A 68,721-nucleotide genomic window follows, 5' to 3' on the forward strand; every position below is an offset into this window, starting at 1 on the left:
TAGGTTGCTGATTTAGTGCCCCCCCCCCCCCCCAAAAAAAAAAGGATTAGCAGTGTTCCTTGAAAGGTTTTGCCTTTTTTTCCTGCATTTATAAGTATTTGTGCTGTAGGCAGTGACAGGAGAGAGGCCTGCCCTCTAGGTTCCAAACTGGTTTGGAGCCAAATAAAAGCCATCTGCAGATTTATTTGGGAGCACTCTTCTAAGTATGCATGTGGCAGCCACTGATTGTGGTCTGTCCTGAGCTACTCACATTTGAGCTCTATCTTGTGTGAAACAAAGCAGGTTTCAAGAGGATTTAATTTACAGGACTGAGGTAGAATACGGGGTTTTTTTCCCTAGGTTTATGCCATTAACCTCTCACTGTTAACCACTTTCATTGATAATAAATTTGAGAAGCAGCTTATAGATTTCAGTAGAAGTTTAGCTCTCTACAAAATATTCAAAGCTATCACTGAGAAACATGTATGTTGTTGGCTGCTGTTTTTCTTAAGGGATCAAAGTTCTCTCCCTATAGCTTTGTAACTGAGGTCAATACAAAGAAAGTAGGATATAGCCTCTGTTATCTTCTAATGGTCCTCCCTAGCCTCAAATCTATTCTTTGTAAACCGTCCAGACTTACAGGGCTTTAAACAGAGGGCTGTGACTACAGAAGAAAAAGGTGTCCCTGTCTCAAAGGAAAAGCTGTGTTCCACAGGATGTCCAGGCTGGCCTGGGTGTAAGGTTGACCATCAGGATATTTTCATGTATTACTTTTATAAATATACTGATGAAGTTTACTTTCATTTGATGGTGTTAAAACTGCAGTACTTTGAAGCTGAAATGTTTCAAGAACATACATTTATTTCTGTGGTTTTACAGCCCTATGAACTGCAGTCAAGAAGGACAACAATGTAAAAAGCTTTATGTGGTTTTTTGATAGGAAAACAGCACTCTGATACATATCAATTAAATAGTAAAACTTCAGGGGTCTTCTTACTATAATGTGAACACAGGTGCCAACCGTTTTGTGGTTGGTTTGGGTTTATTTTATTCAAAATAGAACTCACTTCTACACAGTTCTCCTTGAAGAAATGGATTTTTTTTTTTTTCCCCTGAAATTAATTCACTTTTTTACTTATCAGATGAGCACTTGGAGCCGGGAGATGGGTGGTGCTATAGGACAGGGCTGCTTTGCCCCACTCCCTGGCCAAACACGACATCAGCACATGGAGCCATCAGCAGCTCCACAGTGTGGCTGGGCTTGGCCTGAGAACACTCATGAGAAGACACCAAGCTGAAGGGATGATACAAAACTGGGAGCAGCTGTTGACTCTCTCATTTGAAGGCAGAGGCCCTGCAGAGAGACCTCAGTAAATTAAAGGATTGGGCAATAACCAACCATATGAAATTCAATAAAAGTGAATGTGCTGGATTCTGTACCTGGGATGGAGCAACCCTGAATGTACAGACAGACTGGAGAATGAGATGCTGGAAAGCAGCACCATGGAAAGGGACCTGGGGGTCCTGGTGGATGGAAAGTGCCCTGAGCCAGCAGTGCCCTGGCAGTCAGGAGAGACAACCCTGTCCTGGGGGCATCAGGCACAGCATCACAGCCAGGCAGGGGAGGGGATTGTCCTGCTCTGCTCTGAGCTGGGGCAGCCTCAGCTCGAATATGGTGTATAGTTTTGGTCACAGCATAAGAACGATATAAAGCTATCAGAGTGTCCAAAGTAGGGTAATGAGACTGGAGAAAGCTTGAGGGGAAGCAGTATGAGGAGGGGCTGAGGTCACTTGGTCTGTTCAGCCTCGAGGAAGAGTGAGAGAGACCTCATCACAGTCTAGAACCTCCTCGTGAGGATGAGAGGAGGCAGACACCAATATTTTCTCTGTGGTGACCAGTGACAAGACCTGAGGGAATGGCCTGAAGTTGTCAGGGGAGGTTTAAGCTGGATATTAGGAACAGGTTCTTCACCCAGAGGGTGGTTGGGCCCCGGAACAGGCTCCTCAGGGCAGAGGTCACAGCACCAAGCATGGGGTTCAGAAAGCGTTTGGACAATGCTCTCAGGCACAGGGTGTGATTTGGGGATGGTGCTGTGCAGGGCCAGGAGTAGGACTTGATGCTCCTTGTGTGTCCTTTCCAACTCAGGACGCTTTGTGATTCTATAAAGAGCCGGGCCTGGACCACGCACACAGCCCCGGACGCTCGCTGCGGACGGCGGGCGCACAGGCCCGGCCGGGCCCGGCCAGCCCCGGGCTGGGTGGGGGCAGCCGTGGCACCGCCCCTCTGTCCCTCCCCGCCGTCCCGCCCGCCGCCTTCCGGGGCCGGCCGGGTCTCGCCTGCCGCGGCCGCGATGCTGCTGCCCCGGGCGGGTGGTGCCGCGGGCCGGGCCTCGCCGCCGCTGGCCGCCCTGTCCCAGGTGCTGCGGCTGGAGCGGAGCCGCCGCAGCGCCATCGTGTTCCCGCTGCAGAAGCTGGAGCGGTACCTGGCGCCCGGCACGGACACGGCGCGGTTCCGCCTCTTCCAGCCCGGGCTGGCCGCCCTGCAGCGCGCCGAGGCGCTCTTCAGGTCCGGCCGCGGGCACTCCATCGACTACGTGAGCTCCGCCGTGCGCATGGACCATGCTCCGCCGCCCGCCCTGCCCGAGGTCAGGCGAGAGCTGCCGCCGCGCCCCTCGGCCCGGACCGCGGCTGGGCTGAGCTGAGGGGTAAAGGGGTGGTGAGGGGTTGTACAGCTGTGTCGGAGCGCTGCGCCAAATGTGGAGCACTTACTGCTGCTTTTGAAAAAATCGTTTATTCGTTGTTTTTCCCCCGCTCTGGTACTCGGCAGCCTTGACGTGTCCGTGGCGCCGGACACCGCTGTCGCGGCCACTGGCAGCACGGGCTGGGAAATGACCAGCGAGATGTGGGCAGGTGTAGATGTGCCCTCTCTGTATCTCCCTCTGCAGGTGTGCTTCATCGGCCGAAGCAATGTGGGGAAATCCTCTTTAATCCGGGCCTTGTTTTCACTGGCTCCAGAAGTGGAAATTAGAGTGTCAAAAACTCCGGTGAGTGACGTTTTTAACATCCCTCCCTTTGGGTCTGTCTGTTAAACCACGACATGGTCCATAAGCTGGTACCAGTCCAGAGGGTAGGACTGAGAAGGGTGGGAGGGAACAAACTCTTAAATAGCCTGAAATGACAGAAAGTGCCAGCTCTGGTGGCCATCCTCATGGCCATCCTCGCTGGCCTTGCTCTAGCCCAGGAAGAGGCAGGAGCCCAGCTCTTCAGCCAGATGAAGGAGCTGCACAACCTGAGCAGCTGTGCTGTAAAGCCCTTTGAGAAGAACCAAGCTCAGAGACCCATTAATCTGTTTTTAGTCTGTTTTATGGATAGAGCCATATAAGATTGCTAGAGGGGTAGGAGACTGGGGGGTTCAAAGCATTTGGGGGAGGCAGGGGTCTGGCATAGGGGATGTTTTGCAGAGCATCTCCTAGTACACTGCTTAAAGGAGCCTTTTGAAAAACCACTGCTGTGCTTCATCTTGCCTAAATCCTCTCTTTAGGGCCACACGAAGAAGATGAATTTCTTCAAAGTAGGCAAGTACTTTACACTGGTGGACATGCCAGGATATGGCTATCGCGCCCCACAGGACTTTGTTGAGATGGTGGAGGCCTATCTGCAGGAACGGCACAAGTAAGGGACCTACCTGTACCTCACAGCACAGGCAAAGCCAGACAGACACCCCTATACAGTGTCATGTAACGAGGGGAGAAAATGCAGAGGGGTAGCTCCTTCCATCCATTAGTTCTGACATCATTTCCCTGGAAGCCTCTACAGTGTCACTCACTCATGCTCAGACAGATCAAAACAGCAGGAAAGATAGAGGTGCTGCTCCATGCTGCCCCTCAGTTTCCATGCACGGCTTTGCCTGGCTCTTCCTATCCCCAGATCCCATGTTAATTCTTTTTGCTTATGAATTTAGAAGTAGCACAGGAGGCATGAAATAATGTTGCTTGTATTTCTGGCAGCTTGAAGAGGACCTTCCTATTAGTAGATGGTGTAGTTGGACTCCAGAAAACAGATCACATTGCAGTGGAGATGCTGGAAGAGTTTGGGATTCCTTATGTGGTAGGTAATGTTTGATCCTTGGGTTGGTTATAAGGTACAGGTAATCTATAAAAGTGTGTACCCTTCACCTGAGGTTATGCAAGTTGACCTGCCTAAGCAGTAACCCCACATCCTTTATTGTTAATAAAACAGGTTTAAAAAGTGTTGAGGGAGACAAGTGGGATTTAAGAGGGTTTTTTGTGTGGCTTATTAAATAGATAATTTTTTTATTCAGTGCTCAGCTTGAAAAGGTGCACTCCTTATGCAGGCCAAAAAAGTGTGTTGGTGAACTGTGTTAGACCATTCTTCCTCCTAGATATGACCAGAACTTCCAGACTGCTTTGTAAGATGGTCTATGATTCTTACAGATGTTCCAGGTTAAAAGCAAAACAAGCTTACTTTCTTCTTTTAATCTTCTCTTTCTGGATCCGTGTAGATGGTGTTAACAAAAATTGACCGAGCTTCCAGGGGATTGTTGTTAAAGAAAGTACTGGAGATTCAGGAGTTTGTAAAAGAGAACACTCAGGGATGCTTTCCTCAGCTGTTCCTGGTCAGGTAAAGCTCTCCACTGCTGCTGTTTCCTTTCTGGTGATGACTTCAGTAGGGCAAGATACCTAACACAAGTCTGTCTGCTCTAGAGGCAGCATCTCTCTGTGTTCCAAGGATAGAGGGTGGGCTGCTGATGGGGAAATGTCCCTTTCTTCCTTCCCTCTTCTCTGCAAGTGAGTGAAGTTTGTTTCCCAAGGGTGCTTCCTCCTTTGGCCTTTCTTAAAGTGGGGCTGCAGTCCCTGTGCTGCATGGCAGCAGGCCTTGCCATTTTATTTGAGTTCTGGTAAGAGTAAGAGCTGTAACTGTTGGATTACACAGCCCAAGTGCAGGCTCTTCCCCAGATGTACTGTGGGACATGTAATAGAACACAGCCAGCGGCTGTTTGCCTTTATTACTCCAAGACACAGCAATATCTGGCACTGAACATCTGTGCCTCTGTTTCCACAGTTCTGTGGAGTTCTCGGGGGTTCACTTGCTCAGGTGTTTTGTAGCCCATGTTACTGGAAACCTGCCCACTGTAGAGGCCTGCTGAAAAGACCTGCTGATCTGCTTGGCTCATCAGGAACAAAAGGTACCAAAATCAGAGGTCTGGGGTTTTTGTTGTAAATAAACCAACTTACTATATGGTATTTTTGAATAAATTAGTATTTATAAAGCTAAATTTTTTCTTTATTAAGTTCATCAGTTCAGGAAGTTTGCAGCAGGAATTAATCCAGGTTATTATATAAAACTGTTTCATAAAACCTACGTGATTGTGCTAAGGAGATTGTGCTTCCCTTCTTCCACAGAGGAGGGAAGTTTTAATACAGTATTTCATCTCTCTACACTGAAATGTTGAAAAATCTCCTACTCCATGCCTAACCTCTGCTATATTTAGGATACTAGAGACAGTCTAGTAATATCATTAATAAAGAGGCATTTCATCTAGGAAAGAAAAACTACAGCCCTAACATTAAGCCAACTGTATTACCCAGTTGAACTGCATGATACTCAGAGGTTTACTTCTCTCAGCTGGGGTTAGGGTTAGGATAGCAGGGGCCAAAAACTACCTCCTGTGCAACCTACCTGCTCTAAGGCCATACAGAGTGGAAATAGCCAAAAGTGGAAAAGCTGTTGTCTGTGGTGTGTTTGACATCTTGTATTTTCTACTTTTGTAACTCTTCTGTGTCCTGTGTTCAGTAGGTGCAGCAGGGTAGCATGCCTTGCTTGCAGACACTGAGTTGTCCCTGTTCCACAGGGATGAAGGAAAGAACACATCTTTCATGGGATCTGCTTTTCCATGAGTGTTGGCTTGAAACAGAGTGGAATAAAAGACTGATGTCTAGAGGAGCCCTGTCCTGCACACTGTCAGGAGTCAGTGCTGCATCTACCTTCTGTTTTGAGATCCAGTATGAATTTCTGCAGCTCCACTTGGAGGAGCTGCCAGATCTGAGGCACACCACCCATGATCTGTATCGGCTCTACCGTGGCAGCCGAAGCACAACACTGATGTGTGCTGCACTCTTTAGGGGAACTGCGTGCCACAGCAGCTGTGTCTGTTTCAGAGCACCTGAAACTATCCAGTTACAAGGCAGAACTGGGCGAAAGGACAGGCCATCAATAGCAGTGCTCGTACAGGAAAACTTAGTCTGAAGCTATGAAGTGCCTGTGTCAAACCCTGGCACTCAGTCTTTGTCATGTCTTAACATGGCCAAATGTGGTTATGCAGTTGTCAAAGTTACTTGCATTAAGTGTTTAAACATCAAGAAAGGAAAGTTCTTTTCTAAACCACTCTGACAGTGCAAAAGGATTAGAAATATCACTTTCTTTACTATGCAATTTCTTGTAAGACACTAGTCATGAGACAAGATCTGTTTTCAGAATAAATGCAAGAAGAGGAGAACGTGACGAATGCAGTAAATGTGGCTCTCTAGCTTCTGTGTCTTAGTGATCAAACCTGTAATTCTGTTAATATTTTATCTCTAATCCCAAAATGCTGCAGGGCAAACCAGCCCAAGGGATGCATGATGCTAGAAATGCAGCAGTAGCTATACACATGGAACAATTGAAAGTGGACACTTCAGGAAGGGTCTTTTCGTAGTATCTTAAAACCAGGATCTTCCAAAAACATCAATCTTGTCATGGCTGTAATTTTCATGGCCTCAGCATTGACTGTAGAGCCTCTGAAAATAACCCTGAATATGTAAAAAAGTGCAGTTCTGGTTTTAGTCCCTCTTCAGAACAAAACCCCTTATATTACATTGCAACCCCTTACAGTGCTGAGAAGTCTTTTATTAACCACTTAAATACATTAAATATGTCCAGTTAATCCATTTGTGTAAACAAAATGGACGTGTGTGCATGGAATATTAGGTGCCATCTTCTCCAGAAGAATGAGCTTTACCTCTGGACACATCTTGGTTTTATTCAGAAGTGCTTCAAATACTGGAATAATTCCTGCATTTCGCTCTGCCATTTGCAGGAGAGAACACTACAGTTTGATTCTTGAGTGTGACAGTGCCCTTGTGACAAAACAGTAAATAAAATCAAGTCCTCTCCCTAAACAGTAAAACTTACACACAAGTGCCTTCCTGGGAATAGGCTTTGGGTAAGCAGGTGCCAGGTTCTTAAGGAATCGGCTGAGTTGCAGAGTGAGGAGCTGCACTTTCTCCGGCCAGGGACACAATCTCCCTTTCTTTCCCGCTCATTGATGAGTGGTGGGTGGGCCTGGCAGCATACTGATACAGCAGAACTCATTTCAGTTTTAAATGCAGTTTTAAATTCAAATGTCTTTAGTTGTTTGCAGTGCGTAAGCTTCACTTAAGGCTCCTGCCATTACCTGGTAAAGCTTCGCCTCTTCTATAGCTGTTATTTACAGAAATGATGTTGAGCATTAGCTTCCATGGAAAAGGATTTCACCTTACGCATCTTCCCTGGTCTTTCAGCAGTTCTTTCTCCATTTTCTTCCTCCACTCTGTCGTGAGTCTGGTCTGGTTTGTCGCCATAACCATGACACTACAAAGGCAGTGTTTTTGCAACAGTGTCCAAAATCTGAACATTGCAGTCTGGACAGGTGCGCTAGTAGATCAGTAAAAGCTGATTGAATAATTGAGCTCAGGGCACAGAAGCCAGTGGGGCATACTCCACTTGCATGGCAGTTACAAGTGGAACACAGCAAGGATCCAATCTGGAATGTGTCCAGTTTAACATCTCTGTGAGTAATCTGCAGGGCCGGAGTAAACGGTATGAAATACAACAGGACTGGAGCACCTCCCCTACAAAGAAAAGCTGAGAGAGCTGGGGCTGTCCAGAAGGCAGAAACCTCATAGCAACCTTCCATTATGTGAAGGGGGGCTAAAGAGAAGCCAGACAGGGCCTCAACAGGAACTGCAGTGATAGGACAAGGGAGAATGGGTACAAACTGAAAGAGGGGGCTTACCTTGGGCAACCTGGTCTACTAGGAGGTGTCCGTGTCCATGGCAGGTGGGGTTGGGATTAATGACCTTTAAGGGCCATTATTCCAACTCCTTTACATTCTTTGATTCTGCGGACCTGAGCAAGCGTGCCTTGCTGAAGGGAAGGAAAAGCCGCTGCCAACCGAACAAACCGCCTGTGCAAAGACACCCTCGCTGACCCCGTGTCTGACCCTCTCCTTCGAGCGCGGGGCTTGACTGACGCCTCCCGAGCTCACCTTCCCACCCGGCTGTCCCGATCTGGCAGTCCGACAATGAGTGTCATAGCCGGGTTCGGGCAGGGCCAGCAGCCCCCCGCCACAGCGGCACCGCGCTGCCCCCGCCCGGGCGGGCCCGGCGGCTCCGCCCGCCCGGCGTGGCTCGGCGGGGCCGCGGGGCGGGGCCGGGCCGCCGGAGCTGTTCCGGGGCGCCGGGCAGCCATGGCGGATGAGGAGGAGGACGTGCCGGTGAGTGGCGGAGGGGCTGCCCTGCCCGGGGAGCCACGGCCCGGCCGTGCCGGGGGGGCGGCGGGAAGGGCCCGGGGCCGGGCGGGCGCTGACCGCGGCCTCCCCTCCGCTGTGCCCGTGTAGTTCGAAGAGGACGCGGAGGACGCCGGCGGGGGCCTGGACGGCGGGCAGGGCAGGAGGAAGAGGCTGTTCTCCAAAGAGCGTAAGTCGGGCCGGGCCAGAGAGCCCTGCCCAGCGCGGCCGGGTCACTCGGCTGAAACCCCGAGCTGACAGCGGATGGGGTCCCAAAACTCACTTCTCCTTGGCAAAACAGCGGCTTTCATAATGTGCCTTGGCTGCAACTGCAGAAATCTGACCTCAAAAATACTGCTAGTGCATTCTCTGAACCTAGCTGTGCCCAAAGTCAGCTGCGCTGTCACTGTGCAGTGCTTTGCAGCCTAAACGAATATCCTGAGAGCCTGTCCTCAGACATGCTTTTCTGTATGTACAGTTCTGCTCCCTACAGGGCTTTTGTTGGCTTCTGTTTATTTCCTGTATGTTTCCTCAAGAATTGCCCTGCTTGGCAGACGAGAGTGCCGTCCTGGTGCAGGAATGTGCAGGCTGGTGAGCTCTAACTAGATGTGTGCAGCGCTGAATGGATGAAAGAAGCCTCACGCTGAGTGTTTCTTTGTGCAGTAAGGTGCATGATGTACGGATTCGGGGATGACCAGAACCCTTACACAGAATCAGTGGACATTCTTGAGGACCTGGTAATAGAGTTTATCACTGAAATGGTAAGTCGGTTCTAGATGGCATGGTCAAAACATTCCTCGCCAGAACTTTAGCTTTCTGAAGGTTAATACCTCTGACTCGTATACTGCATTATCCCAGGCCCCAAACTCATGGCATCAGTAGGAGAAATATAAACTTGGATTTTGTTTTTCCAAGATTAAATCAAAATTAATGCATATTGCTCCATGTGGACTTAGTCTTTAAGTAGCAGTGAGATTAGTATTGTAGGAGGGGAAATACCCACCGGACTTTGGGGTCCACTGCAGCATCACTGTATGTGCAGCTGACAGAAGGCTCAGATTTGAAAGTCTGTCAGCTTTTTGTGTTTGCCCAGTGTCTGTACATGGATGGGAACTTAGCTATGCCCTACAAAAGAAATGCATTCTTGGGCCTGAAGCCTTTTCTTTTCCAGAGCTGGATACTGTTTCTAAGTATCCAAACATTCCCCTTTCTTTCGAAATGTTGGTCTTTCCTCCTTATCAAAATGCCCTGCACTGTCCTTTGATACAGTTACCTCACATTGCTTCCAAGCTGTGCCTAATCTTCAGCCATTCTGCAGGCTGGGTATCCTGTGTGTAATTTGGCCTTAGTTTGATACTGTGATGTATCTATAGTGGTTGTGTTCAGGGTGCAGCTGAAGGCAGCTGGAGACAGCAGAGTAACTCCATGGTTCACTGGGAAGTTCTCTGTGACTAGGATGATGGTGCCCAGAACCTGCAATTTCTTGCTTTATTATTATAAAATGACAGGAAATAAAGCGGAATTGTGATCTTAAAAGAACACCATGGCAGAGGAATGCTGCTGACTCTTTTTTCCTCTCTAACAGACACACAAGGCCATGTCCATCGGGCGGCAGGGTCGGGTGCAGGTTGAGGACATTGTCTTTCTAATACGCAAGGACCCCCGGAAGTTTGCCAGAGTTAAAGACCTCCTAACTATGAATGAAGAACTGAAACGAGCCAGAAAGGCTTTTGATGAAGCAAACTATGGGTCTTGATTCTGCACACAAGCTGCACTGGGGCATGATTTGGGCACCTGCTGCCCAGTAAGGAAGGTCGTACACGTTGTTTGGAAGGGTTTTTCAGGATGGAGGTCACTGCTGGGATGTCTGCCCTCACTCCCAGCCTTTGCTGAGAAATATTCAAGCAGCTGAAAGGTTACCTGATTGTATACTTAGGTATTTTTATACCATTTGATGAAATGAAAAAAAGAGCTCTTAAAAATTCCTGCAGTGGCAGGAGTCTGTTTGAAGTAGGCCTGTGTTGAATCAGATGGCTCTAGGGCTAATGATTCATGAGTCTTTAAATTGTTTCAGTTGTCACTGGGTATTCTTCTGACAGGAAACCTTGAAAATGGATCTTGGTTATCTGTAGAAAGACCTTAAGCTCAAACTACTATCAAAGTTGTGCTCTTTGCTCTGTATATGCTTTTTGAATAAAACATAAGTTTGTGCCCACATTTTGTAACTGAATGTACATTGATCAGTTCATACAAGGTGGGTAATACAAGGTTACTGTTGCAGGCCACAGCAGTGCTTTTCCCTGCTTCTGGAACAACTCAGGGGAGGTAGGTTCAGTTAACTCCTCATTTCAGGACAGGCATTTACAAATGCTGAAACAGCAATGATACTGCACATCAAGGCTGTCCCCTCTACAAGCAGCACAGAAGGAAGGGTGTAAGGCTTGGAAAGGTGTTGGCTTTGGAAAATCTTTTGTCCAAAGCAGCAGTGGGTGATCAGCTGCAGCCTTCCTGCCATGGATGGGAACTATTTGCACTGTGGATTTTTAACAGCAGCATCTTAAGATGTGGTCGGGCAATAGCGAGGGGACACTGAGTAAGGGTAACAAAGTTACTGTTCCTGGACAAGGGTAGGTAAAAGGATGGAGACTATTCAGTTATTTAGAACACCCTTAAAAATATAAAAATCAGCCATTTGAAAAAAGCTGTTTTAGAAAAAGATAATAAAATGGTTGTTACTCTTTTAATAGAATTCAGGATGTGAGTTACTGAGATGCCATTAGGGTTCAGAGGGGTTTATTTAAACCAAAAAACTAGAATGACTTGACCCCTTTCCTCCTTCAAGTCCAGGGTCAGACACCTATTGTTGCAAAAATAGAATCAATATCTGTGTTCTCAGCAACTTCTTTCCACACAGGGCCAGGGCTTCCTTCCAGCAGGAGCCGCTTAGGGGTCCCTGTTGTGCTTAGTCTGACATGTCCTGTATCAATGCTGGAATGTTCTTCCTGACTCGGAGACCCTTCCTGGTAAGCTGGGAGGGTGAGTGACGAACTGTTCTCACAGACCCCAAAAGGCTCAGGAGGTTTTTGCCCACCAGTCTTTAGAGCTGTTTTCAAGAGTGCCGATGATCTGATCCTCCTTGGGCAGATCCAAGCCCTGAGGTGCTGCCTCGGCCGGCGCGTGTGGTGTGACCCGTACAGGAGGTATTTTCGGACAGATGTTTTGACACAGCGCAGCTTTTTCTTCAAGCTTAAGGGGAGCAAAGTGCACAAAACAGAACCTTATCAGCTACTAAAGTGTTACTTCATTTGGAGCTGGGAGAGATTTCGTTATTACCCATCTCTATCATTTTCCTTATCATACCAAGGAAACAGAACAGCACCTTGTACAATAGTAGCCAAGGCAGTCCGAATAAAGATGACCCATGCCTCATACGGTTGTTACCATAGAACATGCAGATGATTTAAGTTGCATTTTCATCCTCCCTCCTAAGTATTGTGCATTTGTTAGCCTTTTAAATCTTTTTTAAATCACAAGTGACTGAAGCTAAACAGAATGCCCATGGTCAGAGCACCCAGTAACCTCAACTAGTGATCCTGAGTTTCACAAGAATGGTTTAAACCACTGTGTTTCACTATACTATAGCAAAGTACATAATATTAAAATACAGTATTGGACTCAGAAAACGCACACCCATGCAAAGCTACCTGCATCCTTGAGCCTCCACATGGTGTAGCCGGTTGCTTTTCAACAACTTGTTACGCAGAAAATAAGCTTCTGATTTGAATTTGTTGTTTTTGCACCACAGAATAGCTTTTCTGAGTGCCTCTGACAGCTCCCCAAAGGATGCAGCTGTTTCGATCATCTCTACAAGAGATCCAGTGTGCTGTGATTTTGCTATCCGAGACAATAGTGGTGATGACTTTGCTTTAAAAGGTGTTGATGCAATGCTCAGACCCTGAAACAGTAACAGAAATAGTGTTTTAAAAAGATGATGCATCAGATCCTTTCTACTGGAAAGGAGAAGAACACAGGGGGTTTTGTGAGAACATTCCTTATTTTCTACAGCGAAAAGGAAAGAGCAGTTTTGTTTAGTGAAATACAAAAAGAAGAGGCAGATACATAGAATTTGTATTCCTGTCTACTACTGACTTCCTCTCTGGTCATTTCACTTGACAAACCAAGAAATGCCCAAATTCCTAAGCAGAAATAAGTAGTGATTCGTTTTCTGTGCAAAGCTTCCACACTAATCTGAGCTGTTAGACAAGCAAAAATAAGGCAGGGAAAGGGGGTATTTTCAATCAGGGGTATCATGTTTCAAGTGTTAAGAGTCTTTAAAATAAAAAACCCCCAACTATTGTGTAAAAAAAAACCAAACCACCAACCTAACATAAAACAATACCACACAAACCTCCTGTGTTGGATGTCTGGCTGGCCTAAGCAAGCTCTTCACATCAAACCCTGGATGCTTCCCTACAGAGAGAGAGGAGAGTTCCCATTACACCACCGAGACAGTTTTATGTCTTTGCAAAGAGATGCCGCAGCTCTCCGCAGGCTCACACCTGTACTCAACACTTCCAGGCAAACTCAAGGGGACTACACTCATGCATTGCAGCTGGCAAGGAATGAAGAGTATGCAGAGGTTTACAGATGGCTGCAAAGGAGAACTTAATGGGTAAAAGCTTCACACGAACACATGGATAGCTGCAGTCACTGACCACAGCCCTGACTGCAGAGGAAGATTGGGGCACAGTTCAGAACCAGCAAGGATACTTGTATCCTGTACCTACAGCCTTACCTACTCTTGTACCGACTGCAGACAGTGCCCATAGCTTCTTAGCTATGCAAAAGCAGGAAAGTACAAATAACTGTGTTCAGGACCTATATACTGCACCCATTACCTGCCTCTCCCCAGGCTGTAACCTGTTTAAACCACCCCCCCCAAAAAAATCATGGTACTTAATTATCCACAGCTTTACAAAGGCATGAACATGCAGCACTCTCTTCTTACAAGGACAGTGAGTTTGTACTAGAATCTCAGTGCAGGTAGCAGAAGTGCTTGGCGCTGTTGGACGGAAGTTGCAGTCAGTCTCTGAGATGTCAGAAACCATTACACTGGCACAAGGTTTTACCTCTCCTGGCTGTGGGCACCACAACCGTCTCTCCAATGTCCACGGCGCATGGGATGGAACGGGTTTTCATGGCACTTGTACGGGTCTCAGATTTTCTCTTTTTCCCAACCTTTGGCACTGCCTCTGGCATTGGTGGGAAGAGCTGCTTCATCCAGCCGGTAGATTTTTTTGTTGCAAGCATTTGAGCCTTTTGCTTCTTTGCCTCAGAAGGTATGTCAACTCCAAGGAAGTCTCTGATATCAGAAGGGAAGGTAAACCCCTTGATATAAGGGGTCTGTTGGGTCTCAGATACCAGATGGAGCGTTGTCGACAAGGCACTGTACAAGGATGTGAGGGTCTGCAATACACACCTGTACTGAATCCTAAAGACAGAGGACAAAAAGGAATGGAGTCTCCTCTAGCAAAACATGATGCTCACTGAACAACTACCTTCAGCTCAGCTGCCCTCTCCCTGTTTCCCCTCAGTACAAATATACCTTTTTACACTCCACCACCCTGCTTTCCTTAAGTGTGAGCTTTAAGGAACTTTTCCAGATCAGAATGCAAGAGTGACTTAGCTGGTAAATTCCTCATCAGGAGCCCCTCTGCTTCTGTGGAATTTTGTTGAGTGCCACACTTGGGACCCATCAGGTTCTTGGGTCACATCCAAGATGTGATGAGGTCTTCCCACAAAAGCACCCTGCACCAACTCAGGCCTGATGCCATATAATTGCCTGCTGTACGTTTCCTGGAATTACAAGATTCCTTGTGCCAAATAAAGTTGTTCTAACAATGTGGTTACTCTTTCAGCTATGGACAGCAGTTATTCTCCCAGACTGAGAGAGACCAGAACACCAATTTCCCTGGAAAACTCAGCAGTATAATATAACATGTTTATCCCAACCTTTCCATTTCAGCATGAGGCACTGTTTACTCCTTGCTGCACGGAGTACCAGGTGTTTGTGGCAGGCTGACACTAACACTGTGATTTCTTTAGAGCTACATACAGTTTGCTAAGATCCAAGAACAAAGCATTCCATAAGAGCATCTAAAAAGTCTCTCCTTGTACAACTCTGCAAGTGCTGGAATCAAGTCCAAAGGCATGGAGGGACCCTCCCTTCTCCAACTCCCAACTGAATAAAACTCCCTTAGCAGCAAGGCCTAATTACAAGCCCTTCTCCCTGACAGGCACATCAGACAGACAGACACAAACAAGACAGACTTTTGAACACACAAACCAGAGCCTGCTCAGGAGCCCCAAAGCCAGAGTATTCAGGAGTATGTATTCCTTCGAGCAGAGGTGTTTAACAGACAAGCTGAAGATTACAGCAGTTAAGGTTAAAAAAAATAAACAGCATGTAATGAGACTTGCTGAACACACCAACTAGAGGCAATTCACAAGGCAATATCCTGGAATAATCTGGGAGATGAGTATCCAAACTTTGGACTGCTCAAGGCCAGAACAGCTGCCAGCCAGACAGCCTGAGGTTCCTACACAACAACTTGAAAATAAGGAGTTTGGCTATCAAAGAAATTTCAAGTTGTACATATGAATCATACAGCTGAGTCCATCAGCAACACAGGACCTACACGAGACCTAGTTTTGGTCTCATGAGGTGCTACTGGTGAGCTCGGAGAATGTTTTTGTGATGAAAAAAGGATACAGAAAAGCTTTACAGCAGCAATCCAGCAGACGTAATATGAGCTTGCAGCCTCCCAGTACCTTCAAAGCCACTGTTTCCAGCATAGGCTGGGTGGGAACCAAGCACTCAGCATGGGCTTTGGATGCATTTTTCCTGTTGACGTTGGATGAAGAGTTGGTTATGATTGAGCATCCTCTTCCTTTAGCTCTGCAGATTAAGTTGATGGATAGTACAAGATATGGGATCACAACACTTACTTGGGAATCAGTTCTGACAGAGTTCGCAGGCAGCCCACCAGATTCATTTTCCACAGGCGCTTCAAACATTGCTCTACCTAGGAGAAAAGAAAACTCCTCTGACTTGTATTTTGAGAGACTGAGTGCCCTGGTCTAAGAACTGTCACTATATCAAATGACACCTTCTCCTTATCAGTTTAACAGCCCACACTGCAGGTTTGTGTGACGAGATGTTCAGGGACATTTCTGTATCTTCACTATGATAAAAAAACATCCCTTCATCACTCTTCGGTAAATATAGAATTAAGTGAAGGACTGGAGTAGGCCATGTTTAATTGGTGCTGCATGATTTCCCTGCTGTATACAAGGGCCTTTACTGCTGGACGTCAAGAAGGAAAACACATATATCAAGAAGGTGAGCACCATTCCTGCTCCTTTTCAAAACAGTTATTTGAAGATGCTGACAACCCCTTTCCGGGAAAACTGGCAAGGTGCTCACTTTTCATCTTAAAACAGAAAATAGCTATTAAGTCAGATATGATTATTATTCCTCCCCCCATGATTACAATTAGCTGAGAACGATGTCCCTGTATTATTCATGTATTCAGTGGTACCTAATTGTACCTTCTTTAGGTCTCAGCGTGCGTATCGGAGACAAGGGCAAATGGAAATTGCACTTGCTGCACAGGGTTTCTACCCACTGGGCTCAACCGTGAGAGAACAAAAATGCAGCTGCTCCAAACTTTTTTTGTGCACCATGCTCCGGGAGCCAAGTGCTACCCCAAAGGCTTTTCGGGGAGTGCTGACTGGGGCCGGGAGTACCCAGCTGCCGGGTCCCCGCCGCGCAGGTGGGGTTGGCGCTCACCTGCTGCAGGGCCAGGTATGGCCGGTGCCGGAGCAGCCTGCTGTGGTACGCGTAGAGCACGGTGCGCAGCACGCGTCCCTCGGCGGCCAGGCCCGGCCCCGACAGCCGCTTCCCGGCGATGACGCACCGCCGCCGCAGCACCGACAGACCCTTCACTGCGGGCGAGACCCGGGCACGGCCTCAGCACCGGCACCGCCTCGGCGTCCGCCGCCCCTCCGGCCGCTCCTCCTGCTCCCACCGACCGACCACCCACCGCAAACACCCGGGAGAGGCTTCGAACGCCCCCCGCCCCCCTCGGCACCGCGCCGGGACCTGCGGGGTGCTGGGCCGCCAGCGGCACCGTGGCGCTGTTGGCGGGCCAGGGCACGTCCAGCCGGTTCCAGGCCGCCTCCCGCCCGGCCCACGCCGCCCTGGGCGCCGCCATCTTCCCGCTGCGCACGGCGAGCCCCGGCGTGGGCGGCACCATCCGCGCGGGCCGGCGGGGAGAGGCGCGGGCCGGACCAAGTCACCCCGCGGGGGTGCGGCACGGTCCCAAATGCCGTAAGCGAGAAGGGAAATATCTAAAGTATGGCGTGTTGTTCACACTCTGTAAAGCTCGCAGTTCTCCACTGTGTGCCTCGGGAGCTGTGGCCGTTGGGAGCCAGCGCAGCAGCAGCTGAGCCGCTCCGTGCGGCGGGGCAGGGGTGTTCCTCCTGAGGGTGACCCCAGTCCCCAGCCCCGCAGCTGTGCCCTCCCATGTCACGCACGACCCTCAAAGTGCTGAAAAAGCTGTGCGATTGGCTTCGCACCACGAGAAATTCATATCCGGACTAGAGGATATAGTCTTAAGATGCACCAGGGAAGGTTCAGGTTGGACATTATGAGGAATTTCTTCACAGGAAGGATGCTCAGCCATTGGGATGGACTGCCCGTGGAGGTGATGGAGTCACTGTCTTCGCGGGTGTTTAAAGGAAAGAGCGGACGTGGCTCCCGGTGTCAGGGTGTAGCTGGCACTGGTGTTCGGTCACAGGCTGGACTCAATGATCTCAGAGGTCTTTTCCCACCCAGATGATGCTGTAATTCTGGGACATCGGCGGTCTGAGCGAGGAAGGGCATTGCTGCCCACGCCCCAGGTACCCGCCCTGCCATCCCGATCGCTCCATACTCGCAGCCCCTGCTGCTGGAATTTGCTATGGCAGGGGGCCACTGCAGCTGCCCCATGGAGTTGATCGCTGTAATTTATTAGTAGTGTCGGAATAGTTTCCTATAAAAGTGATTTTTTGATTCAAAATGTGGTGTTCTGAGTTCTCCTCCCTCAAGCACATTTCCTGCCTCTTTCCCTCCCTTCCTGAAGTTGAATGTACTCTTCCTACTTGCAAACATTGCTGCAATTAATGTCTTTGTTAGAAACAAAGGAGTTAAACGGAGCACAATTTTTGTACACTCTTACCTTCTCTTGATTCCATTTTGTTTTACGCTTACTACATTCTTTTAAGAAATTTTGTACAAATACAGATCAAGTCATATCCCTTTAAAAAAGACAGAGCAAAAATTGGCATTAATTGCACCTGTAGGGAAGAGAGTTGCACCTGTAGGGAAGAGAGATAAGAGCAAACCAAGAGTCAGAACTGATAAAAAGCTGCTGTGAGCACTTGCCCGGGCTGGAAAGGGGAGTTTTAAGCTCCCTAGGCTAAGAGTAGAGGTGAAAGGAAAAATGGAGCCTCCAGGGTGTGAGCAGAGGATCACAAAGGTCTCTCTAGCTGACCTTCTGAGGTGTTTTGAACATCCTATAAGTGAGGAGCAAGCCTGGGCTATCTGCTTTCAGTGTTGCAGAAAAATAGAGCAGTTGGCCCAGGGGCTGTGCCCAGCACCCCATTTTGTGTTCATAAAAGGTGCTGGGAGCATCTTTATCCATGCTGATGGTACTGCTTCCTTCAAGGTCTACCATAAGTCTGGTAAGAGCATAAGATGCCAAGGGTTGTTCCCATAACAGGCTGAAATGAGAACAAAATAGGGGAAACTTCTATTCCTCTGCTTTTTTTGTTTGTTTGTTTGTTTTGTTTTGTTTTTCTTTTCCCCTCTCTTTTCTGTGTATTTTGTCATGAAACTATTTTGCTGCCTCTACTTCATTTCAGAGGACTGTAGATGAGTGGTAATACAGAAGTATGGCCTACTAATTTCTCTAGCAGTGCTCTATAGAGTCATTTGGTTCTAGGGAATAGCTGTGATGAAAGCCTTCTACCACTTATGTTATTTGAAATAAATAGTCTGAGGCTTTGTTATATGTACTGCTCTGTTCATCTTCCAGTGTATGGTTCCTTTGTTATGGTAACTCTCACAGCAGATTTATGATTGGTACTTTCCCTTTTTTTTTTTTGGTCATTGTGTAGTCAGTAAGTGGTAATAACTCTGTATTTTGTAGGGCTGGGTCGGGCTGGAGCAGAGGTCAGTGCTAGGCTAACTCTTCAGGGGCTAGAGTGGGTGGTAAAGAATAAAGATGAAGATCTTGTGCCTCCCCTGAAGGCTGGATATCAATTAGCAAACAACAAAATGCAGCAGCTGTTACTTTGGGCTAATACTCACAGTAATATGAGTATCCTGTGTTGTTTTCTAGGATTCCCCAAATACAGGCCTACTTTCCCCAGGTGGGACTGAATTTAGTCAGAGGACTTAGTTATCTTATTTAAAAAAATGCTTCCTGTTCCCCTCTCTTGAAAAGGGTTCTAAAAGCTGTTTATCACTGCCTGTACAGCTGTCTTTCTCCCCTGACCCTTGTTTTTCCCTTTCAGTTGTTGGCAGCATTCAGCAGTCAGAGGACAAGGTAAGCCTGTGTCTTTACCTTGATTGTGTGTGCAGATACAATCCTGTTGTAGTAGAATGCCTGCTCAGGAGATGCAGATGTCTTGGGAAACTATCAAGGTGCTTCAATTTGCTGTGACCTGTGAGAGTGACTCCCCTGTAACCTGGAAAAAGAAACAAAATGCTTGGACTGAACTCAAGTAAGACAATGGGACTGGGAAACAATGTGCACAGATGCTGACTGCTGTAGCACAAGCCACAGTCCTGTCTTAAAAACAGATATCTTAGGTGTGCCAGTTAAGGCCATTTAAAAACTTTAAACCAGTTTAAATGGGGGGTATTTCTCATCCTGAGAGGTGTGCCCAGTCCCCAGGAGCAGAGGAGGGCACACACATGGCTGGAAGGTAAGAGCTGCAATGTTCTCCACAACGCTTTGTGCTGCATTGCTTCCTTGGTCTCTGCCTGCAGCTGTTGGAGTGCTTGGGAGTGGTGATCTATGAAGCCCTGGACTGGGGAATCGACAGCCAAGTGGAGCGAGAGCTGAGCGGCCCTTTGGAGAAACTGCTGTGCCTTATGTTGAAACTGGATGAGGAGGCAACGAAGCCACCGGTCACCGTGCAGGATATTATCAAGGTTTCCTTCTTCCCCCTTAGTAGATATAGCAGCTTTAGAGGAGTTGATGGAGCAGAGCTGTTGACCAAGAGGCAAGACCATTTCTGGGAAAATGCTGGGTGGGCTGCTGGAGGTCAGAGAGAAACCATTGGCTTTCCCATCAGAAGGAAAAGGCAAAACCATTTAAGATGCTTGTAAGTGCCCATGGAAAAGAATTAAGAAGGAAGACTGAATATGGCTCTCTCACAGCTGTATCTACAAAGTCCTTCTGTACACAGTGTCCAAATTCAATACCTAGAACATTATGGATATTGAAAAAACTCCCTTTCCATGGTATTTGGCTTCTGCAAAGGCTGGGACTTGAATGTCTCAACTTAAACAGATATTTTTCTCTCAGTCATAATTTAAAGGTATGAGAAACTTCCCATCCCTCTATCTGATCAGGATAGGGAAAAAGAACAGGGCAAGTGACTCCATCTGCTGTGAGTTGTTCTTTGAACTGGAGGCTTCCCCTTTCAGATGCTTGTTTCAAAGCACACCTTATGGAAAACAAGAAATACAAATTACACAGCTACTTCCATTATTGTACATTAAAGATTGATCATCTACTTTCTTTATTCCTGTATATCTGCAATAGGAAAAAAATATAAAGGGGTAGTGAAGATTATTTTAAACCATGTGTTGAGGAAACAGAATCTTGCTTTATTCCCTCCTACCATGGTTTGTTGTTTTTTGGTTTTGTTTTTAATTTCAAGATTTTTTTTAAATAGCTGCACTTCTTTCAGGCCTGTGAAGAGCACTTGTCCAGGCCTTCTGAGGCTACCAGCCATTATGAGATGACCTCTAGGAGTCTGTTTACTGAATATATGGAACTTCAGAAGCTTGTGACCATCATCCAGACCTCCAAAGAGGTACATTCAGGGTTGCCCATTAGCTGCTGTTCCCTCTACCTTGACACACTCACCAAGTTCTAAAGTAACCTTCTCATTGCACTAGAAATGGAGCACCTGCATGAAGTTCTGTTTTCACAATGTGAATGGCTGCTGTCTCTGGACCATTTTTATTTATTGTAACATTTGAAAGTTTAGGTGTTTGGGGCTTCTGGGCTTTTCAGATAAACATTAGTAATTTATGCTGGATAGATAGGAAATCACTGAGGAGTGTAAAGTGATTACCTCATGTGCTTGCTTTTCTCAGAGACTGAGAAAAATGGATATGGAAGATTGGGTGGAAAATCCCATTCAAAAGAAGAAAACCCAAGGTGTAAGAGATTTATTTTTTTCTTTATGGGGGGGCTGGGTTTTTTTGGTCAGCGTTGCTCTCTGAGGCTTTCCATCGATTCCTCTATGAAAAATAGAGCTTGAACACAAATTAAATTACTTAGGTTGTTCAGGAGCCTGAGTAGTTAAAGACTTGTTTGCAAAACAAGCTGGGGAGTGAATTTCAAGTTAAACTATTTCATATGTCAACCTCACGTGGACTTTTCTTTTACCCAAAGATTGTCTTTGTGGTCCAGCTGAAACCACTTCTAAAAATGAAGTTGCAGGGAGTCTTTGGAGTAAATGCCCAGAAGTAGTTACACAGGCTGTTTCTTCCCACAAATGAGCCCCAAATTCCAGCTCTGGGCAGGAACTGACACCTGCCAAAAGCAATCTGTTCCTTTCTCATAACTGGACTGAAAGCTCTCAGAAAACTCTTCTGTTGTTGGTAGTCCTGGGGTAGACTAGTTCACTCTTATTATGTGGGATCTCTGTTGGTCAGGACTGGCAGGGACTGAAGGCCAGTAGCACTGTCAATCTTTGTGGTAGTGCAGCTCCAGCAGCACAAAGGAGTGGAGAAGGGTGAGGAGATGTCACTCCTACCTTCTTGTGCCTCCATTTGCCTTCTTATGCTTCCATAGATGTTGGACTGTGTGTTTTGGGCAGGAAAAGCAACTTGCTGTGCTTTTTTTCAAGCCCCTACACAGTCAGGGCTCAATCAGAAACAAATAGCTCTTCAGGCTGGAGCTCTGCCCAGCATAAACAAATGCTCTGTAGTCTGGAGTCTGTGGAGACAAACAGCAAGCCCCGAGAGACTTGTGGACTTGCTCCCTTTGTCTAAATAGCACTTGCTTTGAAGCCTGCCCAAACTATTCGTATGAAAATGTTTGTGAAATGTGTGTTCAGGCATATTCTCAATTTTGTGATCTATTAAAATAAACTGGCAAGCTATCTCAAACCACAAACTCATCAACTGCTATAGCTCTTTCCTGCAGGGAATACATGAATAAATACATGGCCTTTGCTGTGTGGCCTGAAGGCCAGTGCATTTGGCCTCTGCTCCTTCAGGAGGCATGGGTTCCAAAAGCTGGATGTCTGTTGCGAATCCTCTGCCTCTAGTTTCCAAGTCCCTAAGCACCAGTTGATTGCATTGTTCTGACAATCTCTTGAGTTTAAAATAACCAGGATGCCAGTTTGTCTGGCATCCCACAGGTTGGAGCTGATGTCTTGAGCAGTGCTCAGCAGATAATGTGCTCTTATGGACCACACTTTTTCGTGTTTGACTGAGACAAAACAGATTTCTGAAATGCAAACCACAGCATGCAGTGTTGTACAGTTTCAGCAGAGCCTATCTGTATGTGTCCCAAGTTGATGTTCACCTTGAAATCTAAGCAGTGAGACCTGTTAGAAGCACAGCTGTCTTAGTGCTCACCTGTTGAACTCAAAGCAATGGGTTTAGAGTGTTGTAATGTTTTGTGTTGTACTGCATAGGTTGTGGAAAATTTAGGTGGCTTTTGACAATACATGGGATGGCAAAAATAGAATAATTGCAGTGATCCAATCAGTAGGGAAATAAAAGCATGAGTGATAATGATGTCACCATCATCTGAAAAATGTTTTGGGTGTGTAAGTTGTTCTGAAATGGTCAGCTGAAGGCAATTCTTGTCCCCAAACTAATGTGGCAATGTTACAGTACAGAAGTCTCTCTTCAAGTCATGTCTCAGTCAAGTTCAGTCACCATGTGAAATACAGCTCTAAAGTGTAAATATCTTGGGATAAGCTGTTTTAAAAGTCTCATACTGATGAGCTGGCCCAGAGACTTTTGTGTGTTCTCCCACACCGTATTAAATGTAGCCTAGGAGGTATGGCAACTGTTTGGTCATTCTTTCAGAGTTCTAGTTTTCTGGAGTTGAGGTATGACTACCAAATCCAGGCTAAAACAATCCAACAAAAATATCTGTCTTCTTGAAGGCAGCCATCAGTCAGAGCTTGCATAAGACTCTTCTGGTATTATACCAAGATATCTGAAGGGATAAATAGAAGATGCTTCATGCTGTAAGTAGAAAAGAGAGAGAAGCCTAAGTCAGATACTCTGTTCTGAGGCAGTTTTCTAAAATGTTTTGCTTCCCTTTCACTGTTTATAATACAATGACTTATTCTTACTCAATTTGCCACTGGGATCTAGATAAGCTGTTGATTTAGCACTTCCATTACAATGTTGTCTAAACATGCTATTGAGTTGATGACTTTTTTTCCTGTCTTTAACTTTCGTTGGGTTATACTGCATGCCTGAACATCCTCAGATACTAGTACAGAAACAGGATGAACAGATGTCAGGGTTTTTAGCTTGTCTCTACTCTGAGGCTGCTAACCTATGCTGCTGTTAAGTATGAGATCCTTTGTCTACTTGTCTTCCTCTTGTGTTTCTGGACACTTCAACCCTTGGTTTTGTGAAAATTTAGAGGATTTTAATGGTAAGATTTGGAATTTCATTCACAGTGTTTCCTAGGATCCAGTAATATGCAAACACTCTGGCACCTGGAGCACTTGCAGAAAGAAAACGGGTCTATTCATTTACCTGGCAGCAAAAGCTGTGTTTTGCTGAAGTACATCCATAAAGTTAATGATAAATTTTGGGAATAAGCCTGGTGAGCTAGCTACAAGTTTCCTTGTTGTAAATTAATTTCTGGAAAGAAAAGCAATTCTCTGCTTTGGTCCTGCACCCTGATCTGGAAGTGAGTAGAAAGGCATGTTAAGGACACAATTCTGTGTTTCTGAATGACTTCAGCTGCTAAGTGTGCCCTGTTACATGGAAGGGGGGGGATGCTACTCTGTGAGTTCTAGCCAGCTACTGCCTTGGCCCTTGCTGGTTTCTCCAAGGTGTCCCCGTGGCCCGATGTCATCTGTGAGCTGCAGACTGGTGTGAGGCTGCGCAAGGCCGCTGAGCGACCACGGCGCCGTGTGCCTCTCAAAGAACGTACTCGCTCTCCCTACGAGATGCTTCTGGATGACATTCAGCACAAGAGGTACACCCTGCGGAAGGTGAGTGACTGGAGTCAACAGACAGCTTTGGAAACAGTTTCTACTTCATTTCTGAGCAGTATGTGTTGAGACCTCTTCTCCAAAGGCGTGTCTTTTTCAAAGGTACATGGAAGTCCAGAAGTGTCTGGGGCTCCTCAGCTGCAGCTCAACATTAGATCACCCTGTTTGTCCACCCAAGTACCTAATTTCCTGTAACTTTTTAAGTCAGGTGTAGCCACAGTTTCATGAATAGGCACAGTAAACCCCTTCTCCCTCCAGGGTCAACCACTCGCTTCCCTGCTGCAGTTATTCTGCGCTGCACACAACAGTTTCATGGAACACACCCTTCCTTGTGCTTTCCAACTTGGACACTTGTGTTCTTCCAGGCTCCTTGAGCTGAGCTATGCCTGGCATCTTTTACTTGCTGCTTTCCCTTCCCAGATGCTGTGGTGTGTATGCAAGTGCAAAAGCACTTTTCAGACAGTTCTCTGCTCGGCCTCAGGCAGAGGCCTCTGGGCAGGGCACTCAGCTACTGCAGGAGTTTAGTCGGGGTAAAAAATGTTGAGCCCCTTACAGGGCTTGGTTGGTGAAGATGACCATATACAAACATGTCTGGAGTGTCTCTAAAGGCTTGTGATGCTCCTTGCGTGCTGCAGCTTGAGCTGGGAATGATGAGCAGATCTAAAACATTGGCACAAGGCCTTGTGGCATTGGCACGCTTTGCAAAAGATGTCTTGGCAGAAGATGAGACACAACTCTTCTTGTAATAAAGAGCGGTATTACAAAAAGTGAAAACTTTGCATACTGCACCAGACATCAGCTTTTTTTCCTCTTTGTTGGTGCTGCTAGAGTGTAACAGGTTTAAAAGCTTCAGCTAAACCATGCATCTCTATTAAATCCCAGCTCTTGCTTGGCTTGACTGTGGCTCCAGCCTCCAGGTAATGCTATGTCATGTGTTTGGAGATGGTATCTTAATGGATATGTAAATTAATAGTATTCCTTGCAGTGTACTGTGCAGTACAGAACTGTAACTCAAGGTGGCAGGATGATCTGGCTCTAGATTTTCTTTTTTTTTTTCCTCTTCCCCCCGCCCCCCCGCTTTTGGGTAAGGTTTTCTTTGGTCCACGAGAAGCACAAACATGTTTGAAGAGTAGTAGTCAGAAGTGCTTAAAGAAAGCGGAGTGCTGCTGCTCAGGTCTTTGTGAAGGCTCTTAAACTAGGATTTCCCCATCTGCAAGGCTATTTTAAAGCTTCTCTAGCGAACAGTGGTCTAAATTTGCAAATGAATGAAAGCACAGCTAGTGTGGGGAGCTGTAGTGTTGTTCTACCTGCACTCCCACGTGTCCTTAAGTTGTACACACAAGTGAAAGTAAATGGCATAGCCTGAAAATACGAAAAAGTGAACAAGGCAGCTAAAGACGTGCGTGTGCAATTGACTTTTTTGTCAGTTCTCCCCTATGCAGCAAGCACAGGCCTTGATGCTTCACATGAATATCTACCCTGCAATTCTATCTTGCTATTGTTCCTAGTTTATGTCGGGCTGTAAGCCAGTCTCTGGGGCTCTGGCTTAGGCATACAGCTTCGACAGTTCTTGTTACAGTCCTGTTAACCCGTTCAATTGCTCTCCTCTCAGGAGCCGAGCTTTTACTGATGAATATGATGTGGCCATGGTGCTTGTTGGGATCACTCCTGACATTAATATCTGAGTACAGCGTTTTCTAGCTGCTTCTCAGAGCAATTCGTGAGCTTTTGGGGCTAGCAGGCTTTGTGCTTCTTGTGCGAGCCTCTAAGGGCTGTGCAGTACTTCTGATTGCCTCTGGTTTGCCAGGGGCAAATCTTTCCCTACCAAAACCCCATACAAGGAAACGTCATTATTCTACACTTTTCAACTCTTTGTTTTGGTGGGGGGGTGGGGGGGGGTGGGGGTGGTTTGGGTTTGTTTGGGGCTTGGATTTTCTTTTTTTTAAGGTGGGTTTTGGTGTTTGTTTTCTTTTGTGTGTTTTGAGGTTTTTGTTTGGGGCTTTCTTTTTTTCCTTTGTTTGTTTTGTTCTTTAATGCTTTCCCCATCTCCCCTGTTCCCAAATCCTGACTTGTATAATCTACTGTGCCACTGAATGGCAGAGTGTACAAGGAGCAGAGATTTCTTAAGCATCAGTTCTGCTCTTTCAGGTGACCATCCAGCAAAAGCACAGGGCCCCTAAAGTTGAAGGAGCTGCTCTCAAGCCTCACCTAAAGCCGGTAGGTGACCTGGTGCTGCCTCTGATGATAGCAAAACAAGGTAATTCTGGAGGTAGCAGGGCATTTTGAAAGAATATAAAGCAAATACCTTAGCTACAGGTTTGTATTTGGGAGGGGGTTATATTAACCATTCTTTTGATTAGACCCTCCTGCCAAACATGGTACTAGAAAAATGGGAGTTGACATCTTTGCAGAAGAAAGACAATCTTCCTACTTCCTCCACTGCTTCTTTAATTTGCAACATTTTGTGGTCTTGAAAGAGCTCCTGGAGTTCTTGATTTCTAATTTGGGAGTCGCTGAAGTATTTTACTGCGCGTAGTGCTGAAGGCTGTCTTATGTGCAGCACTTGTAAAACAGTGCCATTCCTGATGCAGTTGTTCTGTCACCACTGTCCTTCTCTATCCAATGGCTCTTTGTGGTGCTGTGCTTTGCCTGCAGATGCTGAAGGTGAAGCTGAAACAGTGTGTGCCACAGGAGCCCAGGTGGTGTGAACAGCTCATGGCAGAAATAAAACAAACACCAAAGCTTCGGGCAGCAGCGCAGGAAAAGAGGAGCAGGCCCAAAGGTACCTGCTATAGAGTGACCTAGCAAGCAAGCAAGTGAAGTCAGCATTGCCTAAAAATTATAGATGGCCTTGGAAATCAAAGCCCACTTATCTTTTCAATAACATTTGTAATGTAAAGGGTGAGGAGGAATACAAATTTCGTGTGATAGAGGTGGTATGGCATAAGAAGTTATTTATAAAAAATCTGTTTGTGGCTTATTTAGGACTCAAAAGATATTTCACCTTGCCCTTTTTTATGGATGTTCAAATTTGTCTAATCACACTAAGTGTGATTACAGGATTTTGACCATCACCTAAGAATAAAAGATTATGTAGCTACCAGGACAAAGCCTAGGTACATCTCAAATTCCAATGTGTGGGTATCAAATTTGTCATTTTCTTGTCCCAGCTCTATCTCATTTAGTCTGTGAGTATGGGGTTTTTTGTTCTCCCTCTCCCCTGCAGAAATGCTTGTGGAATTAAACACTACCTTGAGCTCTCCAAGCAACAATTTCTTACATCTCCAAGATGACAGTACTGAGTTTAAAACTGCCAACACTAAAACACAGCGGCTGGGAGCAGGAGCTCAGGTAAGGAGCTCTAGGTGGAAGGACTATGGAGAGGCATGCATGCTTCAGGAATTAGAGCTGCAAGCATATACATAGCCTGGAAAGGCAGGAACAAATCCTGGTGTAGGAAATCACATCTCAAAAGTGAAAAAATATTGTACTACTGCGTTCACTGAAGTCCTTTCCTCTTCAGAAGCTTATTTCATCTTCAAACACTTCTGTTTGTGGCATGAATGGAGCCCGTAGGTACTGATCTCCTCTCTCACCAGTGACAGCATCCAAGGGAATGGCTTGAAGCTGAGTCTCAGAGGCAGGTGTTGAACTTCGGTGATCCTTGTGGGTCCCAACTCAGGATACTCTATGATTCTACAGAAATGAAGTCTGCTCTGGTCTCTTAAAACTAGATTCTGCAGAAGTTATAATAGCATGGGAGTCAATATGGACCAGAATATTCCCATTCTTACCTCACAGTGAGGCATTTGATGCTAGATGTATTGACATATTTTGATTTCATGTGGTATGTGAGCTCACAGAAGGAAGACTTAATGATGTATTTTGAGGAAGGAACTTGGTGGGTAAATTCCCACTTGTCTGTCTGTGGAGTTATTTTGGGAGCACTGTTCTTCAGGAAACCACAACACACAGTCTTTGGGTTCTTTAATTCTTGGCTCTGTCATGAAAAGCTTGACTGCTTGGTTCTGGGATTCAGTCTGAGCATATTCCAAAATTCTGTAGAACAGAACAAACCCTAACACATCATGTCTAGCACAGATGCTCTGGCATGCAAACAGGAATCTGTTTTCTGTACATATTTCTGTGTGAAATACATTTGCCTAACTGAGGAAAACAGATATGAATTATAAAAGCAGAAAATCTTAGCTATATTTGCCCCAGTCTGAGCTACTTGTAGAAATGTTCAGCATTTGAGAACCCTGTAGTTGATGCATTACTGCTAAACTAGAAGGACTTTCATATGGAGACTAATATAATCAAATTTATTTTTTGCTTTCCTAGGCAAGGTAGAAACCATGCTGTTGAGATGAAGCATTGGGTTTGAGTTGAGTTCATGAGTTGGGTTGGTCACACTCTCTTGAACTGTTCTCCAGTGTTACTACATGTGAGCTGGAGCCAAGAAAATGGTTCCAATGCATTCCGTGGGTTGTGTGGGGAGGATTTTGCAAAGTTGGTTCCCGAACAGATGAAACTTTAGTATTGGTATCCACTATTGGACTTGGGCAAGAGAGAGAGCAGGTGAACTGGAAACTTCACTAACTTGGCTGGAATTTCCTAGCTGTGGAGTGCAGGGGGAATTAAAAACTTTCTATTTCTTCTTGGAATATAAAGTTAAATATACTCCATTGTTTTTTCTCTCTGCTCCACTTCTGGCTGAGCCTTGAGCATTTCTGATGAGTTGTGGGTATCCTGGGTTTTGTTAGGCAGCAGTACTTCTGACAGAATGGCCTTAGTGTCTCTTACGTGCAGATGATGAACATCCTGTCCTCTGGTCTCCAGGAAACCACTCCCAAGCTGCCTGCCAGCACCTGCCTTCCCTCTACCAGGCCATCAGGAGTATCCTGCATCAGCACAGGTCAGTTCTCTTCTGGCTGCACGTCTAAACCAGGTGACCAAGTACAGCCAGTGGCCTGATGGGCTCCCAAACCCTTGGGCTGGGTTCAGTGTACACTTCTTTAATCACCTGAAGATACTTCGCAGAAGTTCCGAAACAAAATAAAGAGTCTGGGGAGATGCCCATAGCAAATAATTTCTCTGCAGTTGACTGAAGCTTGTGTAGCTCCTGCAGCTTCAAAACAATGATTGCATGTTCCCAAAGGCCTGACTGGAATTTGCAATAAAAGCTAAATGACTGGTTTGAATATTCAAGTAGAAAGTGCAGCACTTCATTTTATTAAACTAAGTGGTGCTAATGAAGCCTCATCAGTGCCTACTGACAAGCATAATTACTGTAACCTCTGCTTTTTTTGTGATCTGAGCAGATGGGTTGGAGGGGGAGAGATGTAAGCCTTGCTACCTTCAGAAGGCACTGTAGTGCTCTTGAGTGTCCAGCTTTCAGGGTGAATGCTTAGAAACTGACAGTGGATTTTCTGCACCCTAAAACTCTCTTTTCCTATCCAGGTCTTGCTGCAAATTGCATGTCTCCTCCCCTGAGTGCACCCACACCAGGAGACATTAAGCCTAAGTGTTTCCTGAGCACTGGCCAACAGCAGCTGCTTCCTTACAGAGGAAGGTCCAAATCTTTAGAGGGAGGCCTTCAAAGCAAGGAACTTGTAAGTCCAACATGTCAGCAAGCAACCCTGGCCTGATACATCTGGTAATGACTTGCACCTTGATCCTGATGAAAGCAGTAAGCGTGCTCTGTGGTGTTTGTCTTGGGACATATGGTATACCCATCTGAAGCTGGTGTATTATTCTCTCCTTGGAGACATCTTAACAGAAGACTGTAGTGTCCTTGTGGTGGCTTCCCCCTTTGAATGATATGAAATAAAGTTGTTTCTCATGCAAGAAGAGAAAAATACCACGACATTACTTGAAAGTGTCCATCAAGACTTCCTCAAGGAGACTGTAATTGAGAGTGGGACTCTCCTACTTTCTTCTTGCCCCTTCCTTCTCTTTAGATTCTGATATGCTCACAAGTATCTTTTAAGCTGCAGTAAAGGGCAATAAGTAGTTAACAAAATGTAGATAGCACAGCATCAGACTTTTAAATGTATAATGTATATAGAACTGAAGTTATCTCTGAATGATGGTTGTGGGAGAAATACTGGGGTCTATGTGCTTCTATGCACATGAATTATGGCCTCACCCTGTTCTGCCCTGACAAGGTGTGTGTTGTTCCCCTATCTCTTTCTTTACTTCTGCATCCCTCCTTGCCCCACCTTGGCAAGTCTGTAACTGACCTCTCTGATGGCTCTTTGTTCAGCAGTGTGGTGGGGGATGCAGGTGTGTTGGGAATTAAAGCACAGTTGTCTTTCCTGGCTGACCACGAGGGCCAGTAGGTCTTGGGAAAGAGAAGGGCAAGAGAGTGTTGTGGTGTGGAAAGGAATTTTGTATCCAGGAGAGGCCAGGGTGGTGCCTGTTCCAAAGGGTAAAATATCTCAAAGGAATCTGCTTGAAAACTGTAACAACCACTCACCTGCCTGTAGTAGTTTCTCTGCTAGCATTGTCGAAGAGTCACCTGATACTCCCTATCACAAGCAAAACAGGGTTTTGGGAGAAAAATGCTCCTGATCCTTTGGGACCCAGTTTTGAGATGACTTCCCCATATAGCTGCTTTCTTCAACTTTATCTGATGTTTAACTTCCATTTTTCAATAGGACTGTTCCTCTCCTACCAAGTGGCCAACCATTGCTGAGCTGATTGGAACCAGATATGCAATGGTGGTGCTGGAAGGGCAAGGCCTCTTCCAAGGAGGTAGTGATGGTGTCTTCCCAAGAGCAAAGGTATGTTTCTCCTCCTTCACTTTGTGCTGCCCTTGCCTTTTCAAAAGTTGGCTGGTTCATGGCCCTCAGTGCTGAACTTCAGAGGCACCCTCTGCCTCAGCTTATCCTGTTCATAACAGCTGATCTGAGTTTGGCCCTAGGCTGGAAAAAATTTTTAGTATTTGTGCAGTGATTGCTTCTACTCTGTTGTAAGCTGTGTAAATTGCCTAGAAAGTAGCCCAGCCCTTGCTTGTTGCTTCTTGGCTGATTTCCATGCAAGAAGAGCTGACTGCCGCGACCACTGGTCAGCTCTGAAATCCCAAAGGAAATAGTTGGGATTTGGTACTGCTAAACAGTGAAACAGAGGTGCTTGACTCAGGCTCCCACACCTGAGTTGTGCTGACTCAAACCATTTTGCCAAGTGGGAGATGAGGGGGACAGGGAAGGGGCTCTACAGCTGTGGGCTGTTGGTTCATATTTGTCAATTTCTCGCTTATTCCCGAATATTCCCGCTTCCTTTAGAGGGGGTGTGGCAACCACCCCTCCAGAGCAGATGTCCTGAGTACAGGCCCTTTGCAGCACAGATGTGAGGAAGTCTGTGCTTCTTGGCTTTTGGGTCATTTTTTTGCCCTCATTTATTTAGCAGTATGAACAGAGTCAAAGGTTCTACTAGCAGAGCCATGCTACTTCCACAAGCCATCTGATGCTCCTGAGACTGAATCCTTGTTTTCTTCTCACCTTACTGACCCTGCTTTAACTTGCCTGCTCTTTGACTGTTCCAAAATGGCTTTCTTACCCACTGCTGTTTTTTTAGCTTTCTCAAGTACTTCTCAAGATAATATCACTTCTGACTGCCAGCTGTGTATGAATGTGCTCTTTTTTATAAAGTTCAAGCGACTCATCAGCTTCCTTATGACTCATTTTTTGCTTCAGGATTGAATTCAAATTTGCCCTGATTTAATCTCTTTGGGATTGCTGCAGTCTACCTCAAAGAATGTCTCTCTTCTTCCCTCTCTCTTAACTAGCTACTGTTACACTCTTGCACAATACAGCTATTGTTTGCTCAAGAGCCTTTTTTAAACTCCTGTTGTCTGGCAGCTGCCCCAAACCTCTGCATTATAAAAACACTGGCCTACAAGTAAGATTTTTTTTTTGCCTTTTTAGCTTCTAATTCCTGTGCCTTTGCTACCCTTTATTGGATCTCTGTTATTGTATATGAATCTAAAGCCTTTGGAAGGTTTGTTTACGTGCTTGCTCTTTGGCAGGCAGTGGATGCTGTTGGTACAAAGATGTTTCCTTTTTGCATTCACAAATGACTTTCCTTTCCACAGATCTGTTTCAGCTGCCATAAGCAGATGTTTCTTAAGTGGCCTTACAACTGTTACCTCTGCAGCAGGTGAGCTGGTACAAAAGGACTGAATGAGGAGGGAGAAAAGAGTGAAAGAACAGTGCTGAGAATTTTCAGTATTCATTGGTTGTAGTACTGGATAGAAACAGGTTGCTGAGCCCTTCAGTTTTGCCTTATTGCACAAGCCAGGCTGGAGTGTCTACAGCTGGGGAGGATGTAGAAAATCTGGTCTCTGAAGTAGCATCTCAGTTTTAACTCATAGTATTAAGTCAACAATAACCAAATTTCCTGTGCCAGTATTAAATTAGCTTCTCTGAGATCGCCCTCCACATTTTGCTCTAAAGGTTTGCTCTAACTTCAGCCAAGGGCTTGAACAGGTTCAGGGAGAAGGTCTACACCAGAATCTTCTGTTGAGGACTGAAAAAGAGAACTCCAGACCTTGTGACTGGGAAAGGAGCCTACTTGTATCCACTTATTTGTCAGAGGCTTTTTGTCCATGGGAGAGTGAGAGGGGAACTTCAGGCTCATTAAGGCTTACTTAAATCTATTTGAAGCAGTTGTGAAGCACTGAATTGATTATAAGCAGCAAGTAAACAACCACTGGAAATTGAGCAACTGTCTGGTGGTAGTGCTGGGTGAAGTGTAATGAGCATTTGCAGATAAAGCCTTGAAGCTATGGACACATTTCACATGATTAAAACTACCAGAAATAGGAAGGCTGGCAAACTGAGTAGTGGAGTTCTCAGCTTGCTCACTTTGCCATCAAGTGATTCCACCACAGTCGTGAATTCAGACTTACTTGGGAATGTCCTCTGTAGCTGCAGTATTGGTATCTGCTGAGCTTTACTCAAATGATAATGCTGGAGACTTTTTTTCTTTCAGGGTTGTCTGCTGTGACTGCTGCGTTATGGCAAGTCTTTACAACAGCATATGGGATTTTTACATTTTCTGCTTTCCCTTCTCCTCACCTAGTCATAAGAAGCTTTCCTTCATCCCACTGATACCTCAAATCTACCCTCTAGCTCATTTCTAAGAAAGTAGAAGAGGGAATAGTATGAGGTGTAAAAGCAGCCAGGGTGACACAGACATCTCTTGTCGTACTCAGCTAAAACAACTCTGGTCCTTCTTTCTTTCATGCTGTGTAAAGTGGTTGGGATTACACTGGGCTCTATTTATACAAGGGTCAGAAAGTTCACTGCATTAATGTCTACCTTTTAAGTGCACCAATAAATCAATTGCATGGCATGCAAATTGTCCTGCTAAGAAGGAGGATGTGTTTCCCTGAGAACTCAGGTGACTTGTGTTGTGATTCTAGATGTCTGTGCCCTTCAGAACATGTGTACATCTCCCACTTCAATTCCTAAAATTTTTGAGACTCTCCAGAGAGGAGGACCCAGCTACTCAAGAGCAGAAGAGCTCCGAGTTGCTACATGAAATAGAGCACTGGCAGTATTTTGGGTAAGCCGGGACAGGGTTGTTCTATTTTCACCTTGAAAGATGTCATCAGTTACTTATGCAAAGCTACAGACATGCAGATGTACGTAATATTGGGCTGGCCAGCTGAATATTCCTGTTGAATGACTGGGTTTAGCCACTGGTCTAACTAGTCCACAGTTCTCTGGAAATATTGTGGATTTTAGATGACCCAAAGGGAGGAAGTGTAAGTAGTCTGAAATGCATTTCAACTGTCAGGTTTGTGACATGGATTTAGAAGTGTCCATATTAGACATAGAAGGTTCCTTGCAATAGCTCCATAGTAGGAGAATTTCCAGACCCCATCACACACTATCCCCCACAGCTGGAGGTCTGTCACTACAGCCCAGGAGTAGCTCCTTTCTACCTAGACATGAAATATCCTAATTGTGGCTCAGGTATAACTGACTGAACAGTGATGCCGCAAATGATTTCTCAGTCCCTCCATGCACATACAGACCCTTTCCTTTGTGTCCCCTGGAAATTAATTATTTCAAAAAGAGCTTTTGACAATTCTGGGTGAAAAAGACAGACAATGTGCATATAAGTGCAGTATACAGGACTGATAACATACATTATCTTTTCTTTATGTTCTCTTCTTTCCGAAGCAGTTAAATTTTCTGCTGGTCAAACTTGTACCCTCTTTTTCTTCCTGTGAAACCATTCTTTAATGTAGCTAGAATAAAGACACGATAGTTTCTGGTTCTAAAGCTGGTACTTTGGTTGCTTAAAATCAAGAGTAGTGTTCATTACTGAAGTTAACTACGTGGGGCAGGCAATGGTTTGGTCTGTGTTGTAATGCAAGTGCTGCAGAAGAGGCCTGAGAGACTGCATTACTGTCATACTGCAGGATGGTTAAAAAAAAAAAAAAATCCTACTGCATGAGGATGCAGCCATGACCTTGGACCAGACAGATATCCATTAGCCTGCTGATGATATACTGTCAACAGGAGAAGGTGTCAGTAAATGAAGCTATTCTGGTGCTTTTTTTAGCCTTCCTAAGTGGTGCTGATGGCTCTTTTGAACCTATGCATTTGGCTAAATCACTTAGCAGCCTGGGAGAAGGATGGAAGAGCACCATGCCCTCTAACAGAAACCTGGGTCAGCTTTCCTGCTTTTGTCTTTCTCTCTGCCCTTCCAGTGTACCCGTTGTTTTGGAGCCCCGTGGCCTAGCCCAGCCCCTGTGCTGTTACACAGGGACCATGGCAGACTGGCTGACTGCAGACATCTGTACATGGTGTGAGCAATACCTGTTGAATGTGGCTTCCAGTCAACAGTACAGCATCCCTCTCAGGAGAATCTCCTGGGCTTGAACCAAACTGGAATGATTCTACCATGTATTTCTCCTGTCACTTGTTATGTACCTGAAATAAATGAAACAGCTTCATGCACCTACTGACATAAAAGCCTGAATGAAAGACCTCCCTGCTGGTTAGTCTGAGCAGGAAGCACAGTTAGCATTTCTGTATTGTGAAGTATTCTAAAGCTTTGTGGGTTTTAGAACTGTTTTAATTCTTTTTATGTGTCTTAGGGAAAATAAAAGTTGAAGCACTATCACGCCTCTAGCATTTCTTTCTTTGCACCTGCAGCTGTTGTTGTTCCATGGCACTTTTTGCATTCATTGCTGAGCAGACTTCATCCAATGTACTGAGCACAGGGAAGCTTTTAACCAAAACCCTCCATGAGAGGTTGGGAAAGTGGAGCTCTCAGTTATGTGATCACATTACTCTGCATTTTGCAAACACTCCTTCCTGACTACTCCTAGCACTTAAAGCTCATGGATTTGCTGCATGTAAAATGGCAGTGATACACTCTGTCTGCTTGCATTAGGAAGCAGATTTGATTTAGGAAGCTTGTTTTGATTTTTTTCCGTGCATTATCATCCTTTGGCACCAGAGCTTTCTGTGTGTCTCACAGAAGTACCTCTCAACGCTGTCATCACCTGAGGGGCAGAGAGTTGTTCTTGAGAGATTCTTGCTCATTAAGCCTTTGCCCCAGAATAAATTGGACTGTTGCGATATTCCATAGATTTTTGTGTGTGTGTTTAAAACAAAAAGTGAGATATTGGATAGTATCTTTATTTGTCCCCAGGAACTGCCCATATGGAAGGGATGTAGGGCCTGATGGAGTTTGCTTTGGTGAGTTTTGCAGGGCCTGGATAGACAGCATTGCATAAACTTGTAAGTGGAATGAGTGAGTCACGCTGAAGAAAATAATGCTGGGAAGGGCCAGTTCTAGATAGAGGAGAAGGGAAGAAAGACATGTTTAAGCTGAGCCCAAGGTCTGTATCCAAACTGCCAGAAGGGTCAATACCTCCAGCTGACTTGCACTGGCCTGACTCTGCTTCCTCCCAGCTGCCTGTCTGCAAGCTGATGCCTACTTGCAGGTTTGGGCAAGCTCTGCAAGTAAATGATTGTGGGGAAGCTGGAGCTTGAGCTTCCTTTTGGAGCAAGTTCAAGTGCTCCTTGTCCTTCAGTCAATTAGGAGGGGTGCAGCCTGCCTGCCCAAGTCCCCTCCTATGTGTGCCAATCGCTGGTGCTGCTGCGAGGCACATCCTTATCAGGCAGGTGGGCTCCTTGCAGGCTGCAGGGAATGGCAGCCAAGCCACAGGTGCGCTTGCTGGCAGGATGGGCACAGTGTGGAGCAGAGGGCATGAGGAGCTCTGGGACGCTTGCTGAGTGAGGTTGTTTACAGAGAGCCAGGAGTGAGCTGAGATCAGCCTGCTTTGAGTAATGTGTGAGGCCAAAATGCTGCTCAGAGCCTGGGTGCAGCAGCAGGGAGAGGTGTCCATATGGCATTGAGGTAGACTTGAGCTCACCTATGGAACAAGGGTAGTTCTTGGTTCCGTCTCCTGCACATCTGTTGTGGGGTCACATGGGCTTGTTTCACTGCCTTTAGCTTTCCCTACCTTGTGACCATGATGGGGTGATGGAACGCCCTCACCTGCAGAGCAGACACACAAAGTTGGGGGCGGGGGGCAGTGCTAAGAGACAGCCTGACCTTCCCTGTCTATCTCTGGTCTGGCATGCTGATGGGATAACTCCTGTTCCTGTCATTCCTCTCGGCGACAGTGGCTGCAGTGGCCACGGGACAGTGGCAGTGGCACCTCTGTCCCCCGTGCCCGAGCGCCATCGCCTTCATCCCGGCTGAGCCGGGACACCCCCTGTCCGCCAGGGGGCAGCCGCGGGCCGCGCCGCCCACAGCCGGGCCGCCGAAACGGGGCTATCTCAAAAATAACAAAAGGTTTATCTCAAAAATAACAAGAGATTTACCTCAAAAACAACACAGATTTTACCGTCCTCATTTATTTTTGCTTAATTTTGTCCTTCCCGTGGCACTTCCCCAAGCTGGGGAAGGCCCGCTGGTACCCAGGGCCTGGGTGACGGCTGAGGGTGAGGGCGTGTGGGCCAAAGACAGCTGGGACAGAGACACCAACACGCAAAGGAGGGTTTAGGTGGAGGCGAGAGGCAGGAGAAGCCTGAGTGCAGTAACATCGGTGGCTGTCAGAGTAGTTTGGTGTTTGCTGTTTGAAACCAGCTGGGGAAACACGCTCCGCTCGGAGAGCAGAATGGCTTGGGTTGGAAGGGACTTTTTAAACATCCCATTCCAACCCTCTGCCATGGACAGGGACACCTTCCACTAGATCAGGCTGCTCCAAGCCCTATCCAGCCTGGCCTTGGACACTTCCAAAGGAGGATGGTGAAGCATCTGGAGAGGAAGCCCTATGAGGAGTGGCTGAGGTCACTCAGTACAAACCTGCTTGAATAACCTCACCCAGGGCACCGCTGCCAGCACCTTCTTGTCCCAGTTAAAGCTGGCTTTGAGAGGGGTTTCCCTCTACATCTGATTCAGTTTGGCTTAATTTGTTTTGTTATGTTTTGTGATAAAGGATAAACATAAGGACTTTTCCTTTTACACATGAAATAAAACCGTAGATGTAGTGTTGGGCAGGATTAGAGTTTAAAACTGTGTGGGCAAATTGGGGAAATGGTCTGGAAGAAATAGGAGGCAGTTGAATAAGGAGAAGTGGAAGGTCGTACACATGAGCAACAATATGAACTCCCAGAGTACAGAGGAGGGAGTGATGGGTTAAGTAGCAATTCTTCAGGAAAAGGATCAAAAGCTGAATGCAAGTCAGCTATGTCATGGTGTTGAGGTGATGGAAAATAAGTTAGGGGGAGATGTGGCGTAATTGGATCCAGCCCAGCGGAGAGCAGGGAGAACAAACGGAAATGGAGAAACCATTACTTACCAGGGAAGCCTGAAAGAAATGAAATTCTCTAACGCAAAGGAGAAGAGAATTTAAGTCTTTAAGCACATAAAAAGGCATAACCACTGCTTCTTGTCTGTGATGGAGGAGAGGAGAGCAAAACAAAAAAGAAAAAAGAAAGCTTAAGTCACAGCAGGAAAGGCTCAATTTAGATGTTAGGGAAAACTTTCTAATGACAGGGATAATAAAGAATAGACTGCCTAGGGAGTGGAGAGCTTTAAGATCAAGTTGAGCAACATCTGTCAGGGATGTCCGAGGTTTAGGTGATCCTGCTTGGGTTAGTGGAAGGAACTGGTCTGACCTTTCAAGGTCCCTTTCAGCCCTAATTTTTCAGTGGTTCTGCGGGCTGACATTAATCTTCTTAATGGTATTTAAACAGTCAGCAGCTTCTCTTAAGTAACTGCTAGCAAGTCTCTTCTCTTGCCTGCGGTTTAAAATTAACTTAATTTCCATGCACCACTTTCGCCCTCCAGCTCTCAAGTCCTGCATAGCAAACCAGCAGCTGAATTCCTTGACTGCTTTTCAGTACCTTCCTTGTGGCTCTGTAGCTACACAGGATAAAAAAGAAGGGATAGGAATGCTGCATATTGGTGGCTACGCCATCAGTGTGAGGGTGCCCTTGTTTTCTACATTTACATGCAGGAGATATGGTCCCCCTTTTTGAGATAGCCGAGTCCCATGTGTGGGTATTTTGTGCACTCTAGGGGCCTCCCTTTCCATGTTGCCTGCAGCCTTCTGAGGCAGTTTGTCTTGCCCTGCCTCTGGCCAAGGCTGGCCTGTTTCTGAAAGGAATCATGTCAGACAGCGGGCCTTCACTGTTGGCTTGTCACAGGAGTCTGGAGCACAATTCTTATGAGGAGCAGCTGAGCCACCCAGGAGTATTTAGCCTGGAGAAAAGGAGGCTCAGAGAAAACCTTACCACTCTTTACAACTACCTGAAAGGAGGCCATAGCCAGGTGGGGGTCAGTCTCCTCTCGCAGGTAACAAATAACAGGACAAGAGGAAATCACAAGGAGAGGTTTAGATTGGATATATGGAAAAATTTCTTCACTGAAAGGGTTGTCTAGCCCTGGAATTGGCTGCCCAGGGAAGGGGCAGAGTCACCATCCCTGTAAGTGTTCAAAAACCCTGTGGATGTGGCACTTGGGGTTATGGTTTAGTGGCCAACATGGTGGTGCTGGGTTTGTGGTTGGACTCCATGATCTTGGAGGTCTTTTCTAACCTTCACGATTCTATGGTTCAATGATAAGGTTTGAGTGTCCAAGCCCAGACACTGCCCATAGTGTGTGGCACTTCTGTGTAACAGTGTCTACAACAACAGGCTCTGTAATTAACACATTGTTCACAAGTGATCTCTTGATGGTTCAGACTCCAAAGTCTGAGGTTGGCCCTGGGGCTGGGTCCCCTAAAGTTACTAATGAAGGTGAATTATATTTTTCATCTGCCAGCAACAGAACAAGAGGGAGAGAAAACATCAGGCCATGATGAGCAGTAAGTGATCCTTGACTAGGGCTGCTGGAAAACAGGAGAGCTGGCAAGTGTGTCCTGAAGGCAGCATGTCTGCAATTCCTTCATTTTTTGCTTAAAACAGAAAAGATGGCATTTCCCATAGCTGGGAAAAACTGTCCCAAAGGAAAGAGGGAACCACTGCCTGTAAGTTCTCTCCTTTGAAAAATAATTCTCTACCAGGCACTGAACTGCACGAGTGGAGTTCGGGGTGGGTGGTGACCCTGCTTAGTTTGACCACGAAAACTGGGTGAATATGGTGCCCAGAGGATCAAAGCTAGGAAATCAGCAATACAGGAGATAGCCATAAACCAAAACAGGTTATCCGTAGTCAGGAAAACACAAGGTTTCCAAACCTTTGTTGCATACTCCTTAGCTGTTTACCTAAACCAGAAAAGGTGACATTTCTATAGCTGAGACAAATCATCCCTAATGAGAGGGGGAACAGCAAATGTCTGCCCACGGGGAAGAAGTCACAATTCTCCCGCTAATCTTATCCAATGGTTTTTACCTGCCAAGAAAACTGTGGACCAGATAGAGGGGCCTTCACATTTGCTTTTGTTAACAGAGCAAGATCTGTCTTATCTCTGCGTGACAAGCATTAAGAACTTTATTCCATACGTGTGGGTAATGTATAAAGAAGCGGAGCGGCCACCACGGCGGCAGGTTGGAACACAGGGCCTTTCACTCTCGGCTCTGAGCTCCTTCTTCCAGCCCCGGCTGCCAGCTCCCAGCCGTGGCAGGGCTGTTATTTATACGCCTAATAAAACGCCACCTGAATGCAGCTGGAGTCCTACCTTTGAGCAACATTAGCACGCCAGGGACTTTATTTACAGCTATTTCCCTTTGCCTCTCTCGATGCTGGGAATGAGAGTTTCAGGTGTGCTCCCCTTTAAAAAAAAACACTCTGAAATACGCATATGTTGAAGTGGGTTGAGCTTTTGTAGAACCTATATCCCAAACTATATAGTAGCTGCTTTGTGCACAAATTTTACAGTTCCACTCCAATGGAAATGTATTTGTCAGAACCACAACAGTATGAATCTGACTCATAAATAAGAACTCATTTCTTTAAGGGATTGTTGGGAGTAATACAGATAGAACAAGCCTATAAAGCCCTTGCAAGGAAAGGGTGAAGCAAGCTTACTCCTTAACTGCTGCAATTTGGGAGAGGTGTTTTTGGAAGTGCTATAAAAATCATAACTTTCTCAAGATATTCTGAATGCCACTATACTCCACAGAGTTTGGGGAAAGGATGAGATTATCCACTTAAAGGTAAATTTATTTGAACAAAGCAATTTTTGTGAAATGCAGCAGGATTTTTCAAGGTAAGAGAAAATCATGACTTTTTTCATTTTTTTTGCCCAGACACCTGGGAAACTCAGGACCAGCTACACTTAAGCACTCTGCATTTCAGGCATTGAAAACGCCAAAGTTTCCCAAGCGAGTGGTGCTGCCAGCTGCAGTGAGCTTGATCTGCGCTTAGCTCTGGAGCTGGAGCCAGATGGAATGCTGACGAAGGATGGCTGCAGGCCTTTCTGCTGTTTTTACTCTGTGGAGTTTTTATGAGACCATATCTGTCAAACGTATGTGTGAAGATAAATCAAACAAGCACAGCCACGGCTGTTAAATAAATGTGAAATCTGAGTGGCTTCTACCAGCCCCTCGGTCCCTCCCCCTCGGCTGCCGTGTGTACTGAGTGTTTTATAGACACAGCATGGTGAAGGACGGCTGGTTATGAGAAAGGGAAAGCAGCGGGGAGGCAACTCCATGGGAAGGGGGTGATCTTTCAGGGGGAAGCAGAGAGCTACAAGATGGGTTTGGTGCTCATGCTGCTGAAATACTTGGGTCTGGAAAGAGCCTGGTTTGAATCTCAGTGACTTTTGAAGAAGGAGAGGCTCAATAAATTCCATTAGGGATGTGGTCTGACTGCTGTGATGGCATCCAAAGTGCAATGAAGATGGGGATTCAGCAGAGCAGACGGGAAGGCACTCCATGCAGAAGTGTAATGAGATGGATGTTTGGAGTTAATGCTGTGTGAGCACCGCAAGGTTCCTGCACCTTGAATACCAAACCATGAGAAGGACATCAAGCTTCAGCATGCCTCACAGTCTTCTCCTGGAAAACAAAACAATCTTGACCTCATCACCACTCCCATTTTCCTGCTATTCCCCAAACTGGTCTTCCCCAGGGAGAAGGATGGTCCTTCCAAGGTCAGGGTTGAGGTTACTGACAGGTCAGGGAGGGCAAGGTCAGGCTTGAAGCCGACTCTCTGTACCAAAGCTATCCCACATAGCGAGAGGGCCTTGCAGTTTCCGAAGCCATCAATCTCCTCTCCACTTTCACCAGCTATTCACCTCTCCCAGTTTTAAGTGGAAGAAAATACAGCCAACCTCTTCAAGTCCTTGTGTCACGCCTCTGGGAGCCGCATTCCTTCTCTCAAGTGCTCAGTCACCGAAACAGAATAGCCAATATATCACTCCCATTGTTTTATTTGGGGGTTGAAGTTGGATCAATGTATCTGAAGGCTACTGTAACCAGGAAATTATGCTTCTGATTTCTGACAATGGGGCTGCTTCTGCCACCAAGAAAGCGTTTGTCACTTCTCCCTGGCTGCACTGGGGTCTGGCTGAAGGTGCTTGTTTGCCCGGGCACACAGGGAGATCATCCTCCCCGAGGGGATGGGGACTCAACAGGAGTGGTGGCTCAAAAACCACGTGGTAGCAAAGTGTGCAGTGCTGGTGCCAAGGGTGAAGCAAGAGGGGCTATATCATGTGCTCCGGACATGGCCTGGAAGGCAGAAGTGTGGGACAAAGAATATTTGATGAGGCTTCTGCATCTGTGATAACATTGTGCCTCCCTCTATTTTTAATGCTGATTGACATTAGGAGAGGACTTGACCCATAGGAATATAGTATGCTGCACATAGCAGCTTTTAGGGGAGCTCCTGGTCCTTCTGCGTATATCACCGATGTTAAGCCGAATCTAAAAAATCCTCAGAGATGAGTTTTGCCAGTAAAAATACACAAGGAAAGAGAAGGCTAATGTACTAAAAAGTGCAGTTCTGATGAAGTGCTAGTGCAATGCAAAATGATTCTTAGCAATAATTAGCAGTGCACATGAAACTGCCATTGAACAAATAATCTGTGAACACTCAGAAGGCTGGGAAAACACAACAAATCTTTCTTTGAAAGTAAATAATTTAGATTGGATTTTGTGGGCTCATAGGGCCAGGTTGCTTTGTTGATGTGCTGGCACTGTTATTTTCAATAAAATCTAAATTATCCAGTTTACACAAGTTGAAAATCTTATTCCAAGTTTTCTATTGATCATAAGAGTCATCATTAAAGCTGAATATTTAAGGGACTAGCTTTTCATTCGCTGTTGGAGTTGGGCTTTTTAAGAGTGTGCTATTGGTCCTACTGTGTAGCATATACATGCAGTTCCAAGTGATTCAGCTGGCACTTACTAGCTGAAAAGCTGAGTCTATACCGTCATGTCAATGGGGAACAATTAAATTCTGATCCCAAATAACAGAAACACAATTCAAAGGTCCCAAAGCATCATCCTCTGTTGACGCTGCTGCCCTGTAGCCAGGGTAGGAATCTTGCTGAGATCAGGCTAGAGGGGCAGGTTGGCTGTGACATCTGCTGTCCTGGCCACTGGGGGAAAGCCCCTAACACTGGGATGTGTAACGTGCCCTGAGGCACAGACAGCACTGGGAGTGCTCGGCTGACAGACCTGCCATCATTCTCTTTGCTTAGTCCAGAGGAGACAGGCACTGGTGGTGACATGGACCATGAAGGCGAATCACTGGTGTCTCACCTCCTGCAGGCCTATCCCTCCATTCCCATCACCACGGGAGATGCTGGCTGCAGGCATCTTCCTTCTACAGCAGCAATAGCTGCTTCCTCACCCCATTTCTCCAGTGGCACTGGGAGCAGCAGGCCCTACCTCCAGGGCTTTCAGTGCTCTCCCATCTAGCCTTGCATCCTTCACCTTCCCAGGACAAGGACGGTCTGGATGGGTGCCTTCTGCTCCTCAGGCATTCAGCAGCCGCTGGAGAAGTGCAGAAATCTGAGTGACACCTGCTGCAGATGAGGGACTGTAAGGGGAGAAAGTGGATGCAAGGAAAAGGAAGTCTTGGGGGCAGACTGAAGAAGGAGGAAGGAGAAACATCCTAGTATTCCTCCCTTCCTGTCCTAGCAAATACTCCTAAAAAGACCTTCCACGTACAGGGGCCCTTCCCACTCCTCCCCCTCAGCTCCCCCAGGAGTGGTGCAGCCTAAACCCAAATCTCTGGTCCCTCTCCAAACCCCTGAGGCAGGACACTGCTGTCATTCCTGACAACTACTCAATTTCTTGAAGCTCTCCCCTTAGGGAGGCTTCATGCCTGGACACTTTATGCATTGCCTCCATCTATTTTGCCCTAACTTTTTTGTGACATCAAGTTTGAATCTTTCTTGCTGCAGTTCAAGCCTGTTATTATTTCTGAACCTCTCTGTTTTGGGCAGGTAGAAGTGACTGGTGTCTTTCTCCCCTTGTTGCAATCTTTCAGGAACTTACAAGACTTACTGTGCTTATAATAGTTCTTCATTTTTTAAGGCTAAGCTTTACCAAGACTTTCAGATTTTCCTCTCAGATCATATTCTCTAGACTCTGATGATTCTTCTTGGTTTTGTCTGGATTGTATTTATTTAGCCCACACTTTTTTTTTTTTTTTTCCCTTTTTTTCTTTTCTTTTTCCAAGAGTATGGCACTGATGACAAACACTTTGGGTTTTAATCTGCATTAAACCCTAACCCTAAACCTTAGCTCCAGTAGTTCCATGTCCATATTTGTGCAGTCAGTTATTCCTCAGTTTGGACTCTCACATGGATTCCTATTACATCCTTTAGTTTTTTTCTCTGATGGTTTCTTGAATTTGTCAGGCTGCTGTTTGCTTTTTAAAATAAATCTAATCCCATCTTTGATGTCCCTGCAAATCCTTCCAGCTTTGGATATTCTGCAAATTCAATCACCTTTCTTCTAGTCCACAGTCCAAGTCACCAGGAGAGTGCTGCTGGAGACAGAGACCTGTACACCTCTGTTCAATAGGTTCCTGTCTGTGAAAAATGAAGTCCTGCTCACAGCCTCCTGAGTACCAGTGCCGTGTCTGCTCTGCAGTAGATAGACCACACATTCCTTCCTGGTTTATGAGAATTTCATGCAAGACAGTGTCAAAGGACCCACTCGAGTCAAGATACGGACATCTGCTTCTCCTTACTGGCCTGTGAGGTCTGTCTGCTTGTTTTAAAAGGAAATTAGATGGGTTTTTCAAGACCAGACTATGAAGCCAATATTGGTTGTTACTCATCCCATTACATTCCAGTTTCTTACAAATAGCTTTTTTCCATTACTAATTCCAGAATTTTTCCTGTAATTGAAATTGAATTAATTAACCTATAATTCTACATCTTCTTTTTTTTTTTTTTTTTTTTTTTTTTTTTTTTTTTTTTTTCCCCAAAGACTTCTTGATTTTAACTTTTCTGGCTCTTGCTATGCTTTTATATTAATTCCAGGTAAATCAGCCTAGATTTCACTCTCCATAAATGTCTCCTTTATGCTCAAGGTCAATAGTGGCATTCTAGTCAATCTATTCTTTTGTGGTACTTCTATACCGTTCTCTGCACTGGTGTAGATCTTGCTTGGGCACAACCTCTCTTGCTGCCTTCCTAGCTCAGCATCTATCTGGGTGCAAAAAATCCCCTGAAGTCTGCTAGTTACTTCCTGCCTCGATGGTTTGCAGGACGCTTTTCACGAGGCCCACACCTGGTTATCTCTAGGCCACCCTCTGCTGTTGATGCTCCTGTTTTCTCCCTGAGCTGTGTTAGCTACAGAATTTCACCTGCCAGAAGTTCTGGGCCAAACACTCAGCACTGGTGCCATCTTCTTTCTCTTTTTTTAGGCCTTGTCAGAAATTTTTGGCATGAATAAGACAGACACATCTCCTGACATGCCCAGCAATTATCCATTCCAGCTACTCCACAGGAGACTGAGGACCACTGGCAAGCCAAAGTCTCCCCACTCAGTTACTTTTCTTACCCGTCAAAGTCAAGGTTAGATCTGCGTTACCACGCTGGCAGTGAAGTCCTAGTTGAAGCCAGCTTTGGAAAATGTTTGCTCAGGTGTAGTGCCTTGGAAGTGAAATCATTGCTGCCCCTTTCCCAGAAAATATAGTCATTGTTTGCCACATTTAATTAAGTTTCTCCCTCTGTTCACACAGCCTCCCCCACACAGATCTGAAGTTAGTTTTACAGTTTCCTCTCAGCCTTCTCCTTTGATCCTAAAGTAGCTGTCACCTCAGTACGTACAGCCCTTCCTTTCTCACCTTGGCCAGCATAAAATGTGTTTGTGTGTTAATGGCTTTCTCCTCGGGGCGGCTGACTCTACCAGTCAGCTGGATGCTGGATGAAATCATTCTCTCTGCTGCTTCAAATGTCACACATCTTTATTTCCCTGCCTGGGTTTTATGTTCCATCCCGACTTCATTCATAGGAAATGGTTCTGTTTGAGTTCATTTTGTTTTGGAAAGTGAATCCATTGCCAGGAGAATGTGAGAGATTTCCAGAGACTAGGTCCAAGTTTAGTGCAGGAAGGTGCTGCGCAGACTTTGCCACCCACAGCCTGCTGCTGCTGTGCTGCAAGAAGCTGCTTCTTTCTTAGAGCCTCCTCAGCACCAGCCATACTCAAACCAATGTGTCTTGAGTTCTGTGGAGTCTCTGCTCTGGTCAGCTGTGTCTGTGAGCTGCTATCTCTACCTTTCCTGTCTTGTGTTAGCCAACTTGTCCTAGACCTGAACTAGAACTAACCCTCGTGTCCGCACATCTGGGAAAAACCTGCTGCAGTAAACAGCTGTATTACAGCAACTGAAGCAGGGCAGGAGCAAGCCTTCAGCTCACAGTGAAGAAAGTTTAAAATAGCAGGTAAAAAAAAAAAAAAAAAAAAGCAACCCAAACCCACTTGACACAAATAAATTACAAAATAACCCCATGCTCAAGATCTAAGTGCAATTATGAGTGGTACCATTTTTAGACTGTTGGGATAAAGTTCTGCAACAAAAGTTATTAATAAAATGCTTTGCCACGAGTGTGGCTTCAATAGCGTGACTCCGAAACCTCAATCCAACGACAGCGTGTCTGCCGTAGAGCCTAATATGGATGCTGCATTTGTCCATGCCACAGCAGCAAGATTCAAAGTGCTGGATTAGTCTGATTAACCCAAAGTATAAAGCAAACTGCATTTTCTCTGGTGTGCTGTTGAGTCAGAGTTGTTCAGCTCTGGTAGTGGGATGGGACAGAACAACAGGATCCGTCTTGTGGGTGTGATGTATGGAGAGGGCTAATGGAGGAGAGGGCTGATTTGAGGAGGTCTGGAAGAGCAAATCTGGCAGGGAGGAGTGACAGCATGTGGAACGAAGTGCCAGAGCAGAGCTGTGTGCAGTTACTCCCAGGGACCCCAGTGTGCTCCCCCTCTGCTCCTCAGAGGTAAAACCTTAAGCTGCTGTAATCAGTAACAGATGCCAGCTGCTGAACCAGAGCTCTGCTTCATCTCAAGAGAGGGAAGAGAAGGCGGCACAAAAGATGTGTGTGAGAGTGGTACACAAAGAACTGTTACAGATTGCAGTCTCTGAAATGAACAAATGTTATTCTCTAATGTTTGCTATAGATTAACTTACTTTCAATTAAAAAAGAACCCACATTTGTGAAGAAAAAGGTCTAGAGAAAGTCTCTGTGATTTCGGGGGGGTTTTTTTTGTCATTTTGGTGTATTAGTATGTCAACAGGATCATTAAATCTTACTTCTGTGGATCATTTTCAAATTCATCCCTACACTGTGACCCAAAAGAATGAAGGAAAAAATACTTCCATCCAAAAAATGGCTGGCAGAGGTTGAACAAAATGTCTGCTTTGGGAATGAGCACTGCCTCTCCCTCTCTCATGTGTATGCACACATTCTCTTGCTGGGCAGACCACTGCAAATTAGGATTACTAAGAAGAGTTAAAGCCAAATCTGAAACAAGGAAAAACTGTCAGTAGAAACAGCTCAGCAGATGCACATTTATTACATTCATTGCAGCAACACAGAAAACAAAATAAAACAAAATAAAACAATTTCTTGGTGCCTGCATCTGATTTGCCTGCAATGACCTCTCTTTGCTTCAATCCAAGTCCTTTCTTTCTGCAGATCTCCATGTATGGTTGGCATTCCACAATTAGGGAAGCATCAATAAATCAGTGACAGACTAGCAAGGACTTCAGCCTTCCCTAGAATTTGCTGTGCTAAAAGTTCATCTCCAAGTGCTCCCCGTTCATTCCAAGCAGCAGCCAGGGTGCTTAAGGTTTGTGAATAGGAACAGCATGGGCTCAGTGCTGGCCAGGCTCTGAAACTGGAGTGGGAGGAGGTGGAGATGCAGATAATGTTGGGTTGAATTGAACGCCGTGAGATATCGGGCTACACAACGAGCCAAGAACTTGGGTGGTAGCTGTTGTTGTGAATCATGGTCAAGAAATGTTGTTATTACATCGGGCTTTACATTGGGTTGGGGCCTGATGCGAGCTGTGGGGATGCAGCTTTGCAGAACACAAAGACCAAAGAAAGGCTCACGGAGCAAAGGGGCAGAAAAGCCTGTATTAAGAGGATCCAGTGTAGCAGAGAGGATCCTGAATGAAGCATCAGTGGCAGGGTTCAGGTGCATTGGTAGCTTCTGTGGTGCAGCATATCTGTCATAGAACACTTCAGGTGAGAAGGACCTTGGCAGGCTCCAACTTTGGCCCCTACTCACAGCAAGGCTGTTTTCAACAGGTTGTGTTGTCCAGAACTCTGTCCAGTTAAATTTTGAGGATCTCCAAGGATAGGGATTTCACAGTCTTTCTGTGAAACCTGTTCCGACGATGAAATATCCTTTTCTTGTCATTTTGACAAAGATTTTTTTTCCTTAGCTTCAATGAATATTTCTCTAATTGCAACCTGTGCCTGTTGTTTCTTGTTCTCTCACTGGCCTCCTCCCAGAGTAGCCTGGCTTTGTCTTCTCCCAAACTTCCTTTTGCTAATTGAATGCTGCAAGTAGATTCCTCCATATCAGGATTCCCTTTTTCCTCCAGGTTAAACAGGTCCCTTTCTCTCAGCTGTTGCTGATACACTCCTCTGTAACCCCCACATCTCTTACTGAGCAGTAATTTTCCTCTGTCCCATCTATTTAGACAGTAAGGTCCTTGGGATGGGAATTTTTATTTGTTACATGCACGGCAAATGGAGTGGAGAGGCAAGGGACACGGATGATCACGTTATAGCTTTCTCCTTGCAGTAATCCTATTCCCTTGCCTAGCTGGAGGTCAGAGAGGGGCTGTAATTAAAGCTGCAGGTTCACATGGGGAGCAGGACAGGGAAGGAGTGCAGCACCGAGCGCTTGGTTATGGTCTTGTAGATGCCCTCATCTCCTGAAGCAAGATTTTCTATACCTGAACCCTTCCTTACAAGTGTATCTCCAGCTCCACTTACATGAATGGGAATCTACAGTGTCCCTCATCAGCTCCAAAGTTTCCCTATTATTGCTCTGTTGGCCAAAATCTTTGCTGCAAACCAACCCCAGCTGTCCTCATGCTCCTTCCTTGGACTCTGCAGTCTTTGGGACAAGCCCTTATGTATTGAAGGGCTTGTAATGCTCTCTCTTAGTTTTCTCTTCTCCAGACTAAACAAACTCAATTCTTTCAATCTGCCCTCACAGATTAAGTTTTCCAAAGCTTTTGTGGAGCTTGCTCCTGCACCTTAGAGGGCTCCCCAGTTTGTTTACCCGCTTTGGAGAGTGCCGTGCCCTGCGTCCTCAGGGCCAGCTGCAGCACAGTCATTTTCTCCTATGCCTGCCCTGTGAATCTCTCATTAATGGGTCCCATCAAGAGACTCGCCTGTTTTGAAACAGCATGACAGTGTTGGCTAATTTTTTGTCTGCAGTCCTGGGAGCCTTTCCTGCAGCAGTGCTCTTTATCCAATTAGTCCCCATTTTGCATTTGAGTTCCAACACCTCGCTGTGGTATTTTGCGCTCGCTCTTGTGTGATTTCCATCCTGCTGATTTGAGACCAATTCTCTAATTTATCTAGATTGTTTTGAAATCTGCTGCTGCTGCCTTGCCCTCCACACAGACCCCATGGCTGCAACTCCTCCCGGCTCAGTGGCGCACATAAATGTTATCCTGATTTCTCTGCAATATCCCTGACGCCGTGGTCCCCTATTATCTCCAGTTCTGTGGTCAGGCAAGCTGTTGAACTGCCTGGGGCTTGGGGCTCAACCCTTTTTGCAGCAAACACAGTTGTTAACCTTTTGGGACAGTGTTACGGTGAGCTACACACCTGCTTGTAGCAGGATTTCACACACCACAGGTTCCTGGTGGTTTATGAGGCAGTTTTGCAGCACACCAGAGGTCACTGGCTATTGCTGGGCCATGGTCTCTCCTGCTGCTCCTCTAGGAGCAGCGTTGCTAAGTGCAAAGGATTGGGAAAAAAAACTGTGGTCCACAGCTGTGAGAAACTGAACGGAGGAAATTATCCAGAGGGAAGTTTCAGGCAGAAAGATGTACAGAAAGATCAGGCAGACTTCCCTTTATATGGCTTCATAAATGCCTGAAATACCCTGGCCAGCTGGCGAGAGGGAGGTTATCCCAGGGTCCAGCCTCAGGACCTGGGGGCTTGCACCAGCCCTCCTCTGGCCCCACAAACTCTTGGACGACCCAAGAGCCCCAGGAAACACCAGCTCATGCCTGGGACCAGAGGCTTCTCCACAGGCTGAGCCTGGATCAGGATCCCTTCCCCGTGCTCCCTTTGGTGCCTGGCTGTCTCCAGGCCCTGGCTGCCAGGCTGGGATGTGGGTTAGCAGATTTTTTCCACGCTGTTTCTCCGGGATCCCTGACAGAGCCCATCAGAGCTGCCTTTTATCAGCACTGCACGCCTTAGTGAGCCTGTCATGACTCACACACAATGTGCTCTGTGCCGGATTAATCCGGCTGGCTTTCATGCTCAGGATGTGAGTGAGGGATGGGAGGGGGGCTCTTGGGGGGTACAGGGGCAGATGCAGGGCTAGTGGGGGCCAGGGCCATGGGCAGACTTGAGGGCCCTGAAGTACTAAAGAGGAGGACTTCGTTTGGATGTGATCTGGAGGGACAGAGACAACAAGCCCACAGGCACAAAAATGGAAGGAGAGCGACAGGTAGCATGCTGCCTTCCAGCTGCAGGTACTTGTTGCTCTGATTTTTTAGCAGGAGCCATGCCAGGGAGTTGTGAGAGGTACTCGGCCCCATCAGTGAGTTGGTTTGCACTGCCACACCCTTAACTTCCTTCCCTTAGCTTTAACTTCCAACTTCCCGAGAGTATCTGAGTTTTAGCCTGAGGGAGACAAGGGTGGGAGGCAACTCTTGCCACATACAGCCACAGAATGTGCTGAGTTGGAAGGGACCCACAAGGATCATCCAACAGGAGTCCAACTCCTGGCCTGTGCAGGACACCCCAAGAATCACACCGTGTGCCTGAGAGCATTGTCCAAACACCTCTTGAACTCTGTCGGGCTTGGTGCTGTGACCACTTCCCTGGGGAGCTTGTTCCAGTGCCCAACCACCCTCTGGATGCAAAACCTTCTCCTGATATCCAGCCTAAACGTCCCCTGACTCAGCTGCATCTTGTTTCCTTGAGTCCTGTCACTGGTCACAAGAATGAAGAGATCAGTGCCTGCCCCTCCTCTTCCTCTCACGAGGAAGTTGTAACTGCTGTGAGGGTCCCTTCAGGCAGAAAAAACAAAGTGACCTCAGCTGCTCCTCAAAGGCTGCTCCTCCAGACCCTTCACCATCCTCGTGGCCTTCATTTGGAGGTGTTCAAAGCCAGATTGAATGGGGCTTGGAGTAGCTTGGTCTGGTGGAAGATATCTCTGCCCATGGCAGGGTGGTGGAGCTGGAGGAGCTTTAAAATCCCTTCCAGCTCAAACCATTCCGTGATTCCACGATTCTGTGAAGAGCAGCAAATATAAGACACTGCATGCAGCTACTATTTATTTACACAGCATTTTATAGGTGGAATTGGTTAAGAGCAGAGTTAACCTTTTGTCCCAAAGCCACGAGCATGCTGTCACTGTCTGGCTTTGATTGACTCCTGCCACATCTTGAGTCCCTCCAGCTCCTGGCATATCCCACGTTATTTCTTCCACCAAATCATCCACTCAGCCAACCATAACTTATCCCCAGCTTGTGGGCTCACAGAGTACTAAGCATGCATGGAAGATTTCCCGCAGCTCTGCTGCTCCAGACACTCAATGTGGTATTGGTCCAGCTGGTATCATGCCTGTATGTTGTTGCAGGCACATGAGTATAGTTTGGTGTTCATCTCTGATCTATCCAACTCTAAGAGAGGGAGAGACAGATATTTGCTAATTCATGTGCAAAAGCATTCTTTGGGGCTGTTAATACTTTTGATTTCGATGTGACATTTCTTTGATATCTAAACACATCTGTTAAAGCAGATCACTCAGGAGATTTACATGTCTGTGAAACAGGTAGATCTGAAGCCTTGGTGCATGAACTGAGGGAGGACAATGTTTATAGCTCATCTTTCTTCTTTTCTGGACTGCATTTCCAAAGTAATTAACATTTCTCAAAAATGTATTGTTTGTGAAATGATGTCTTCAGTAAGGGTTGCCATGGCACCCTGAAATGTGTGGGAAGCTTGAGGAAAGCTCTTCACTTTCACCCCAGTTACCTGCATGCTATGCAAATTTGGGATCTCTTTTTCTTATTTGTAGAGAATTATTTGCCTCTGAAATAAAGAACTGTGAAGCTGAGCTGAGAGAGTTACTTCTCCTAAAGGTAAAAAATACCCAGTAATTTATGTTCCCTGCATAGTTAATTTCTGTGAGTCCATCATCATGGGCAATCAACTCGTCTCCTAAATCATGTCCAAACTATGGCAATTCAAGGGGAGTGCGGAAAAGTCATATTTGTGTCTTCCAGACTCTTTTTGGAGCAAGTATTCCCATGACAAGAGCTGCAACCTGCCTAGTGCCTTTTGGTGACAGTCACAACAGCTCAGACAGGCACAGAGGAGGGAGCTCAGCCCACCTTCCTGGTGCTGATACACCTCGTAGGGCAGGTTATGGGCACTGCTGCTGCCTTCTCTGCTGGCACCTTCCTAGTGGCAACACCACAAGGGGCTGGGCAATTACAGCCTGCAGTGCCAAACACAGACTATTTGGGGAGTTTTCCTACAGTACATCACGTGAGGGGTTTGGGGCTATCAGTCCAGCACTTGATTAAATGGCCTGGTTGCTTTTTATATGAAGAGTAGTAAATTTGCTCAGGGGGCCCTGATATGCACTGACATCATGGTAGGTGGTTTTGAGGTATGCAGGATGGAAATCAAACATTGCTGTGCCTTTGTGAACAAAGACATATGCTTCCTATCCTAGTCAATATAAAGAAGAAACAGGAAGGAAGATGCAGTAAAGTATACATGTTTCTTGCCAGTTAAAGGTATTCGGTTGTGTAATGCATCACCAAATAGCTCTTTCTCAGTGGCTGATCATTTATTTCATCTTCAGTCACCAAGGAAAAAGGATTTTCATTCATCCTCATTAATTGTAGAACAGAGAACCTAAAATGGTTCATTGTCCCAAAAGCTGCTCTTTTGTTCTGCCTTGTCAGCTTTTCTCTTTCACTTTCCTCAGGTGCAAGGCCATGATTCAGCAAGGTGTTTAAACATCTCTTTAAGTTTAAGCATATAATTAAGTTTATTCCTACCCAGCAGCACCTCTAAGCGTGTTCTTGACCGTGTGCTCCAGTTGCAGCAAAGTAACCGAGCAACTAAGCAGGTGCTTTGCTGAAGCAGAGCCTGAATGACTACTTCTAGTCCTTTGTAAGGAGAAGTATAAATCCTCCTCCTGACAGGGGAGGGAGTGGAGAGGGATGCATTTTATTATCATCCTCCTCTTTAAAGCTTGACTTGCTCTTGCAGACTGCCCAGGTCCTTCCTAGTGCTGGTGACCAGCTGGTAAGCGGCTGTCACCTCTCTGAGAGCCGCGACCGCGTACAAATATTCAGATTTACAGCAACATTGACAAGATCATCATCCCTTTTATGGAAATGCAGGCTGGTGGCAGGGACGTTGGGAGCTGGCTTGTGTTAACCCAGGCAGGGGAAGGACAGCAGGGCTGCCCCAGTTTACACCTGCTGAGGATGGGGCAGCAAGGGAGGGAAAGGTTTTCCCTGGTTTTGTTTCACACCACCTTCCCAGAGGGGCAGCGAAGCCCTTCTGCGGTCACTGTGCTGCTTGGAAAATGTCTCTGTTTAATTTTAATGCAGCCCATTAACTAAGCTGCCTCAGTGCACTTTGTCCATCTGGGTCGTCCCTTGCCTGCCAGAGTTTCCCTTTCATATTATTCCCCATCGATTCAGGAGGCCCTTTTGACTCACTCCCTCCCCTCCTCCTCTCCCCAGCCCATCAACATTGTGTTGCTCAGCCCTGGAGCACAAGCTGCAGCCATTCCTTGTGTTCCACTGCCAACACAGAGAGGCATCAACCTGTGCAAGGATAAATTGCACCTACATTCCCCCCCCAAGCAAATAGCCCTTGCTGCCACAAGGAAGGCAAACAGCACGATGGAGAGAGGGACCGCAGCTGTAACAGTGCACACTTGTTAACCAGGAAGAAAATGGAGAAGGAGGAGGAGAAAGAGGAGCATAGATGTAGCAACACCAGGAGCTTGGGCAGGAAGGGGGCTGGCAGCAAGGGAGGCAGCTGGACAGGCAGGGTCCCTCTGCTGATGCCATCAACCATAGGGCCCAGGGCCTGTGTTGCTGTCATTGTGGGCAGCAGGGAGAGCTGGGATTTCCTTTATTACTTCTTTCCCTGTTAATGTTTGTTTGTTTATTTGTTGGGGGGGTTGTATATGTGTCTGTGGTTTTTAGGTAGTTTTTTGTTTGTTTATTTGTTTGTTTTTCTCCTGACATCTGGGCTGCAGTTCAGCCAAGGAGGGCTGGGGCCAGGGAAGGAAGAGTGAATATGGGATTTTGCCCAATCCACTGATTCTCAATGGAGGCTCTAAGCAACACTCAAGGCGCTGTGAGGCAGCACAGGCCCGAAGAAAGGAACCTTCATGGGCTGTGGGGGGAAGGCAGGCAATGGCAGGCATCCCTCCCAGCAGGTGAGCGGGAGCCCAGCTGCTCTCCCCTTCTCTCAGTATGATTGCCCAGTCAAATCTCCCAGTGGAGATTTTGGCCCCTGAGCTCAGGCCAGGAGGTTGTGCAGCTCTATAAGATTGAAATGGGTAAATAAATAGAGTGTACAGAGCAGACCTTTGGCTGGAGGCTTGCTGGTCTATGCCAGCTGGGGGTGTACGTGTGAAGCTACACATATACATGTGTATATGCACATAAAAAGCCACATTCCTGCATGGAACACGGGCTGTAAGGCTGGTGGCAGTGGCAGCGACTGTGACTTTCCAGCCCTGCGCGGTTCCTTCTCTGAGCCTGCTGTCCCTGGCTAGGTGATATCATCTCCTCCAGGAAAACATCTGGTCCTGATTTCAGAGCTGCCGGCGACCGAGGCACCGCTGGCCTTCTAGGCAACGTGCCCTACAGATTAATTACTTTCACAGTTGAAAACGTGCACCTTGATTTTCGGTCTGAATTTGTCTGGCCTCAACTGCTGGCAGCTGGTTCTCATAAATGCCCTTTTCTGCCAGATTAAAGAACCCTTTGATATCAGGACTCTCTCTCTCCCTTGAGGTGCCTGTAGATCAAATCACTCCTTGGAAGAACCGGGGAGATCGTGCCTTTTTAAATTGCACACCGTGGGGTGGGTTGCGAAGGCTTCAAACCTTTCCAGATGAAGCCATGTGGCATTAAATATCCTTTGGCATCCACACCTGCTCCTGCAACCCTCACCGGCACTGGGAAGGGCTGCCTGCCAGCACGGGATGCTTGATGCCTTCAAGATGTAGACACAGCCATGCATGGAGCGACAGAGGAGCAGAGATTTGGGGGAGACCCGACAGATGCGTTTGGCCGAGCAGGGGCTGCTCCTTACGCGTGAAAGCACCGATGAAATAAAATCTTCTGCTGTGCCTGCTGCTGAGGAAGCCACGGCACGCTGAGTGGGTCAGAGCAGTCGAGGCTGACCCTCGCTGGTGGGAGGGTGGGAGGGAGATCCCAAACTGGCCAGCACATTGTGTACCAGCAGCCTTGGAGGAACAGAGTCATCTCTTGGATCAAACGGCATTTAGCCACAGAAGCCTCTATACGGAGAGGGGGAAAAAAAAAAAAAAAGATTGTTGGTTTGCAACATTGATTTTTATTTTTTTCAGATTTTAACTTCTTGTGGTAGCATGGCATAAAAGTGGGAAAGGTTTTGAATGAAGCCTCGAGCTTACAAAGGCAAAAGCTATCTTCCTGCCCAGTTTTGCATTAAAAGGTGTTTGTGTCAGCAATGGCAAGGAGAGCTTTTGTTTGTTTGTTTGTTTGTAAGCTCTGCAGCCAAGAATGGCTGCTCTGTTTACTATGCCCAGAGCTCATGCAAAATGGCATTTCCAGTGCCCACATGCATCTCCACTTGGTTGCTGGAGTGCCACAGTCTGTAACATGCAGAGTCTGAGATGCTGAGACACTGCTACTCCACCACATTCACAGCTCCCTGGGGTTATAACCAGCTGAGATTACAGCCAGTTGGGCATAATCAGCACTGGCTACAACAGCTGGGGAATATGAAACACTGTCCTTGGCCAAGTAACTTGCAAAAGGTCACCCAGAGCACCTGCAGCACAGCAGGTTCTAAACTCTGGCTCATCATCACAGAAACCTCTCCCAGGTGAGACCACTCCTCAAGTGCTTTAGACCAAGCAGAGCTCTCTGGGCAGCCTTTCCCACTAAACTGCATTTCTGAAAAATAGGATTCATCTCTCACACTTGTGTATTTTAATCAGAGCTACAAGTCTTAAGCTGAGGGCAAATCAGGCCCCTACTGCTCATTTGATGAGACTGGGAGGTAAATCCATAGGGTATCTCAGGAGAGAGCACCTCAACAGACTAGTCCAATGCAGACCACAAAACTTTTCATCAAAACCTGGATTAAAATTCATCTTTCAGGAAGATTTAGCTTATTTACAGGCTTGGTGCAGTCTTCCATTCTGCAAACTAAAGCAAATGGTAAAAGTCCCTTTCACCCTGAACCTGCCCAAACAGGACCAGTGGAATTCTCCATCCCACCAGGGTGCTGACTGGCAAGATCTTTCCCGTAGGGCTGTGTCTCCTTCAGGAGGACTAGGGAGAGCACTTCGGTGTTGTGACATCAAACCTTTTTCTTCCTGTGTGGTGCTCAGTGCTAATGGGAATGTAAAGGAGAAGAAAGATCTTCTTTCTTGCCTCAAATCCTCCTACCCCCCGTCCCAGTCCCAAGGGTCCTGTGTGATATGAGATGTGTTTTCCTTTCATCCCTGCCTGAGAAACTCATGTTTCAGCATTAGCATGCAAGATGGAAGAGAGCCAGCATTTTTGGGAGGATTTCAGCCCAGAGATTGCTTTCACCTTTTCCTGACTGCTTCCCCAATACTGACTGCAGCAGAAATCCATGTCAGTTTGTTACCTGCTCACCTCTTGGAGGTGGTGAGCTGAATCTCTTGACTCTGTCAGTGATACACTTAGACATGCTGACAAGCACCTCTCACCAGAGGCTGTTTTCGGCAGCTCAGGTACCAGGTGTTCTGTAGGGTGCACGGCAAAGGAGGTGTGGAGAGGGGAGGTAGCTTCTTGTCTCTCCCAGTGAAGAGGTGTTAATTACAGTGACTACATTAACTTTTTCACGCCCTGACGTTCTTTGTCAGCCTGCTGAGAACACCCATGACCCAAGTGGCCTCCCGGGAAGCGTTGTGTGAGATCCACTCTCCTCGTTGGCCACTCTTCACCATCCCCCCATCGCCATCATTTCCCGCCCACCTCCCACCTCGGTGCTGGTAATGCATTCCATTATTTATGAGACGTCCCTTGGTGTTTCCAGCTCAGCCTTTCTCATTCTTATTGCTTTTTGCTTGGCATGTTGAAGTCCGTGGCCCAGAAGTCAATATGGCTCAACGCTCTTCGACCAAACACAAATTCCTTGAACATTTCCTTTCTAGCACGGTTTAAGTGATCAATGTGTGATTGCTGTACGTGGTCGTATGAACAAAGCAAAAGTCACAAGCTTTGGATTCATGGCCATGGAAGCCAGTGCCTTCTCAGGCTGGCTCTAAAATACGTAACATTCCATCAGCAGTAACACGGACCAGGACCATGTCAAAAGATGGTAAAGAGAATTCATCTTTTCAGATGCACTCTGGTTTTTTTGGACGCTCTCATGTTTTGATGGTTCATCAATGAGGCGGCCAGCGGGAGCCATCATGATTACAGGTTTCTTCTGCCTTGCTGTGCACAAGGAAACCATAAAAGACATGATCAGCCCATCTCTCCCGTGCCATCATCTGACAAATCCTTGGCCATCACCGATTCCTTGCTCAGGATACAGAGCATTTTGTTACTGAGTCCTGTCCATGTGAATAACCCTTTCAGCTGCAGCACAAGGAGGTTTGAACTCCTTGTAGCGAGTTCACTCATTGCAGTACTGCTCTGTAGGGGAATGGGGGATATATTATTCTTTTTTACAAGGCCTGCATTTGCACGCTGACAGAGGAGGCCCAGAGGAATGTTTCCTCACCAGACAGCAGCCAGACCTTAGCTGTATGACCTTATGGCTCGCCGACAGCAGTTTTACTAGCACATCCAAAATAAACCTATCCTTTGTCCTGACGCAGAAACTGCACGGAGGCTATTTCATTTAGAAGCCATTCCTTGGACAGCTTATTCCTCCAGTGGCCTAGGAATGCTGTCAGCCTCTCCTGTGAACTATTTACCACATCTGCCTTTTGTAACACCAAGTTATTTTGCTGCCTTGTTCCCTCTCCAGCCCCCACAGCACGAAAATAATAGTGCACACCCAATCTAAGCCACGCACAACTCTCCCGACATCTTCTGCTGGCCTTCAAGGATGTCCATGGGTTTTCCCACTGCGAGTGAAGGTTTCTCATTCCCACTGTAATAGCCCAGAGCTTGTTGTCTAAATCTGATTTTGAATTAGGCAAAGGTCCATGGTTCCATGTCAATGCCAAGATGTGGGTGGGAGCGGAGGGGAGGATTTTTTCCTAGGGATTTAAAATCTCTTCTTGAGCTGTTTCTGAAAGATTTCATCTCTCCAGGAAGCAGAAGTCTCTCGAGATGAGCTGTTTGTGCAAGACTCGGCCGTGTGGGCTTGAGCTGGAGCCTTCAGATGCAGCCAAACCAAAAGACTGCTTTTTTCCTGGGTTGGGACCAGTCAGGATCCAAACTTCAGGGGAAGATTTTGGTCCAAGAAATTGAATCTGAGCCGCTCTTATCTTCAAGTGTTTCAGATGAAAGGATAGTCTGCGCCCAAGAAGGCGTGTGAAATGCAGTCACCCTGACTTAGTTGTGCCTCCAGGCAGGAGATGTGGTGGGACACTAAGGGAAGCTGCTCGTGGCTTGGGTGGGTGCATGATGAAGTGACTTGACAAGGGACACACAAATAGCCTGTAGCAGAGACAAGGAAAAAATATCTAAATATTGTTTTGTTATCCCTCTTTGATCCAGAGAGATTACTTTGGCCGGGCCAAATCCACAGCTGGCGTAAGACCCTCCATATTATCCAAATATCTAAGAAAGATACGAACATAAAGTTTGAGTTAGGAGTGAGTGATCCCTATTTCTAACCGGAATTTATGACAGGAGCCAAAGCTGGAGTTCACATGGAACACATTTCAAATCACCAAAGCCAATGCCTGGTTTGGAGTTTCTTCCATACCAAATATCAAGGCTGAAAGCGTGGGAATGCCTTCTCCTGAAATATATCTTATTTCCACGGTCTTGCTAAAGAGGTCCTTCACTCCCAAACCATTACAGCCTTTGTTTCTTTCCTAAATCTCATAGCACCGACGTTTGCCGTGAAATCACCGGGTCAGCATCCCCCTCCTGGCTTTACTCCCCCATTCTCTGTGAGCTTGCTGGGTTTACACTCCAGGTTACACACAGGGAGATGAGCTGAGAACCCCCAGAAGGACAGATAAAATACTGCCAAGTGAAACCCACGCTTGTCAGAGTCGTGTTTTAACCTCGTCCCATCCCTCCCCTTCTAGAAAGCCAGCCTGGGTGGGAAAGTCGAGGAGAAATAAGATGTTACGTTCATCCCGGGGAGCTGAGAGACGAGGGATTTGTAACCGGAGACCGGGATGGAGGCGGGGGAGAAAGAAACACACAGAGATATTGATGACCCCCTAGGTGGGCAGCTCGGCTGTCCCCGGCGCCCCTTTCACAGCACGTTTGGCATCTCTCGGCGCCGTGCATCCCTCTACGTGCATGCCCCTGCATGCAAGCGGCGGGCGGTGGGACTGGGGTGGGGGGGGGGGGACGACGGCTTAAAAAGCCTCGCTGAGAAAGGTATTTCTTGTGGGGAGAGAGACGCGGGGGTGGGGGAAGAAAGAGGGCAGGCCCCCTCGCTCCCCACTGAGTCCATTTCTCCTGCTTTGCCGGAGCTGTCAGCCTTGAATCCCGGTGGCGTCCCGTAACTAATTGACAGCAATGGAGGCCTTTGGGAGCCGAAGAATACGCATCCTTGCTGGGCGAGCGCTGGAGCAGGGGCTGCGCGGGCAGCTGCGGGGGATATAAAGGGCGGCTTTGAAAGCCTTTGTGCCCGCCCGCGGTGCCTGCGTGCGTGTGTGTGGCGGCTCCGCGGCCGGGGCAGCCGCACGGAGAAACCGCCGGGAGCAGGGGAGGTTCTCCCCGAGGAAAGGGAAAGGGAAAGGGGCGGGGGAGGCAGGGAAAGAGGGGAAAAGCCCCGAACGCGGCGAGGAGCGAGGTCCCCGCGCTCTCAGAGGGCGGCGGCGCTGCGAGCGGGGAGCCGGCTGCGGGCTCGCTGTAAAGCCAGGGCCATCGGGAAACTAGCTCTCTGTTTTTTCATCCTGCCCCGGCCCAGATTGTAAAATATGACCCGCCGGCGCGGCCGCCAAGCTGCAGCTTCCAGAAACAAAACCCCCGCTGTGGTTTTTTTGCCCTGGGCTTGGGGAACGGGCAAAGAAATCTCCCCTCCCAGGGGTAACCTGGCAGCTTTGTCCCCGTGGTCATCCTACTCCTTCCTGAGGATGCTTTGATACCCACCGGAGGAAGAGCTAGATTTTTTTCATTTTTAATTGTCCTAAAGCCAGTTGCACAAACGTGTCCCACTGTTGCAGACAAAATATTGTCCGCGAGACATTTTTATGTTTTTGGCTTTCCTCAATGCAAAAATGCCCCATTGTCTGTGACATTTTAAGAAACAATCTCTGATAAAAGTATTTGCACGTTTACGACTGGAAAGAGATAAATTAACCGCTCTTGCATTTCTCCGGGGTCTGTCGCTTTGGAATTTAATAACAGAAGGGACCAAATGGGGACAAGTGTAGAAGAAACAGCTCCCAAGGCAGCTGGGCAAGGCTGCAGCTATCAAACAAGCCCAGCTCAACTGTAGTGGCAACAAGGGATATTTTAGACCTAATCTGCACTCACTTTTTGAGAGAGAAAGTGAGTGTTTGAAAGACAGGGCATCAGTTCATAGGTTTGAAGGCCAAAGGTATCATTAGACCAGCTAGTCTGATCTTCTGTGTTATAAAGACCCCGGAATGACACCCAATTACGTTTATATTGAGCTAAATTACTTGTATCTGACCAGTAGCCACTTTTTCATTCCTTGTCACAGTCCTTTGTCTCTTTATTTCAGCTAGGCCCCATGCAAAAAATGCTTGGACTCAGTCAGTCAAGAGCTCCCAGGCATTTGGCAAACTGCATTTTTCATTCTGCATTTGCTTCACTTAAGTAGATGCTGTATTTTTGCTAGATCCCACGTGTGGCAATACAGCACAGGAAAGCCAGATCCTCACAAGTTTGCTGGCTGAGCAAGGCTGATTGCCCTGCTCGAGGCTAAAAAAGAAAAGTGCCCAGCTACCTCCCAGGTCAAGTCCAGAGACCCGTGGAAGTACCCCAGTTCCCTAACTTGCTCATGCTGTGGGTGAAGCAGTGAGTCCTCACTCTTTCTGTTGCCTGTGAGTTATGCACTAGAGGAAAGGGGAGCTGGATTTCCTGGGAACAATAATCAGCTTTTTGCTTAGCAATAGGTCAGTGTGGTAAGGTTTCTCCACGAATCCAGAGTGGGCATGTTAAATGCAGGGAGCAGGGCAAGCCCTGGGCAGGTGGCTGGGCTTGCTCAGAGCATCCAGCCCCTCTGGTACCCACCCAGCAGCTGGTTAGTATCTCTGCTCATTTGAATTAATGGTATTAAAAGGTGGCTGATCTATTTGTGCTCTTGAAAGAGGAGAATTCTTTGACTAACCAGAAATGCAGTTCCTCATGTTGTTGGGGTTTTTTTTAAAGAGATAGAGAAAAACATTATTATTGTTGTTATAATTATTATTATTATTATAGCATATTTATCAATATTTTTGAAACTTTTCCTTTTCTGGTTTGGTTTTAGTCACATGGGTGATGGTGTTTGTTTCTCCATCTCCCAAACTCCGCCAGGGCCAATACAGCTCTGCCCAAACTCAAGAAAGATGATGTTTGGTCCATCTAGTAACTGCTGGCTTGAGCCCAGGCTCCCAATGAACTCAGTAAAAAGATTGACTCAGCTTAAAAGGGAACATGACCTTAGTCTGTACCCTGAACAATAGTCCAGCAATGCCTGCCTGGCTGCAGGCTGCAGTGACCTGTTGCTGCTTGTGATAGCTGCACTGCGGGCTGCGGGCAGCTCCGACCGTCTTTGGGCTCCACGTCTGCGGAGCATCCAGTGTGGGATCAGTATCAGTTTTCTGATGGATGCGATGCCTTCCACACGTTGCCGCAGCAGGTAAGCGATAGCAGAGCCTGTCAGTGCAGGTGTGAGCAGGGATGGCACTGCTCTCCCCCCTCGAGCTCTGGAATTTCAGGCAGCTGTTTTGTCTGCAGAGGGGTCGCTGGTTTGTGTGGGAAGAAAGACTGTGACTGCTGGCAGAGGCATCAGTTCAACCCTACTGCTTGCTCGCTCTCAGCTGACAGTAAAAATAATTCAGTTTCAGATAATACAGCGTTGTTCTTCCCATGTGGAAAAAATCAGAAAGGCATGCAAAACTGTCCCTCTTTTTTTCCTGCTAATTGCCTTGATTTCTGCTTCCACATTCCCAGCTGCCGCTCCTCTTCAGGTTGCCCTTTTTGACTCCTCGATTAACTTCTTTGTCCACCCGTTTACCACTCAGGACATGGCGACCTTTGGATGTAAATCTGCGCTGACGTCCCTCCCATTTGCGTGCTTTTGTCGGGGCTGACATCTGCGAGACTCCTTGTGGTGGAGATGGGAGGGAGCCGGGTGGATGCGGGATCTGGGCAGTGCCCTCCCCTGCCAGGGCTGCTGCCCACCTCCACTCCCTGTCGCTGGCTCCCCGTCCCAGAGCTCAGTGCCTTAGCCTGGGATGAAAGAACCACAGATTTTGGTCTGCAGCTCCCAGGTGAGACCCGAGTGTAGGTGCAGCCTTCACTCTCTGCTGTCTGCTGGCTCAGGAGCTCCTGAGTTGCCCATGGCATCGCTGGCTCCCATTTCCCACAAAAGACACACAATAAAGTCACAATCTTTATCATCAGGTTAATTTGGACAGGCGTTCTTGGTGAGAAAGCCCAGCCCACATACAGGGCCCCTTGTAGCGCCCTGGATCTGTCGCTTTTTGAAATGGGAGGCTCGTTTGGAGAACACCCCCAGAGCCAGAACAATGTGTTTGCTCCTTATGTTACCTCAGGGTGCAAGACGTCCTCCCTGCACAGCAGATGTTTGACAAGCCTTGCAGCTATGAGGGGGCCACAGACCATTGCAGAGCCTGGCTGAGCACCTCACACCAGAGCTGACAGGTGGGGTGGACGCAGCACCATTTTCCAGGAGCAGGGCCTTGTAGATTTTTGAAGCAGAGACAGTTTTTTTCCCAAATGATGTCCCAGGTTGCAGCATAAAGGCTTTATTTGCTGTGCAGTGGGTTTTATTCTGCACAGAGTTTGACCACTGGGATGTGGAGTGCTGCCTCCTGGGTCCACTACGATTTTGGGCAGTATCTCCTGAACCCTGCTCTGACGTTTTCTGCTCTGGAGCGTTTCAAAGTCCTGCCCAGATCCCCCACCAGAGATGTGAGATGCCAGTTAAGGTTCAGCTTCCCAGCACTGTGTAGGGTTTTTGGCTTTAATTACACAGAGCCCCCTTCCGCCAACCTTCCCCTTGTTCCCAGCACAATGAGGTCAGACACCTGCAAAACTGAACTTTTAGGGAAATGGCCCCAGGGCAAGACAAAGGCATTAGGCAGTGGGGGACGGGGATGTGAGGGGCAGGCAAGCAGCTGCAGCAGAGGAGGCACAGCTGGATCCGTGCACAGCACTGCCTCCCTGCCTGCCCCTGCCTCATCCTTCTAGGGCCTGTCAGAGCAGCTCCTCCTTGAGAAAGGAGAGTGGCTTCTCCTTGAACTCTGTGGTAGCACCATAGCTGTCATGCAAAAGAGTCCTTGGACAAGCTCCTCACTGAAGGCCTCTCTGAACAGTTAAGGGAAGTGGTCTTGTCTGATGTTTTTCCACTGAGCCCTTTTCTTCTTCTCAGTTTCACCCAAACAGAGAGAGACAGCTTTGTGGAGGTTGAAATAAGTGAGCCCTCCCCATCAGACCTGTAGACACTAGGAACGGACAAGCTCCAAATCCCTGCCTTGCCTCACTTAGATCACAGTCTTTCTTCCTTCACTGGGGGTGGAATGCAGATGGCATTGCTGAGCTGTATCCAGATGCTTGGTTTAAATACTTTCCTAAAGGAAAAGGAACAGTAAGCATTGCAACTGCGCAAATGATATGAAGTTGTACTTACGTGCTCAAGAGGTCTGCGAGCTTTACAGAGCACTCTAGGCAAATGAGTTTTAGTGAAATCATACATGGTTTTTGTTTGTCTCTTCCCACTCAAGAGAAAGGAAATAAGAGGACCTATCCATTCCTTAAAAATGAAAAAATAATAATAATTTTTAAAAAGTATTTAGAAAGAAGCAAAGAAAAAAGAGAGCGGGACTAATAGGCGACCTGTGTTCCCACCACCAGTCTGCTTCTCTGTGCTCCCATGTGTAAAATGGGAAGAAAAACAATGAGCAGATAATGAAACTGGAATAACAGATAGGATGGAGTAGGTGGATAATGAGGGGGAAAAGAGATTAAAAGGGTCATCAGTTCTCATGCTTATGGATTCAGCTCAATATACTACGTGCCAGGAGAAGATCTGTGGAGTTGCACCATTCAACTGATTCCAACAAGACTTTCTTGTGCTTCCAAATGACATGGGGTGAGTGGATCTTGCCCAATAGTACCTGTTTTCATACAGCACTTCTCCTTAGGTCATGGAGGGCACTGCATGAGCATAAGAAAGCATCTCTTATTAAAAAGAGATGACTGGTTGGAAGGGCCAAGTGAATTCCCCACCCCACAGAGGTCTACAACGCAGCAGTTACAAGGCAGCAAGTTAAGCCGGACCTTTGGACAGTGTTGGGTTGAGGATTTCCAGTTTAGGCTCCTTCTCCTTTTGGAAGGGTCCGCTCTGCCCTGGAAGGGTGTGAGGCTTAAAGTCTTCTCGCCTCGCTGTCACACTGTGGGAATGTTGCATGAGGGGGTTCTGTGCCTCCCACCATCTCTCCTGAGGTACGACCCACTGTGTTGTTGCCTGGGCTGAGAGGTGGTGGTGAGGGGCAGGGAAGAAGGGGAGGGGGCGGGGGGGAGAAGTTGGTGAAGAGGGTAAAGGAAGCAACTTTTTAAATAAAAAAAAAATAAGTGATGAATAGATCGGCTAATCCCGGGAAACCTTGAGAATATAGAGCAGCGTCTGTGGAGCGTCCCTTTTTTCTTTTCTTTTTTTTTAATTTTCCTTTCTTTAATTTCGCTGCAGCACGTATAATCAATTATGGCTTGAATTGGGGATAAGGGGAGGGAAAGTACTTCAATTCATAAATCAATTTTATACGGTCATCAGTCAGGTTGTGAATGCAAATACCTCTGTCGGTTTAGGTTATTCAGAATTAATTGACTCCCACCGGGCTGGGCTGCAGATGGAGAGAAGCTTTCTCACAAAGTCTGCTCAGGCTCAGCATGGGGGCAGGCAGGCGGGCTGGCTTCCTCCTCCTCCTCTTCCTCCTCTTTCCTCTCCTGGAGCATTATACTATTGGCGTTGAGGAGAGTTTTGTGTGTGCGTGTGTGTGTCCCCTCTGTGAGAGGGAGAGATGCTTGAAGAAAGAAAGGGATATGCAAAGATTAAAGTCACAAGCCCCCTCTTCAGCCCTGGCCTGTGCAGACACTTTTATGTGATTAGGAATGCTTTGCTTTCAAGGGTTTGCTTTTAAGCCTTGAGCTTCTCTTGAACTTCTCCAATAAGAAAACAAACAGCAGTGTCAAAGCCTCCCCTGTGCCTGGAATTTGAGCTCGAGTTGTGTCATTAAAAAGCCACTTCGCTACTGGGACTTTGGCATCTGAGTCACTGTTTCAAAGCCAGTCTGGGGCAGGAGAGATCGAAAGTCATTAAACATCTAGTGGTTGTTTTGGTGGCCTATTGAAAAATGAGGTTTGGAGGGTTTCAGGGCCACCGGGAGGACACAGAACAAATGCTGCCACCTGAATCCTCCCTCCTCCTCCTCCTGCACCTTCTCTGCAAGGGCTGCACGGCTGAAATATCTGGCAAGCGGGGGCTGTATGGAGAAAACCCAAAGGATGGATTTGCTGGAGGGTGAAGAAGGCTGCAGCCTGCAGCCCCTCTTTTCCTCCCCCATTAGCACTACCCCGGGCAGCACAGGTCCTGTGCTGAACGGCGGGACAGAGCTGGCAGTGCACCACAGGAGGGGCTCTCTCCATTTCCTCACACGCACCCACACACACCCCAGTCCTCTCACGGGACTGCACCCAGCCTGGAGGCTGTCACCCCCCGTGGCACCCCAGGGCTGTCACTCCACTGCTCTCCTGGCCCCATGACCCTTTCCCTCTTCCCTGGCCAGCTCCCTTTGTCTCACTGGTGAGCTGATGCCATGAGTTCCCCCACGCAGGGGACGGTCGTGGTTCTCACACGGTCTCACCAACCAGTCCAGGCCTCAGACTGGCTGGCATGTCCACCACATCAGCTGCTGGAGGTTTGTCTCTGCTCTTGCCCCTTCCCAGACATCACACTGATGGAATGGGTGGGGAACACCACTCCATGACACCCCCTGGGAAAGATAATTGGTATTAACACCAGGTGCACGCCTTTCCCCCTGTGTTTTGGCTTGTCACACCTAGGCTTTTTCAGAACAGGACATCTCAGCTTCAAACTGCAGGACCTCATCTGGAGAAGGAGGCCATCAGGCATGCATCAGTAGATACCTAACTATGGGATCAATTGCCAAAACCAGTCAGAGTACGTAACCCTCTTTTCTGCCTGGGGAAACTGAGGCACAGATAAAGACGTGGCTCAGTCCAAAGCATCCTGCTTTCAAAAGTGGCACAGCTGGGAATAAAGCCGTGGTCCTATTGTCTGCACTCTTGCTATGGCGCTCACCAGGGCCCAGAGAGCAGGCCACCAGAGCTGAACAAGCGGGGCACGTCTGTGCCCTCTGCTGTACAATGGGCTGAGCACACCGCGTTTCAGCAGGGCTGGAGGCACTGGCGTGGTAGTGGAGTGCCAGAGATGACCCAGTGGAGCTGATCCCCACAGTGCCATGGAAACAACAGGTCAGAAACACCAAAAGCTCGGAAGAGGCTGTGGAGGTGGCAATAACAGGAGAGGAAGCTTGGCTATGCTTAAAGCACCCCGGGAGGAGGATGAGGTTGCAAAGGAAGATGAAAGGAGCTGCTGTTTGTAGCTGTCTGCAGTTGAGTGGGGAGGTGGGAAACAGCTTTGCAGTTCTTCAGCAGGAAACGTGGGGAGCAGGTCTTGGCAAAGGGAAGCAAAAGGGAGAAGCAGAACAAAAGAGCCATGCAACTTCCACTCAATGCTTTCCTCCATTTTGGGCAAATCTGCTATTTGAACAGCAACCAAAGAGCCAGGTGCTTTGGAAGGTCTTCCACAAGGCTCTGCCAACTTCACAGCACCCTTCAGCTGCAAAATTCTCCGCTAGCTTTCACAGATGCTATTTTATCAAAGCCCCTTCCCAGGGCCCACTCTGCCTCTGCTGCAGTCACGGGCACTCCTACACACGCCATCCTGCCAACCCCTCCCTGCTTCCCCTCCATGACACACACTATGGACACAGTAATTGATGAGAATATGAATGCCACGACTTCTCCATCCTGTATTTTTTTTGAAATGAATTTGGCCCACAGTCTAGAGAAGGTAAACGAGATTGTTAGCTCCAGCACCAACCTGGAGGCTTTAGGGAATTTATCACCCCTGCCACATGCCGAAGTATTCCATTGGGAAGGACGGGCCCCGTGCTTGCAGGCCTGTCAAGATTTTCACACTGGAAGTGAGAATTACGCAGACAAGTCAGGCACTCTTCTGCTGCAGCTGTTGCACCTTGTAGGTTCTCCATGGCCAGCACGTTGTCTCTGCTGCACCTTCCCTGCATGGCAGTGCCAGGGGGATGTCCTGCTCTAGAGCACGGGATGGGAGCATATGGTATGTTTTGTGCGTGGCGTGGCGGTCCCAAAAAGCTTTTACCGTATGGCTCTTCATGTGGCAACCCTGTGCTCCTTCTTCCTGTGACAAGCACCAGGAAATCCATGCATTAGATAAAAAAGTGTCATGAGGGCCTTCTGCACAGCCAAGTCCCACCCACCCACCAGCCTGACAGTAACCAGGTCTGACTCTTGCTAAGCACAGGCCCCCGGGGCCAAAAGCTGGAATCTGTGCTGCCTCTGCTAAGCCTGGTCGAAATTGCCTGCTGAATATCCCTGAGAAGATCTGTTTGGTGTTCATCAGGTTGGAAAGCAATTTAAAAAAAAAAAAAAAAACAAGCACCCTTTGGGATCTTCCAGCAAATCTGTAATATGTGAGAATTAACCTATTTTTAATGCACTGCCTGCTTTCCCCACACTCCCTTGCTGGCCCGAGGCTGGTTCATCTTTCAGAGCTGAACAATGCTTCGTGTGTTTCTGTTTGCTCAACATTTAGAGGGGAGGCCTTCCTCTCTTCAGCGCTTTCTTAGCATTTTTTAATCATGT

At 47.1% G+C, this 68,721-nt stretch overlaps 4 protein-coding genes across 7 annotated transcripts; 3 read left to right on the forward strand and 1 right to left on the reverse strand.

Annotated features, from left to right (window-relative positions):
• Positions 1-2,330: 2,330 nt before the first annotated feature.
• GTPBP8 (GTP binding protein 8 (putative)) lies at positions 2,331-6,565 on the forward strand. 3 transcript variants are annotated; one of them, XM_040056763.1, is made up of 7 exons: positions 2,331-2,624; positions 2,925-3,023; positions 3,521-3,651; positions 3,987-4,086; positions 4,502-4,620; positions 5,062-5,185; positions 5,794-6,565. In XM_040056763.1, the coding sequence occupies exons 1-6, from the start codon at positions 2,331-2,333 to the stop codon at positions 5,144-5,146; spliced, it is 828 nt and encodes a 275-aa protein (XP_039912697.1). In that variant the 3' UTR covers positions 5,147-5,185; positions 5,794-6,565. The 3 variants fall into 3 exon arrangements, with proteins under 3 accessions (XP_039912697.1, XP_039912698.1, XP_039912699.1); XM_040056764.1 differs by having other exon boundaries at positions 5,797-6,565; XM_040056765.2 differs by having other exon boundaries at positions 5,852-6,565.
• Positions 6,566-8,443: 1,878 nt separating this feature from the next.
• On the forward strand, positions 8,444-10,744 carry TAF13 (TATA-box binding protein associated factor 13). Its single transcript, XM_040055879.1, has 4 exons — positions 8,444-8,512; positions 8,636-8,714; positions 9,188-9,285; positions 10,110-10,744. Exons 1-4 carry the CDS (start codon positions 8,486-8,488, stop codon positions 10,278-10,280), a joined length of 375 nt encoding a protein of 124 aa, XP_039911813.1. The 5' UTR covers positions 8,444-8,485; the 3' UTR covers positions 10,281-10,744.
• NEPRO (nucleolus and neural progenitor protein) lies at positions 10,718-16,857 on the reverse strand. The gene is made up of 9 exons (XM_040055878.1): positions 16,689-16,857; positions 16,377-16,531; positions 15,533-15,609; positions 15,297-15,428; positions 14,871-14,948; positions 13,654-14,015; positions 12,933-12,994; positions 12,229-12,479; positions 10,718-11,770 (listed from the first exon to the last, which is right to left on the reverse strand). The coding sequence occupies exons 1-9, from the start codon at positions 16,840-16,842 to the stop codon at positions 11,374-11,376; spliced, it is 1,668 nt and encodes a 555-aa protein (XP_039911812.1). The 5' UTR covers positions 16,843-16,857; the 3' UTR covers positions 10,718-11,373.
• A 1,148-nt stretch (positions 16,858-18,005) lies between these two features.
• Positions 18,006-35,338, forward strand: LOC120748910 (protein spire homolog 1-like). Of its 2 annotated transcripts, XM_040055877.2 has the most exons (16): positions 18,006-18,310; positions 19,145-19,176; positions 19,623-19,787; positions 20,552-20,677; positions 20,964-21,029; positions 23,906-24,067; positions 26,216-26,284; positions 26,723-26,849; positions 27,294-27,418; positions 28,910-28,985; positions 29,531-29,682; positions 30,730-30,855; positions 32,166-32,230; positions 33,065-33,092; positions 33,498-33,640; positions 34,797-35,338. In XM_040055877.2, the coding sequence occupies exons 1-16, from the start codon at positions 18,070-18,072 to the stop codon at positions 34,966-34,968; spliced, it is 1,875 nt and encodes a 624-aa protein (XP_039911811.1). In that variant the 5' UTR covers positions 18,006-18,069; the 3' UTR covers positions 34,969-35,338. The 2 variants fall into 2 exon arrangements, with proteins under 2 accessions (XP_039911811.1, XP_058275358.1); XM_058419375.1 differs by lacking the exons at positions 33,065-33,092; positions 34,797-35,338 and having other exon boundaries at positions 33,498-33,634.
• Positions 35,339-68,721: the final 33,383 nt, after the last annotated feature.

Source organism: Hirundo rustica, chromosome 2 (assembly GCF_015227805.2).
Source record: "Hirundo rustica isolate bHirRus1 chromosome 2, bHirRus1.pri.v3, whole genome shotgun sequence".
Classification (NCBI taxonomy): domain Eukaryota; kingdom Metazoa; phylum Chordata; class Aves; order Passeriformes; family Hirundinidae; genus Hirundo; species Hirundo rustica.

Excerpts from the sequence above, each read along its gene's own strand:
- GTPBP8 (XM_040056763.1), top strand. The coding sequence starts at position 2,331 with ATGCTGCTGCCCCGGGCGGGTGGTGCCGCGGGCCGGGCCTCGCCGCCG. Across the intron at positions 3,024-3,520 it reads TTAGAGTGTCAAAAACTCCG|GGCCACACGAAGAAGATGAA; the intron begins GTGAGTGACGTT and ends TCCTCTCTTTAG. Across the intron at positions 3,652-3,986 it reads TATCTGCAGGAACGGCACAA|CTTGAAGAGGACCTTCCTAT; the intron begins GTAAGGGACCTA and ends TATTTCTGGCAG.
- TAF13 (XM_040055879.1), top strand. The coding sequence starts at position 8,486 with ATGGCGGATGAGGAGGAGGACGTGCCG. Across the intron at positions 8,715-9,187 it reads GAGGCTGTTCTCCAAAGAGC|TAAGGTGCATGATGTACGGA; the intron begins GTAAGTCGGGCC and ends TTCTTTGTGCAG. Across the intron at positions 9,286-10,109 it reads TAGAGTTTATCACTGAAATG|ACACACAAGGCCATGTCCAT; the intron begins GTAAGTCGGTTC and ends CCTCTCTAACAG.
- NEPRO (XM_040055878.1), bottom strand. The coding sequence starts at position 16,842 with ATGGTGCCGCCCACGCCGGGGCTCGCCGTGCGCAGCGGGAAGATGGCG. Across the intron at positions 12,995-13,653 it reads GGTGCCCACAGCCAGGAGAG|GGAAGCATCCAGGGTTTGAT; the intron begins GTAAAACCTTGT and ends CTCTCTCTGTAG. Across the intron at positions 12,480-12,932 it reads CCAGACATCCAACACAGGAG|GGTCTGAGCATTGCATCAAC; the intron begins GTTTGTGTGGTA and ends TTACTGTTTCAG.
- LOC120748910 (XM_040055877.2), top strand. The coding sequence starts at position 18,070 with ATGGAGCCTCCAGGGTGTGAGCAGAGGATCACAAAGGTCTCTCTAGCT. Across the intron at positions 26,285-26,722 it reads TCAAGCCTCACCTAAAGCCG|ATGCTGAAGGTGAAGCTGAA; the intron begins GTAGGTGACCTG and ends CTTTGCCTGCAG. Across the intron at positions 33,641-34,796 it reads GAGCACTGGCAGTATTTTGG|TGTACCCGTTGTTTTGGAGC; the intron begins GTAAGCCGGGAC and ends CTGCCCTTCCAG.